We start from the raw sequence: 70112 nt of genomic DNA on the forward strand, positions 1-70112 counted from the left end.
GTGGGTGCTTGTGGGTGCTTGTGGGTGCCTGTAGGTACTTGTAGGTGCTTGTGGGTACTTGTAGGTGCTTTTGGGTACTTGTAGGTGCTTGTGGCTACTTGTAGGTGCTTGTGGGTACTTGTAGGTGCTTGTGGGTACTTGTGGGTGCTTGTAGGCACTTGTGGGTTTTTGTGGGTACTTGTGGGTGCCTGTAGGTTATTGTGGGTACCTGTAGGTACTTGTAGGTACTTGTGGGTACTTGTAGTTACTTGTGGGTACCTTTAGTTACTTGTGGGTACTTGTAGTTACTTGTGGGTACTTGTAGGTACTTGTGGGTGATTGTAGGTACTTGTAGGTACTTTTGGGTACTTGTAGGTACTTCTGGGTACTTGTGGGTACTTGAAGGTACTTGTGTTTGCTTGTAGGTACTTGTGGGTGCTTCTAGGTACTTGTGGGTGCTTGTAGGTACTTGTGGGTGCTTGTAGGTGCTTGTGGGTACTAGTGGGTTTTTGTAGGTACTTGTAGGTACTTGTGGGTTCTTGTAGGTACTTGCGGGTACTTGTAGGTACTTGTGGGTACTTGTGGGTACTTGTGGGTGCCTGTAGGTACTTGTAGGTACTTGTGGGTGCCTGTAGGTGCTTGTGGGTACTTGTAGGTACTTGTGGGTACTTGTAGGTGCTTTTGGGTACTTGTAGGTGCTTGTGGGTACTTGTAGGTGCTTTTGGGTACTTGTGGGTGCTTGTAGGCACTTGTGGGTACTTGTAGTTACTTGTGGGTACTTGTAGTTACTTGTGGGTGATTGTAGGTACTTGTAGGTACTTTTGGGTACTTGTAGGTACTTCTGGGTACTTGAAGGTAGTTGTGTTTGCTTGTAGGTACTTGTGGGTACTTGTAGGTACTTTTGGGTACTTGTAGGTACTTTTGGGTACTTGTAGGTACTTGTGGGTACTTGTAGGTACTTGTGGGTACTTGTAGGTACTTGTGTTTGCTTGTAGGTACTTGTGGGTGCTTGTGGGTGCCTGTAGGTACTTGTAGGTACTTGTAGGTACTTGTGGGTACTTGTAGATACTTGTGGATGCTTGTAGGTACTTGTGGGTGCTTGTAGGTACTTGTGGGTGCTTGTAGGTACTTGTGGGTACTTGTAGGTACTTTTGGGTACTTGTAGGTACTTGTGGGTACTTTTAGGTACTTGTGGGTACTTGTAGGTACTTGTGTTTGCTTGTAGGTACTTGTGGGTGCTTGTGGGTGCCTGTAGGTACTTGTAGGTACTTGTGGGTGCTTGTAGGTACTTGTGGGTGCTTGTAGGTACTTGTGGGTGCTTGTAGGTGCTTGTGAGTACTTGTAGGTGCTTGTGGGTACTTGTAGGTGCTTTTGGGTACTTGTAGGTGCTTGTGGCTACTTGTAGGTGCTTGTGGGTACTTGTGGGTGCTTGTAGGCACTTGTGGGTTTTTGTGGGTAATTGTGGGTGCCTGTAGGTTATTGTGGGTACCTGTAGGTACTTGTAGGTACTTGTGGGTACTTGTAGTTACTTGTGGGTACCTTTAGTTACTTGTGGGTACTTGTAGTTACTTGTGGGTACTTGTAGGTACTTGTGGGTGATTGTAGGTACTTGTAGGTACTTTTGGGTACTTGTAGGTACTTCTGGGTACTTGTGGGTACTTGAAGGTACTTGTGTTTGCTTGTAGGTACTTGTGGGTGCTTCTAGGTACTTGTGGGTGCTTGTAGGTACTTGTGGGTGCTTGTAGGTGCTTGTGGGTACTTGTGGGTTTTTGTAGGTACTTGTAGGTACTTGTGGGTTCTTGTAGGTACTTGCGGGTACTTGTAGGTACTTGTGGGTACTTGTGGGTACTTGTGGGTGCCTGTAGGTACTTGTAGGTACTTGTGGGTACTTGTGGGTGCCTGTAGGTACTTGTGGTTGCTTGTAGGTGCTTGTGAGTACTTGTAGGTGCTTGTGGGTACTTGTAGGTACTTGTGGGTACTTGTAGGTGCTTTTGGGTACTTGTAGGTGCTTGTGGGTACTTGTAGGTGCTTTTGGGTACTTGTGGGTGCTTGTAGGCACTTGTGGGTACTTGTAGTTACTTGTGGGTACTTGTAGTTACTTGTGGGTGATTGTAGGTACTTGTAGGTACTTTTGGGTACTTGTAGGTACTTCTGGGTACTTGAAGGTAGTTGTGTTTGCTTGTAGGTACTTGTGGGTACTTGTAGGTACTTTTGGGTACTTGTAGGTACTTGTGGGTACTTGTAGGTACTTGTGGGTACTTGTAGGTACTTGTGTTTGCTTGTAGGTACTTGTGGGTGCTTGTGGGTGCCTGTAGGTACTTGTAGGTACTTGTAGGTACTTGTGGGTACTTGTAGATACTTGTGGATGCTTGTAGGTACTTGTGGGTGCTTGTAGGTACTTGTGGGTGCTTGTAGGTACTTGTGGGTACTTGTAGGTACTTTTGGGTACTTGTAGGTACTTGTGGGTACTTTTAGGTACTTGTGGGTACTTGTAGGTACTTGTGTTTGCTTGTAGGTACTTGTGGGTGCTTGTGGGTGCTTGTGGGTGCCTGTAGGTACTTGTAGGTGCTTGTGGGTACTTGTAGGTGCTTTTGGGTACTTGTAGGTGCTTGTGGCTACTTGTAGGTGCTTGTGGGTACTTGTAGGTGCTTGTGGGTACTTGTGGGTGCTTGTAGGCACTTGTGGGTTTTTGTGGGTACTTGTGGGTGCCTGTAGGTTATTGTGGGTACCTGTAGGTACTTGTAGGTACTTGTGGGTACTTGTAGTTACTTGTGGGTACCTTTAGTTACTTGTGGGTACTTGTAGTTACTTGTGGGTACTTGTAGGTACTTGTGGGTGATTGTAGGTACTTGTAGGTACTTTTGGGTACTTGTAGGTACTTCTGGGTACTTGTGGGTACTTGAAGGTACTTGTGTTTGCTTGTAGGTACTTGTGGGTGCTTCTAGGTACTTGTGGGTGCTTGTAGGTACTTGTGGGTGCTTGTAGGTGCTTGTGGGTACTAGTGGGTTTTTGTAGGTACTTGTAGGTACTTGTGGGTTCTTGTAGGTACTTGCGGGTACTTGTAGGTACTTGTGGGTACTTGTGGGTACTTGTGGGTGCCTGTAGGTACTTGTAGGTACTTGTGGGTGCCTGTAGGTACTTGTGGTTGCTTGTAGGTGCTTGTGAGTACTTGTAGGTGCTTGTGGGTACTTGTAGGTACTTGTGGGTACTTGTAGGTGCTTTTGGGTACTTGTAGGTGCTTGTGGGTACTTGTAGGTGCTTTTGGGTACTTGTGGGTGCTTGTAGGCACTTGTGGGTACTTGTAGTTACTTGTGGGTACTTGTAGTTACTTGTGGGTGATTGTAGGTACTTGTAGGTACTTTTGGGTACTTGTAGGTACTTCTGGGTACTTGAAGGTAGTTGTGTTTGCTTGTAGGTACTTGTGGGTACTTGTAGGTACTTTTGGGTACTTGTAGGTACTTGTGGGTACTTGTAGGTACTTGTGGGTACTTGTAGGTACTTGTGTTTGCTTGTAGGTACTTGTGGGTGCTTGTGGGTGCCTGTAGGTACTTGTAGGTACTTGTAGGTACTTGTGGGTACTTGTAGATACTTGTGGATGCTTGTAGGTACTTGTGGGTGCTTGTAGGTACTTGTGGGTGCTTGTAGGTACTTGTGGGTACTTGTAGGTACTTTTGGGTACTTGTAGGTACTTGTGGGTACTTTTAGGTACTTGTGGGTACTTGTAGGTACTGGTGTTTGCTTGTAGGTACTTGTGGGTGCTTGTGGGTGCCTGTAGGTACTTGTAGGTACTTGTGGGTGCTTGTAGGTACTTGTGGGTGCTTGTAGGTACTTGTGGGTGCTTGTAGGTGCTTGTGAGTACTTGTAGGTGCTTGTGGGTACTTGTAGGTGCTTTTGGGTACTTGTAGGTGCTTGTGGCTACTTGTAGGTGCTTGTGGGTACTTGTGGGTGCTTGTAGGCACTTGTGGGTTTTTGTGGGTAATTGTGGGTGCCTGTAGGTTATTGTGGGTACCTGTAGGTACTTGTAGGTACTTGTGGGTACTTGTAGTTACTTGTGGGTACCTTTAGTTACTTGTGGGTACTTGTAGTTACTTGTGGGTACTTGTAGGTACTTGTGGGTGATTGTAGGTACTTGTAGGTACTTTTGGGTACTTGTAGGTACTTCTGGGTACTTGTGGGTACTTGAAGGTACTTGTGTTTGCTTGTAGGTACTTGTGGGTGCTTCTAGGTACTTGTGGGTGCTTGTAGGTACTTGTGGGTGCTTGTAGGTGCTTGTGGGTACTTGTGGGTTTTTGTAGGTACTTGTAGGTACTTGTGGGTTCTTGTAGGTACTTGCGGGTACTTGTAGGTACTTGTGGGTACTTGTGGGTTTTTGTGGGTGCCTGTAGGTACTTGTAGGTACTTGTGGGTACTTGTGGGTGCCTGTAGGTACTTGTGGTTGCTTGTAGGTGCTTGTGAGTACTTGTAGGTGCTTGTGGGTACTTGTAGGTACTTGTGGGTACTTGTAGGTGCTTTTGGGTACTTGTAGGTGCTTGTGGGTACTTGTAGGTGCTTTTGGGTACTTGTGGGTGCTTGTAGGCACTTGTGGGTACTTGTAGTTACTTGTGGGTACTTGTAGTTACTTGTGGGTGATTGTAGGTACTTGTAGGTACTTTTGGGTACTTGTAGGTACTTCTGGGTACTTGAAGGTAGTTGTGTTTGCTTGTAGGTACTTGTGGGTACTTGTAGGTACTTTTGGGTACTTGTAGGTACTTGTGGGTACTTGTAGGTACTTGTGGGTACTTGTAGGTACTTGTGTTTGCTTGTAGGTACTTGTGGGTGCTTGTGGGTGCCTGTAGGTACTTGTAGGTACTTGTAGGTACTTGTGGGTACTTGTAGATACTTGTGGATGCTTGTAGGTACTTGTGGGTGCTTGTAGGTACTTGTGGGTGCTTGTAGGTACTTGTGGGTACTTGTAGGTACTTTTGGGTACTTGTAGGTACTTGTGGGTACTTTTAGGTACTTGTGGGTACTTGTAGGTACTTGTGTTTGCTTGTAGGTACTTGTGGGTGCTTGTGGGTGCTTGTGGGTGCCTGTAGGTACTTGTAGGTACTTGTGGGTGCTTGTAGGTACTTGTGGGTGCTTGTAGGTACTTGTGGGTGCTTGTAGGTGCTTGTGAGTACTTGTAGGTGCTTGTGGGTACTTGTAGGTGCTTTCGGGTACTTGTAGGTGCTTGTGGCTACTTGTAGGTGCTTGTGGGTACTTGTGGGTGCTTGTAGGCACTTGTGGGTTTTTGTGGGTAATTGTGGGTGCCTGTAGGTTATTGTGGGTACCTGTAGGTACTTGTAGGTACTTGTGGGTACTTGTAGTTACTTGTGGGTACCTTTAGTTACTTGTGGGTACTTGTAGTTACTTGTGGGTACTTGTAGGTACTTGTGGGTGATTGTAGGTACTTGTAGGTACTTTTGGGTACTTGTAGGTACTTCTGGGTACTTGTGGGTACTTGAAGGTACTTGTGTTTGCTTGTAGGTACTCGTGGGTGCTTCTACGTACTTGTGGGTGCTTCTAGGTACTTGTGGGTGCTTGTAGGTACTTGTGGGTGCTTGTAGGTGCTTGTAGGTGCTTGTAGGTGCTTGTGGGTGCTTGTAGATACTTGTGGGTGCTTGTAGGTACTTGTGGGTACTTGTGCGTGCTTGTAGGTACTTGTGGGTGCTTGTGGGTGTTTGTTGGTATTTGTAGGTGCTTGTAGGTACTTGTGGGTGCTTGTAGGAACTTGTGGGTGCTTGTAGGAACTTGTGGGTGCTTGTAGGTAATTCTGGGTACTTGTAGGTACTTGTGGGTACTTGTAGATACTTGTGGATGCTTGTAGGTACTTGTGGGTGCTTGTAGGTACTTGTGGGTGCTTGTAGGTACTTGTGGGTACTTGTAGGTACTTTTGGGTACTTGTAGGTACTTGTGGGTACTTTTAGGTACTTGTGGGTACTTGTAGGTACTTGTGTTTGCTTGTAGGTACTTGTGGGTGCTTGTGGGTGCCTGTAGGTACTTGTAGGTACTTGTGGGTGCTTGTAGGTACTTGTGGGTGCTTGTAGGTACTTGTGGGTGCTTGTAGGTGCTTGTGAGTACTTGTAGGTGCTTGTGGGTACTTGTAGGTGCTTTTGGGTACTTGTAGGTGCTTGTGGCTACTTGTAGGTGCTTGTGGGTACTTGTAGGTGCTTGTGGGTACTTGTGGGTGCTTGTAGGCACTTGTGGGTTTTTGTGGGTACTTGTGGGTGCCTGTAGGTTATTGTGGGTACCTGTAGGTACTTGTAGGTACTTGTGGGTACTTGTAGTTACTTGTGGGTACCTTTAGTTACTTGTGGGTACTTGTAGTTACTTGTGGGTACTTGTAGGTACTTGTGGGTGATTGTAGGTACTTGTAGGTACTTTTGGGTACTTGTAGGTAATTCTGGGTACTTGTGGGTACTTGAAGGTACTTGTGTTTGCTTGTAGGTACTTGTGGGTGCTTCTAGGTACTTGTGGGTGCTTGTAGGTACTTGTGGGTGCTTGTAGGTGCTTGTGGGTACTTGTGGGTTTTTGTAGGTACTTGTAGGTACTTGTGGGTTCTTGTAGGTACTTGCGGGTACTTGTAGGTACTTGTGGGTACTTGTGGGTACTTGTGGGTGCCTGTAGGTACTTGTAGGTACTTGTGGGTGCCTGTAGGTACTTGTGGTTGCTTGTAGGTGCTTGTGAGTACTTGTAGGTGCTTGTGGGTACTTGTAGGTACTTGTGGGTACTTGTAGGTGCTTTTGGGTGCTTGTAGGTACTTGTGGGTGCTTGTAGGTGCTTGTGAGTACTTGTAGGTGCTTGTGGGTACTTGTAGGTGCTTTTGGGTACTTGTAGGTGCTTGTGGGTACTTGTAGGTGCTTTTGGGTACTTTTGGGTACTTGTAGGGTGCCTGTAGGTACTTGTAGGTACTTGTGGGTGCTTGTAGGTACTTGTGGGTGCTTGTAGGTACTTGTGGGTGCTTGTAGGTGCTTGTGAGTACTTGTAGGTACTTGTGGGTACTTGTAGGTGCTTTTGGGTACTTGTAGGTGCTTGTGGGTACTTGTAGGTGCTTTTGGGTACTTTTGGGTACTTGTAGGCACTTGTGGGTACTTGTAGTTACTTGTGGGTACTTGTAGTTACTTGTGGGTGATTGTAGGTACTTGTAGGTGCTTTTGGGTACTTGTAGGTACTTCTGGGTACTTGTAGGTGCTTTTGGGTACTTGTGGGTGCTTGTAGGCACTTGTGGGTACTTGTAGTTACTTGTGGGTACTTGTAGTTACTTGTGGGTGATTGTAGGTACTTGTAGGTACTTTTGGGTACTTGTAGGTACTTCTGGGTACTTGAAGGTAGTTGTGTTTGCTTGTAGGTACTTGTGGGTACTTGTAGGTACTTTTGGGTACTTGTAGGTACTTGTGGGTACTTGTAGGTACTTGTGGGTACTTGTAGGTACTTGTGTTTGCTTGTAGGTACTTGTGGGTGCTTGTGGGTGCCTGTAGGTACTTGTAGGTACTTGTAGGTACTTGTGGGTACTTGTAGATACTTGTGGATGCTTGTAGGTACTTGTGGGTGCTTGTAGGTACTTGTGGGTGCTTGTAGGTACTTGTGGGTACTTGTAGGTACTTTTGGGTACTTGTAGGTACTTGTGGGTACTTTTAGGTACTTGTGGGTACTTGTAGGTACTTGTGTTTGCTTGTAGGTACTTGTGGGTGCTTGTGGGTGCCTGTAGGTACTTGTAGGTACTTGTGGGTGCTTGTAGGTACTTGTGGGTGCTTGTAGGTACTTGTGGGTGCTTGTAGGTGCTTGTGAGTACTTGTAGGTGCTTGTGGGTACTTGTAGGTGCTTTTGGGTACTTGTAGGTGCTTGTGGCTACTTGTAGGTGCTTGTGGGTACTTGTGGGTGCTTGTAGGCACTTGTGGGTTTTTGTGGGTAATTGTGGGTGCCTGTAGGTTATTGTGGGTACCTGTAGGTACTTGTAGGTACTTGTGGGTACTTGTAGTTACTTGTGGGTACCTTTAGTTACTTGTGGGTACTTGTAGTTACTTGTGGGTACTTGTAGGTACTTGTGGGTGATTGTAGGTACTTGTAGGTACTTTTGGGTACTTGTAGGTACTTCTGGGTACTTGTGGGTACTTGAAGGTACTTGTGTTTGCTTGTAGGTACTTGTGGGTGCTTCTAGGTACTTGTGGGTGCTTGTAGGTACTTGTGGGTGCTTGTAGGTGCTTGTGGGTACTTGTGGGTTTTTGTAGGTACTTGTAGGTACTTGTGGGTTCTTGTAGGTACTTGCGGGTACTTGTAGGTACTTGTGGGTACTTGTGGGTTTTTGTGGGTGCCTGTAGGTACTTGTAGGTACTTGTGGGTACTTGTGGGTGCCTGTAGGTACTTGTGGTTGCTTGTAGGTGCTTGTGAGTACTTGTAGGTGCTTGTGGGTACTTGTAGGTACTTGTGGGTACTTGTAGGTGCTTTTGGGTACTTGTAGGTGCTTGTGGGTACTTGTAGGTGCTTTTGGGTACTTGTGGGTGCTTGTAGGCACTTGTGGGTACTTGTAGTTACTTGTGGGTACTTGTAGTTACTTGTGGGTGATTGTAGGTACTTGTAGGTACTTTTGGGTACTTGTAGGTACTTCTGGGTACTTGAAGGTAGTTGTGTTTGCTTGTAGGTACTTGTGGGTACTTGTAGGTACTTTTGGGTACTTGTAGGTACTTGTGGGTACTTGTAGGTACTTGTGGGTACTTGTAGGTACTTGTGTTTGCTTGTAGGTACTTGTGGGTGCTTGTGGGTGCCTGTAGGTACTTGTAGGTACTTGTAGGTACTTGTGGGTACTTGTAGATACTTGTGGATGCTTGTAGGTACTTGTGGGTGCTTGTAGGTACTTGTGGGTGCTTGTAGGTACTTGTGGGTACTTGTAGGTACTTTTGGGTACTTGTAGGTACTTGTGGGTACTTTTAGGTACTTGTGGGTACTTGTAGGTACTTGTGTTTGCTTGTAGGTACTTGTGGGTGCTTGTGGGTGCTTGTGGGTGCCTGTAGGTACTTGTAGGTACTTGTGGGTGCTTGTAGGTACTTGTGGGTGCTTGTAGGTACTTGTGGGTGCTTGTAGGTGCTTGTGAGTACTTGTAGGTGCTTGTGGGTACTTGTAGGTGCTTTTGGGTACTTGTAGGTGCTTGTGGCTACTTGTAGGTGCTTGTGGGTACTTGTGGGTGCTTGTAGGCACTTGTGGGTTTTTGTGGGTAATTGTGGGTGCCTGTAGGTTATTGTGGGTACCTGTAGGTACTTGTAGGTACTTGTGGGTACTTGTAGTTACTTGTGGGTACCTTTAGTTACTTGTGGGTACTTGTAGTTACTTGTGGGTACTTGTAGGTACTTGTGGGTGATTGTAGGTACTTGTAGGTACTTTTGGGTACTTGTAGGTACTTCTGGGTACTTGTGGGTACTTGAAGGTACTTGTGTTTGCTTGTAGGTACTCGTGGGTGCTTCTACGTACTTGTGGGTGCTTCTAGGTACTTGTGGGTGCTTGTAGGTACTTGTGGGTGCTTGTAGGTGCTTGTAGGTGCTTGTAGGTGCTTGTGGGTGCTTGTAGATACTTGTGGGTGCTTGTAGGTACTTGTGGGTACTTGTGCGTGCTTGTAGGTACTTGTGGGTGCTTGTGGGTGTTTGTTGGTATTTGTAGGTGCTTGTAGGTACTTGTGGGTGCTTGTAGGAACTTGTGGGTGCTTGTAGGAACTTGTGGGTGCTTGTAGGTAATTCTGGGTACTTGTAGGTACTTGTGGGTACTTGTAGATACTTGTGGATGCTTGTAGGTACTTGTGGGTGCTTGTAGGTACTTGTGGGTGCTTGTAGGTACTTGTGGGTACTTGTAGGTACTTTTGGGTACTTGTAGGTACTTGTGGGTACTTTTAGGTACTTGTGGGTACTTGTAGGTACTTGTGTTTGCTTGTAGGTACTTGTGGGTGCTTGTGGGTGCCTGTAGGTACTTGTAGGTACTTGTGGGTGCTTGTAGGTACTTGTGGGTGCTTGTAGGTACTTGTGGGTGCTTGTAGGTGCTTGTGAGTACTTGTAGGTGCTTGTGGGTACTTGTAGGTGCTTTTGGGTACTTGTAGGTGCTTGTGGCTACTTGTAGGTGCTTGTGGGTACTTGTAGGTGCTTGTGGGTACTTGTGGGTGCTTGTAGGCACTTGTGGGTTTTTGTGGGTACTTGTGGGTGCCTGTAGGTTATTGTGGGTACCTGTAGGTACTTGTAGGTACTTGTGGGTACTTGTAGTTACTTGTGGGTACCTTTAGTTACTTGTGGGTACTTGTAGTTACTTGTGGGTACTTGTAGGTACTTGTGGGTGATTGTAGGTACTTGTAGGTACTTTTGGGTACTTGTAGGTAATTCTGGGTACTTGTGGGTACTTGAAGGTACTTGTGTTTGCTTGTAGGTACTTGTGGGTGCTTCTAGGTACTTGTGGGTGCTTGTAGGTACTTGTGGGTGCTTGTAGGTGCTTGTGGGTACTTGTGGGTTTTTGTAGGTACTTGTAGGTACTTGTGGGTTCTTGTAGGTACTTGCGGGTACTTGTAGGTACTTGTGGGTACTTGTGGGTACTTGTGGGTGCCTGTAGGTACTTGTAGGTACTTGTGGGTGCCTGTAGGTACTTGTGGTTGCTTGTAGGTGCTTGTGAGTACTTGTAGGTGCTTGTGGGTACTTGTAGGTACTTGTGGGTACTTGTAGGTGCTTTTGGGTACTTGTAGGTGCTTGTGGGTACTTGTAGGTGCTTTTGGGTACTTGTGGGTGCTTGTAGGCACTTGTGGGTACTTGTAGTTACTTGTGGGTACTTGTAGTTACTTGTGGGTGATTGTAGGTACTTGTAGGTACTTTTGGGTACTTGTAGGTACTTCTGGGTACTTGAAGGTAGTTGTGTTTGCTTGTAGGTACTTGTGGGTACTTGTAGGTACTTTTGGGTACTTGTAGGTACTTGTGGGTACTTGTAGGTACTTGTGGGTACTTGTAGGTACTTGTGTTTGCTTGTAGGTACTTGTGGGTGCTTGTGGGTGCCTGTAGGTACTTGTAGGTACTTGTAGGTACTTGTGGGTACTTGTAGATACTTGTGGATGCTTGTAGGTACTTGTGGGTGCTTGTAGGTACTTGTGGGTGCTTGTAGGTACTTGTGGGTACTTGTAGGTACTTTTGGGTACTTGTAGGTACTTGTGGGTACTTTTAGGTACTTGTGGGTACTTGTAGGTACTTGTGTTTGCTTGTAGGTACTTGTGGGTGCTTGTGGGTGCCTGTAGGTACTTGTAGGTACTTGTGGGTGCTTGTAGGTACTTGTGGGTGCTTGTAGGTACTTGTGGGTGCTTGTAGGTGCTTGTGAGTACTTGTAGGTGCTTGTGGGTACTTGTAGGTGCTTTTGGGTACTTGTAGGTGCTTGTGGCTACTTGTAGGTGCTTGTGGGTACTTGTGGGTGCTTGTAGGCACTTGTGGGTTTTTGTGGGTAATTGTGGGTGCCTGTAGGTTATTGTGGGTACCTGTAGGTACTTGTAGGTACTTGTGGGTACTTGTAGTTACTTGTGGGTACCTTTAGTTACTTGTGGGTACTTGTAGTTACTTGTGGGTACTTGTAGGTACTTGTGGGTGATTGTAGGTACTTGTAGGTACTTTTGGGTACTTGTAGGTACTTCTGGGTACTTGTGGGTACTTGAAGGTACTTGTGTTTGCTTGTAGGTACTTGTGGGTGCTTCTAGGTACTTGTGGGTGCTTGTAGGTACTTGTGGGTGCTTGTAGGTGCTTGTGGGTACTTGTGGGTTTTTGTAGGTACTTGTAGGTACTTGTGGGTTCTTGTAGGTACTTGTGGGTACTTGTAGGTACTTGTGGGTACTTGTGGGTACTTGTGGGTGCCTGTAGGTACTTGTAGGTACTTGTGGGTACTTGTGGGTGCCTGTAGGTACTTGTGGTTGCTTGTAGGTGCTTGTGAGTACTTGTAGGTGCTTGTGGGTACTTGTAGGTACTTGTGGGTACTTGTAGGTGCTTTTGGGTACTTGTGGGTACTTGTAGGTGCTTTTGGGTACTTGTGGGTGCTTGTAGGCACTTGTGGGTACTTGTAGTTACTTGTGGGTACTTGTAGTTACTTGTGGGTGATTGTAGGTACTTGTAGGTACTTTTGGGTACTTGTAGGTACTTCTGGGTACTTGAAGGTAGTTGTGTTTGCTTGTAGGTACTTGTGGGTACTTGTAGGTACTTTTGGGTACTTGTAGGTACTTGTGGGTACTTGTAGGTACTTGTGGGTACTTGTAGGTACTTGTGTTTGCTTGTAGGTACTTGTGGGTGCTTGTGGGTGCCTGTAGGTACTTGTAGGTACTTGTAGGTACTTGTAGGTACTTGTGGGTGCTTGTAGGTACTTGTGGGTGCTTGTAGGTGCTTGTGAGTACTTGTAGGTGCTTGTGGGTACTTGTAGGTGCTTTTGGGTACTTGTAGGTGCTTGTGGCTACTTGTAGGTGCTTGTGGGTACTTGTGGGTGCTTGTAGATACTTGTGGATGCTTGTAGGTACTTGTGGGTGCTTGTAGGTACTTGTGGGTGCTTGTAGGTACTTGTGGGTACTTGTAGGCACTTTTGGGTACTTGTAGGTACTTGTAGGTACTTGTGGGTACTTTTAGGTACTTGTGGGTACTTGTAGGTACTTGTGTTTGCTTGTAGGTACTTGTGGGTGCTTGTGGGTGCCTGTAGGTACTTGTAGGTACTTGTGGGTGCTTGTAGGTACTTGTGGGTGCTTGTAGGTGCTTGTGAGTACTTGTAGGTGCTTGTGGGTACTTGTAGGTGCTTTTGGGTACTTGTAGGTGCTTGTGGCTACTTGTAGGCGCTTGTGGGTACTTGTGGGTGCTTGTAGGCACTTGTGGGTTTTTGTGGGTACTTGTGGGTGCCTGTAGGTTATTGTGGGTGCTTGTGGGTGCCTGTAGGTACTTGTAGGTACTTGTGGGTGCTTGTAGGTACTTGTGGGTACTTGTAGTTACTTGTGGGTACTTTTAGTTACTTGTGGGTACTTGTAGTTACTTGTGGGTACTTGTAGGTACTTGTGGGTGATTGTAGGTACTTGTAGGTACTTTTGGGTACTTGTAGGTACTTCTGGGTACTTGTGGGTACTTGAAGGTACTTGTGTTTGCTTGTAGGTACTTGTGGGTGCTTCTAGGTACTTGTGGGTGCTTGTAGGTACTTGTGGGTGCTTGTAGGTGCTTGTAGGTGCTTGTGGGTGCTTGTAGGTGCTTGTGGGTGCTTGTAGGTACTTGTGGTTGCTTGTAGGTACTTGTGGGTGCTTGTAGGTACTTGTGGGTACTTGTGCGTGCTTGTAGGTACTTGTGGGTGCTTGTGGGTGTTTGTTGGTATTTGTAGGTGCTTGTAGGTACTTGTGGGTGCTTGTAGGAACTTGTGGGTGCTTGTAGGAACTTGTGGGTGCTTGTAGGAACTTGTGGGTGCTTGTACGTACTTGTGGGTGCTTGTAGGTGCTTGTGAGTACTTGTAGGTGCTTGTGGGTACTTGTAGGTGCTTTTGGGTACTTGTAGGTGCTTGTGGGTACTTGTGGGTGCTTGTAGGCACTTGTGGGTTTTTGTGGGTACTTGTGGGTGCCTGTAGGTTATTGTGGGTACTTGTAGGTACTTGTGGGTGTCTGTAGGTTATTGTGGGTACTTGTGGGTGCTTGTAGGAACTTGTGGGTACTTGTGGGTGCTGTGGGTACTTGTGGGTGCTTGTGGGTACGTGTGGGTACCTGTAGGTACTTCTGGGTACTTGTTGGTACCTGTAGGTACTTCTGGGTACTTGTGGGTACCTGTAGGTACTTGTGGGTACTTGTAGTTACTTGTGGGTACTTGTAGGTACTTGTGGGTGATTGTAGGTACTTGTGGGTACTTGTAGGTGCTTGTGGGTAATTGTGGGTTCTTGTGGGTGCTTGCAGGCACTTGTGGGTTTTTGTGGGTGCTTGTAGGTACTTGTGGGTACTTGTGGGTGTCTGTAGGTTATTGTGGGTACTTGTGGGTGTCTTAGGTACTTGTGGGTACTTGTGGGTGCTTGTGGGTACTTATGGGTACTTGTGGGTGCTTGTGGGTACTTGTGGGTACCTGTAGGTACTTGTGGGTACCTGTAGGTACTGCTGGGTACTTGTGGGTACCTGTAGGTACTTGTGGGTACCTGTAGGTACTTGTGGGTACTGGTAGTTACTTGTGGGTACTTGTAGGTACTTGTGGGTACTTGTAGTTATTTGTGGGTACTTGTAGGTACTTGTGGGTGATTGTAGGTACTTGTGGGTACTTGTAGGTACTTGTAGGTACTTGTGGGTGCTTGTGGGTACTTGTAGGTACTTGTGGGTACTTGTGGGTGCCTGAAGTTACTTGTAGTTACTTCTGGGTACTTGTAGGTACTTCTGGGTACTTGTAGGTACTTCTGGGTACTTGTAGGTACTTGTGGGTACTTGTAGGTACTTGTGGGTGCTTGTAGGTACTTGTGGGTGCTTGTAGGTGCTTGTGAGTACTTGTAGGCGCTTGTGGGTACTTGTAGGTGCTTGTGGGTACTTGTAGGTGCTTGTGGGTACTTGTAGGTGCTTGTGGGTACTTGTAGGTGCTTGTGGGTACTTGTAGGTGCTTGTGGGTACTTGTAGGTGCTTGTGGGTACTTGTGGGTTCTTGTAGGTACTTGTAGGTACTTGTGGGTTCTTGTAGGTACTTGTGGGTACTTGTAGGTACTTGTGGGTACTTGTAGGTACTTGTAGGTACTTGTAGGTACTTGTAGGTACTTGTAGGTACTTGTAGGTACTTGTGGGTTCTTGTAGGTACTTGTGGGTACTTGTAGGTACTTGTGGGTACTTGTGGGTGCCTGTAGGTACTTGTAGGTACTTGTGGGTGCCTGTAGGTACTTGTGGTTGCTTGTAGGTGCTTGTGAGTACTTGTAGGTGCTTGTGGGTACTTGTAGGTGCTTGTGGGTACTTGTAGGTGCTTTTGGGTACTTGTAGGTGCTTGTGGGTACTTGTAGGTGCTTTTGGGTACTTGTGGGTGCTTGTAGGCACTTGTGGGTACTTGTAGTTACCTGTGGGTACTTGTAGTTACTTGTGGGTGATTGTAGGTACTTGTAGGTACTTTTGGGTACTTGTAGGTACTTCTGGGTACTTGAAGGTAGTTGTGTTTGCTTGTAGGTACTTGTGGGTACTTGTAGGTACTTTTGGGTACTTGTAGGTACTTGTAGGTACTTTTGGGTACTTGTAGGTACTTCTGGGTACTTGAAGGTAGTTGTGTTTGCTTGTAGGTACTTGTGGGTACTTGTAGGTACTTTTGGGTACTTGTAGGTACTTGTGGGTACCTGTAGGTACTTGTAGGTACTTGTGGGTTCTTGTAGTTACTTGTGGGTACTTGTAGTTACTTGTGGGTGATTGTAGGTACTTGTAGGTACTTTTGGGTACTTGTAGGTACTTCTGGGTACTTGAAGGTAGTTGCGTTTGCTTGTAGGTACTTTTGGGTACTTGTAGGTACTTGTGGGTACTTGTAGGTACTTTTGGGTACTTGTAGGTACTTGTGTTTGCTTGTAGGTACTTGTGGGTGCTTGTGGGTGCCTGTAGGTACTTGTAGGTACTTGTGGGTGCTTGTAGGTACTTGTGGGTGCTTGTAGGTACTTGTGGGTGCTTGTAGGTGCTTGTGAGTACTTGTAGGTGCTTGTGGGTACTTGTAGGTGCTTTTGGGTACTTGTAGGTGCTTGTGGGTACTTGTGGGTGCTTGTAGGCACTTGTGGGTTTTTGTGGGTACTTGTGGGTGCCTGTAGGCTATTGTGGGTACTTGTAGGTATTTGTGGGTGTCTGTAGGTTATTGTGGGTACTTGTGGGTGCTTGTAGGAACTTGTGGGTACTTGTGGGTGCTGTGGGTACTTGTGGGTGCTTGTGGGTACGTGTGGGTACCTGTAGGTACTTCTGGGTACTTGTTGGTACCTGTAGGTACTTCTGGGTACTTGTGGGTACCTGTAGGTACTTGTGGGTACTTGTAGTTACTTGTGGGTACTTGTAGGTACTTGTGGGTGATTGTAGGAACTTGTGGGTACTTGTAGGTGCTTGTGGGTACCTGTGGGTTCTTGTGGGTGCTTGCAGGCACTTGTGGGTTTTTGTGGGTGCTTGTAGGTACTTGTGGGTACTTGTGGGTGTCTGTAGGTTATTGTGGGTACTTGTGGGTGTCTTAGGTACTTGTGGGTGCTTGTGGGTACTTATGGGTACTTGTGGGTGCTTGTGGGTACTTGTGGGTACCTGTAGGTACTTGTGGGTACCTGTAGGTACTTCTGGGTACTTGTGGGTACCTGTAGGTACTTGTGGGTACCTGTAGGTACTTGTGGGTACTTGTAGTTACTTGTGGGTACTTGTAGGTACTTGTGGGTACTTGTAGTTATTTGTGGGTACTTGTAGGTACTTGTGGGTGATTGTAGGTACTTGTGGGTACTTGTAGGTACTTTTGGGTACTTGTAGGTACTTCTCGGTACTTGTGGGTACTTGTAGGTACTTGTAGGTACTTGTGGGTGCTTGTGGGTACTTGTAGGTACTTGTGGGTACTTGTGGGTGCCTGAAGTTACTTGTAGGTACTTCTGGGTACTTGTAGGTACTTCTGGGTACTTGTAGGTACTTGTGGGTACTTGTAGGTACTTGTGGGTGCTTGTAGGTACTTGTGGGTGCTTGTAGGTGCTTTTGCGTACTTGTAGGTGCTTGTGGGTGCTTGTAGGTGCTTGTGGGTACTTGTAGGTGCTTGTGGGTACTTGTAGGTGCTTGTGGGTACTTGTAGGTGCTTGTGGGTACTTGTAGGTGCTTGTGGGTACTTGTGGGTTCTTGTAGGTACTTGTAGGTACTTGTGGGTTCTTGTAGGTACTTGTGGGTACTTGTAGGTACTTGTGGGTACTTGTAGGTACTTGTAGGTACTTGTGGGTTCTTGTAGGTACTTGTGGGTACTTGTAGGTACTTGTAGGTACTTGTTGGTACTTGTGGGTGCCTGTAGGTACTTGTAGGTACTTGTGGGTACTTGTGGGTGCCTGTAGGTACTTGTGGTTGCTTGTAGGTGCTTGTGAGTACTTGTAGGTGCTAGTGGGTACTTGTAGGTGCTTGTGGGTACTTGTAGGTGCTTGTGGGTACTTGTAGGTGCTTTTGGGTACTTGAAGGTGCTTGTGGGTACTTGTAGGTGCTTTTGGGTACTTGTGGGTGCTTGTAGGCACTTGTGGGTACTTGTAGATACTTGTGGGTACTTTTAGTTACTTGTGGGTGATTGTAGGTACTTGTAGGTACTTTTGGGTACTTGTAGGTACTTCTGGGTACTTGAAGGTAGTTGTGTTTGCTTGTAGGTACTTGTGGGTACTTGTAGGTACTTTTGGGTACTTGTAGGTACTTGTGGGTACTTGTAGGTACTTGTGGGTACTTGTAGGTACTTGTGTTTGCTTGTAGGTACTTGTGGGTGCTTGTGGGTGCCTGTAGGTACTTGTAGGTACTTGTAGGTACTTGTGGGTGCTTGTAGGTACTTGTGGGTGCTTGTAGGTGCTTGTGAGTACTTGTAGGTGCTTGTGGGTACTTGTAGGTGCTTTTGGGTACTTGTAGGTGCTTGTGGCTACTTGTAGGTGCTTGTGGGTACTTGTGGGTGCTTGTAGGCACTTGTGGGTTTTTGTGGGTACTTGTGGGTGCCTGTAGGTTATTTTGGGTACCTGTAGGTACTTGTAGGTACTTGTGGGTACTTGTAGTTACTTGTGGGTACTTTAACTTACTTGTGGGTACTTGTAGTTACTTGTCGGTACTTGTAGGTACTTGTGGGTGATTGTAGGTACTTGTAGGTACTTTTGGGTACTTGTAGGTACTTCTGGGTACTTGTGGGTACTTGAAGGTACTTGTGTTTGCTTGTAGGTACTCGTGGGTGCTTCTACGTACTTGTGGGTGCTTCTAGGTACTTGTGGGTGCTTGTAGGTACTTGTGGGTTCTTGTAGGTGCTTGTAGGTGCTTGTGGGTGCTTGTAGGTACTTGTGGGTGCTTGTAGGTACTTGTGGGTACTTGTGCGTGCTTGTAGGTACTTGTGGGTGCTTGTGGGTGTTTGTTGGTATTTGTAGGTGCTTGTAGGTACTTGTGGGTGCTTGTAGGAACTTGTGGGTGCTTGTAGGAACTTGTGGGTGCTTGTAGGTAATTCTGGGTACTTGTAGGTACTTGTGGGTACTTGTAGATACTTGTGGATGCTTGTAGGTACTTGTGGGTGCTTGTAGGTACTTGTGGGTGCTTGTAGGTACTTGTGGGTACTTGTAGGTACTTTTGGGTACTTGTAGGTACTTGTGGGTACTTTTAGGTACTTGTGGGTACTTGTAGGTACTTGTGTTTGCTTGTAGGTACTTGTGGGTGCTTGTGGGTGCCTGTAGGTACTTGTAGGTACTTGTGGGTGCTTGTAGGTACTTGTGGGTGCTTGTAGGTACTTGTGGGTGCTTGTAGGTGCTTGTGAGTACTTGTAGGTGCTTGTGGGTACTTGTAGGTGCTTTTGGGTACTTGTAGGTGCTTGTGGCTACTTGTAGGTGCTTGTGGGTACTTGTGGGTGCTTGTAGGCACTTGTGGGTTTTTGTGGGTACTTGTGGGTGCCTGTAGGTTATTGTGGGTACCTGTAGGTACTTGTAGGTACTTGTGGGTACTTGTAGTTACTTGTGGGTACCTTTAGTTACTTGTGGGTACTTGTAGTTACTTGTGGGTACTTGTAGGTACTTGTGGGTGATTGTAGGTACTTGTAGGTACTTTTGGGTACTTGTAGGTACTTCTGGGTACTTGTGGGTACTTGAAGGTACTTGTGTTTGCTTGTAGGTACTTGTGGGTGCTTCTAGGTACTTGTGGGTGCTTGTAGGTACTTGTGGGTGCTTGTAGGTGCTTGTGGGTACTTGTGGGTTTTTGTAGGTACTTGTAGGTACTTGTGGGTTCTTGTAGGTACTTGTGGGTACTTTTAGTTACTTGTGGGTGATTGTAGGTACTTGTAGGTACTTTTGGGTACTTGTAGGTACTTCTGGGTACTTGAAGGTAGTTGTGTTTGCTTGTAGGTACTTGTGGGTACTTGTAGGTACTTTTGGGTACTTGTAGGTACTTGTGGGTACTTGTAGGTACTTGTGGGTACTTGTAGGTACTTGTGTTTGCTTGTAGGTACTTGTGGGTGCTTGTGGGTGCCTGTAGGTACTTGTAGGTACTTGTAGGTACTTGTGGGTGCTTGTAGGTACTTGTGGGTGCTTGTAGGTGCTTGTGAGTACTTGTAGGTGCTTGTGGGTACTTGTAGGTGCTTTTGGGTACTTGTAGGTGCTTGTGGCTACTTGTAGGTGCTTGTGGGTACTTGTGGGTGCTTGTAGGCACTTGTGGGTTTTTGTGGGTACTTGTGGGTGCCTGTAGGTTATTTTGGGTACCTGTAGGTACTTGTAGGTACTTGTGGGTACTTGTAGTTACTTGTGGGTACTTTAACTTACTTGTGGGTACTTGTAGTTACTTGTCGGTACTTGTAGGTACTTGTGGGTGATTGTAGGTACTTGTAGGTACTTTTGGGTACTTGTAGGTACTTCTGGGTACTTGTGGGTACTTGAAGGTACTTGTGTTTGCTTGTAGGTACTCGTGGGTGCTTCTACGTACTTGTGGGTGCTTCTAGGTACTTGTGGGTGCTTGTAGGTACTTGTGGGTGCTTGTAGGTGCTTGTAGGTGCTTGTAGGTGCTTGTGGGTGCTTGTAGGTACTTGTGGGTGCTTGTAGGTACTTGTGGGTACTTGTGCGTGCTTGTAGGTACTTGTGGGTGCTTGTGGGTGTTTGTTGGTATTTGTAGGTGCTTTCAGGTACTTGTGGGTGCTTGTAGGAACTTGTGGGTGCTTGTAGGAACTTGTGGGTGCTTGTAGGTAATTCTGGGTACTTGTAGGTACTTGTGGGTACTTGTAGATACTTGTGGATGCTTGTAGGTACTTGTGGGTGCTTGTAGGTACTTGTGGTTGCTTGTAGGTACTTGTGGGTACTTGTAGGTACTTTTGGGTACTTGTAGGTACTTGTGGGTACTTTTAGGTACTTGTGGGTACTTGTAGGTACTTGTGTTTGCTTGTAGGTACTTGTGGGTGCTTGTGGGTGCCTGTAGGTACTTGTAGGTACTTGTGGGTGCTTGTAGGTACTTGTGGGTGCTTGTAGGTACTTGTGGGTGCTTGTAGGTGCTTGTGAGTACTTGTAGGTGCTTGTGGGTACTTGTAGGTGCTTTTGGGTACTTGTAGGTGCTTGTGGCTACTTGTAGGTGCTTGTGGGTACTTGTGGGTGCTTGTAGGCACTTGTGGGTTTTTGTGGGTACTTGTGGGTGCCTGTAGGTTATTGTGGGTACCTGTAGGTACTTGTAGGTACTTGTGGGTACTTGTAGTTACTTGTGGGTACCTTTAGTTACTTGTGGGTACTTGTAGTTACTTGTGGGTACTTGTAGGTACTTGTGGGTGATTGTAGGTACTTGTAGGTACTTTTGGGTACTTGTAGGTACTTCTGGGTACTTGTGGGTACTTGAAGGTACTTGTGTTTGCTTGTAGGTACTTGTGGGTGCTTCTAGGTACTTGTGGGTGATTGTAGGTACTTGTGGGTGCTTGTAGGTGCTTGTGGGTACTTGTGGGTTTTTGTAGGTACTTGTAGGTACTTGTGGGTTCTTGTAGGTACTTGTGGGTACTTGTAGGTACTTGTGGGTACTTGTGGGTACTTGTGGGTGCCTGTAGGTACTTGTAGGTACTTGTGGGTACTTGTGGGTGCCTGTAGGTACTTGTGGTTGCTTGTAGGTGCTTGTGAGTACTTGTAGGTGCTTGTGGGTACTTGTAGGTACTTGTGGGTACTTGTAGGTGCTTTTGGGTACTTGTAGGTGCTTGTGGGTACTTGTAGGTGCTTTTGGGTACTTGTGGGTGCTTGTAGGCACTTGTGGGTACTTGTAGTTACTTGTGGGTACTTGTAGTTACTTGTGGGTGATTGTAGGTACTTGTAGGTACTTTTGGGTACTTGTAGGTACTTCTGGGTACTTGAAGGTAGTTGTGTTTGCTTGTAGGTACTTGTGGGTACTTGTAGGTACTTTTGGGTACTTGTAGGTACTTGTGGGTACTTGTAGGTACTTGTGGGTACTTGTAGGTACTTGTGTTTGCTTGTAGGTACTTGTGGGTGCTTGTGGGTGCCTGTAGGTACTTGTAGGTACTTGTAGGTACTTGTGGGTGCTTGTAGGTACTTGTGGGTGCTTGTAGGTGCTTGTGAGTACTTGTAGGTGCTTGTGGGTACTTGTAGGTGCTTTTGGGTACTTGTAGGTGCTTGTGGCTACTTGTAGGTGCTTGTGGGTACTTGTGGGTGCTTGTAGATACTTGTGGATGCTTGTAGGTACTTGTGGGTGCTTGTAGGTACTTGTGGGTGCTTGTAGGTACTTGTGGGTACTTGTAGGTACTTTTGGGTACTTGTAGGTACTTGTAGGTACTTGTAGGTACTTGTGGGTACTTTTAGGTACTTGTGGGTACTTGTAGGTACTTGTGTTTGCTTGTAGGTACTTGTGGGTGCTTGTGGGTGCCTGTAGGTACTTGTAGGTACTTGTGGGTGCTTGTAGGTACTTGTGGGTGCTTGTAGGTGCTTGTGAGTACTTGTAGGTGCTTGTGGGTACTTGTAGGTGCTTTTGGGTACTTGTAGGTGCTTGTGGCTACTTGTAGGTGCTTGTGGGTGCTTGTAGGTACTTGTGGGTGCTTGTAGGTACTTGTGGGTACTTGTAGGTACTTTTGGGTACTTGTAGGTACTTGTGGGTACTTTTAGGTACTTGTGGGTACTTGTAGGTACTTGTGTTTGCTTGTAGGTACTTGTGGGTGCTTGTGGGTGCCTGTAGGTACTTGTAGGTACTTGTGGGTGCTTGTAGGTACTTGTGGGTGCTTGTAGGTACTTGTGGGTGCTTGTAGGTGCTTGTGAGTACTTGTAGGTGCTTGTGGGTACTTGTAGGTGCTTTTGGGTACTTGTAGGTGCTTGTGGCTACTTGTAGGTGCTTGTGGGTACTTGTGGGTGCTTGTAGGCACTTGTGGGTTTTTGTGGGTACTTGTGGGTGCCTGTAGGTTATTGTGGGTACCTGTAGGTACTTGTAGGTACTTGTGGGTACTTGTAGTTACTTGTGGGTACCTTTAGTTACTTGTGGGTACTTGTAGTTACTTGTGGGTACTTGTAGGTACTTGTGGGTGATTGTATCTACTTGTAGGTACTTTTGGGTACTTGTAGGTACTTCTGGGTACTTGTGGGTACTTGAAGGTACTTGTGTTTGCTTGTAGGTACTTGTGGGTGCTTCTAGGTACTTGTGGGTGCTTGTAGGTACTTGTGGGTGCTTGTAGGTGCTTGTGGGTACTTGTGGGTTTTTGTAGGTACTTGTAGGTACTTGTGGGTTCTTGTAGGTACTTGTGGGTACTTTTAGTTACTTGTGGGTGATTGTAGGTACTTGTAGGTACTTTTGGGTACTTGTAGGTACTTCTGGGTACTTGAAGGTAGTTGTGTTTGCTTGTAGGTACTTGTGGGTACTTGTAGGTACTTTTGGGTACTTGTAGGTACTTGTGGGTACTTGTAGGTACTTGTGGGTACTTGTAGGTACTTGTGTTTGCTTGTAGGTACTTGTGGGTGCTTGTGGGTGCCTGTAGGTACTTGTAGGTACTTGTGGGTGCTTGTAGGTACTTGTGGGTGCTTGTAGGTGCTTGTGAGTACTTGTAGGTGCTTGTGGGTACTTGTAGGTGCTTTTGGGTACTTGTAGGTGCTTGTGGCTACTTGTAGGTGCTTGTGGGTACTTGTGGGTGCTTGTAGGCACTTGTGGGTTTTTGTGGGTACTTGTGGGTGCCTGTAGGTTATTTTGGGTACCTGTAGGTACTTGTAGGTACTTGTGGGTACTTGTAGTTACTTGTGGGTACTTTAACTTACTTGTGGGTACTTGTAGTTACTTGTCGGTACTTGTAGGTACTTGTGGGTGATTGTAGGTACTTGTAGGTACTTTTGGGTACTTGTAGGTACTTCTGGGTACTTGTGGGTACTTGAAGGTACTTGTGTTTGCTTGTAGGTACTCGTGGGTGCTTCTACGTACTTGTGGGTGCTTCTAGGTACTTGTGGGTGCTTGTAGGTACTTGTGGGTGCTTGTAGGTGCTTGTAGGTGCTTGTAGGTGCTTGTGGGTGCTTGTAGGTACTTGTGGGTGCTTGTAGGTACTTGTGGGTACTTGTGCGTGCTTGTAGGTACTTGTGGGTGCTTGTGGGTGTTTGTTGGTATTTGTAGGTGCTTTCAGGTACTTGTGGGTGCTTGTAGGAACTTGTGGGTGCTTGTAGGAACTTGTGGGTGCTTGTAGGTAATTCTGGGTACTTGTAGGTACTTGTGGGTATTTGTAGATACTTGTGGATGCTTGTAGGTACTTGTGGGTGCTTGTAGGTACTTGTGGGTGCTTGTAGGTACTTGTGGGTACTTGTAGGTACTTTTGGGTACTTGTAGGTACTTGTGGGTACTTTTAGGTACTTGTGGGTACTTGTAGGTACTTGTGTTTGCTTGTAGGTACTTGTGGGTGCTTGTGGGTGCCTGTAGGTACTTGTAGGTACTTGTGGGTGCTTGTAGGTACTTGTGGGTGCTTGTAGGTACTTGTGGGTGCTTGTAGTTGCTTGTGAGTACTTGTAGGTGCTTGTGGGTACTTGTAGGTGCTTTTGGGTACTTGTAGGTGCTTGTGGCTACTTGTAGGTGCTTGTGGGTACTTGTGGGTGCTTGTAGGCACTTGTGGGTTTTTGTGGGTACTTGTGGGTGCCTGTAGGTTATTGTGGGTACCTGTAGGTACTTGTAGGTACTTGTGGGTACTTGTAGTTACTTGTGGGTACCTTTAGTTACTTGTGGGTACTTGTAGTTACTTGTGGGTACTTGTAGGTACTTGTGGGTGATTGTAGGTACTTGTAGGTACTTTTGAGTACTTGTAGGTACTTCTGGGTACTTGTGGGTACTTGAAGGTACTTGTGTTTGCTTGTAGGTACTTGTGGGTGCTTCTAGGTACTTGTGGGTGCTTGTAGGTACTTGTGGGTGCTTGTAGGTGCTTGTGGGTACTTGTGGGTTTTTGTAGGTACTTGTAGGTACTTGTGGGTTCTTGTAGGTACTTGTGGGTACTTGTAGGTACTTGTGGGTGCTTGTAGGTACTTGTGGGTGCTTGTAGGTGCTTGTGAGTACTTGTAGGTGCTTGTGGGTACTTGTAGGTGCTTTTGGGTACTTGTAGGTGCTTGTGGCTACTTGTAGGTGCTTGTGGGTACTTGTGGGTGCTTGTAGATACTTGTGGATGCTTGTAGGTACTTGTGGGTGCTTGTAGGTACTTGTGGGTGCTTGTAGGTACTTGTGGGTACTTGTAGGTACTTTTGGGTACTTGTAGGTACTTGTAGGTACTTGTAGGTACTTGTGGGTACTTTTAGGTACTTGTGGGTACTTGTAGGTACTTGTGTTTGCTTGTAGGTACTTGTGGGTGCTTGTGGGTGCCTGTAGGTACTTGTAGGTACTTGTGGGTGCTTGTAGGTACTTGTGGGTGCTTGTAGGTGCTTGTGAGTACTTGTAGGTGCTTGTGGGTACTTGTAGGTGCTTTTGGGTACTTGTAGGTGCTTGTGGCTACTTGTAGGTGCTTGTGGGTGCTTGTAGGTACTTGTGGGTGCTTGTAGGTACTTGTGGGTACTTGTAGGTACTTTTGGGTACTTGTAGGTACTTGTGGGTACTTTTAGGTACTTGTGGGTACTTGTAGGTACTTGTGTTTGCTTGTAGGTACTTGTGGGTGCTTGTGGGTGCCTGTAGGTACTTGTAGGTACTTGTGGGTGCTTGTAGGTACTTGTGGGTGCTTGTAGGTACTTGTGGGTGCTTGTAGGTGCTTGTGAGTACTTGTAGGTGCTTGTGGGTACTTGTAGGTGCTTTTGGGTACTTGTAGGTGCTTGTGGCTACTTGTAGGTGCTTGTGGGTACTTGTGGGTGCTTGTAGGCACTTGTGGGTTTTTGTGGGTACTTGTGGGTGCCTGTAGGTTATTGTGGGTACCTGTAGGTACTTGTAGGTACTTGTGGGTACTTGTAGTTACTTGTGGGTACCTTTAGTTACTTGTGGGTACTTGTAGTTACTTGTGGGTACTTGTAGGTACTTGTGGGTGATTGTAGGTACTTGTAGGTACTTTTGGGTACTTGTAGGTACTTCTGGGTACTTGTGGGTACTTGAAGGTACTTGTGTTTGCTTGTAGGTACTTGTGGGTGCTTCTAGGTACTTGTGGGTGCTTGTAGGTACTTGTGGGTGCTTGTAGGTGCTTGTGGGTACTTGTGGGTTTTTGTAGGTACTTGTAGGTACTTGTGGGTTCTTGTAGGTACTTGTGGGTACTTTTAGTTACTTGTGGGTGATTGTAGGTACTTGTAGGTACTTTTGGGTACTTGTAGGTACTTCTGGGTACTTGAAGGTAGTTGTGTTTGCTTGTAGGTACTTGTGGGTACTTGTAGGTACTTTTGGGTACTTGTAGGTACTTGTGGGTACTTGTAGGTACTTGTGGGTACTTGTAGGTACTTGTGTTTGCTTGTAGGTACTTGTGGGTGCTTGTGGGTGCCTGTAGGTACTTGTAGGTACTTGTGGGTGCTTGTAGGTACTTGTGGGTGCTTGTAGGTGCTTGTGAGTACTTGTAGGTGCTTGTGGGTACTTGTAGGTGCTTTTGGGTACTTGTAGGTGCTTGTGGCTACTTGTAGGTGCTTGTGGGTACTTGTGGGTGCTTGTAGGCACTTGTGGGTTTTTGTGGGTACTTGTGGGTGCCTGTAGGTTATTTTGGGTACCTGTAGGTACTTGTAGGTACTTGTGGGTACTTGTAGTTACTTGTGGGTACTTTAACTTACTTGTGGGTACTTGTAGTTACTTGTCGGTACTTGTAGGTACTTGTGGGTGATTGTAGGTACTTGTAGGTACTTTTGGGTACTTGTAGGTACTTCTGGGTACTTGTGGGTACTTGAAGGTACTTGTGTTTGCTTGTAGGTACTCGTGGGTGCTTCTACGTACTTGTGGGTGCTTCTAGGTACTTGTGGGTGCTTGTAGGTACTTGTGGGTGCTTGTAGGTGCTTGTAGGTGCTTGTAGGTGCTTGTGGGTGCTTGTAGGTACTTGTGGGTGCTTGTAGGTACTTGTGGGTACTTGTGCGTGCTTGTAGGTACTTGTGGGTGCTTGTGGGTGTTTGTTGGTATTTGTAGGTGCTTTCAGGTACTTGTGGGTGCTTGTAGGAACTTGTGGGTGCTTGTAGGAACTTGTGGGTGCTTGTAGGTAATTCTGGGTACTTGTAGGTACTTGTGGGTATTTGTAGATACTTGTGGATGCTTGTAGGTACTTGTGGGTGCTTGTAGGTACTTGTGGGTGCTTGTAGGTACTTGTGGGTACTTGTAGGTACTTTTGGGTACTTGTAGGTACTTGTGGGTACTTTTAGGTACTTGTGGGTACTTGTAGGTACTTGTGTTTGCTTGTAGGTACTTGTGGGTGCTTGTGGGTGCCTGTAGGTACTTGTAGGTACTTGTGGGTGCTTGTAGGTACTTGTGGGTGCTTGTAGGTACTTGTGGGTGCTTGTAGTTGCTTGTGAGTACTTGTAGGTGCTTGTGGGTACTTGTAGGTGCTTTTGGGTACTTGTAGGTGCTTGTGGCTACTTGTAGGTGCTTGTGGGTACTTGTGGGTGCTTGTAGGCACTTGTGGGTTTTTGTGGGTACTTGTGGGTGCCTGTAGGTTATTGTGGGTACCTGTAGGTACTTGTAGGTACTTGTGGGTACTTGTAGTTACTTGTGGGTACCTTTAGTTACTTGTGGGTACTTGTAGTTACTTGTGGGTACTTGTAGGTACTTGTGGGTGATTGTAGGTACTTGTAGGTACTTTTGAGTACTTGTAGGTACTTCTGGGTACTTGTGGGTACTTGAAGGTACTTGTGTTTGCTTGTAGGTACTTGTGGGTGCTTCTAGGTACTTGTGGGTGCTTGTAGGTACTTGTGGGTGCTTGTAGGTGCTTGTGGGTACTTGTGGGTTTTTGTAGGTACTTGTAGGTACTTGTGGGTTCTTGTAGGTACTTGTGGGTACTTGTAGGTACTTGTGGGTACTTGTGGGTACTTGTGGGTGCCTGTAGGTACTTGTAGGTACTTGTGGGTACTTGTGGGTGCCTGTAGGTACTTGTGGTTGCTTGTAGGTGCTTGTGAGTACTTGTAGGTGCTTGTGGGTACTTGTAGGTACTTGTGGGTACTTGTAGGTGCTTTTGGGTACTTGTAGGTGCTTGTGGGTACTTGTAGGTGCTTTTGGGTACTTGTGGGTGCTTGTAGGCACTTGTGGGTACTTGTAGTTACTTGTGGGTACTTGTAGTTACTTGTGGGTGATTGTAGGTACTTGTAGGTACTTTTGGGTACTTGTAGGTACTTCTGGGTACTTGAAGGTAGTTGTGTTTTCTTGTAGGTACTTGTGGGTACTTGTAGGTACTTTTGGGTACTTGTAGGTACTTGTGGGTACTTGTAGGTACTTGTGGGTACTTGTAGGTACTTGTGTTTGCTTGTAGGTACTTGTGGGTGCTTGTGGGTGCCTGTAGGTACTTGTAGGTACTTGTAGGTACTTGTGGGTGCTTGTAGGTACTTGTGGGTGCTTGTAGGTGCTTGTGAGTACTTGTAGGTGCTTGTGGGTACTTGTAGGTGCTTTTGGGTACTTGTAGGTGCTTGTGGCTACTTGTAGGTGCTTGTGGGTACTTGTGGGTGCTTGTAGATACTTGTGGATGCTTGTAGGTACTTGTGGGTGCTTGTAGGTACTTGTGGGTGCTTGTAGGTACTTGTGGGTACTTGTAGGTACTTTTGGGTACTTGTAGGTACTTGTGGGTACTTTTAGGTACTTGTGGGTACTTGTAGGTACTTGTGTTTGCTTGTAGGTACTTGTGGGTGCTTGTGGGTGCCTGTAGGTACTTGTAGGTACTTGTGGGTGCTTGTAGGTACTTGTGGGTGCTTGTAGGTGCTTGTGAGTACTTGTAGGTGCTTGTGGGTACTTGTAGGTGCTTTTGGGTACTTGTAGGTGCTTGTGGCTACTTGTAGGTGCTTGTGGGTGCTTGTGGGTGCTTGTAGGCACTTGTGGGTTTTTGTGGGTACTTGTGGGTGCCTGTAGGTTATTGTGGGTGCTTGTGGGTGCCTGTAGGTACTTGTAGGTACTTGTGGGTGCTTGTAGGTACTTGTGGGTACTTGTAGTTACTTGTGGGTACTTTTAGTTACTTGTGGGTACTTGTAGTTACTTGTGGGTACTTGTAGGTACTTGTGGGTGATTGTAGGTACTTGTAGGTACTTTTGGGTACTTGTAGGTACTTCTGGGTACTTGTGGGTACTTGAAGGTACTTGTGTTTGCTTGTAGGTACTTGTGGGTGCTTCTAGGTACTTGTGGGTGCTTGTAGGTACTTGTGGGTGCTTGTAGGTGCTTGTAGGTGCTTGTGGGTGCTTGTAGGTGCTTGTGGGTGCTTGTAGGTACTTGTGGTTGCTTGTAGGTACTTGTGGGTGCTTGTAGGTACTTGTGGGTACTTGTGCGTGCTTGTAGGTACTTGTGGGTGCTTGTGGGTGTTTGTTGGTATTTGTAGGTGCTTGTAGGTACTTGTGGGTGCTTGTAGGAACTTGTGGGTGCTTGTAGGAACTTGTGGGTGCTTGTAGGAACTTGTGGGTGCTTGTAGGTACTTGTGGGTGCTTGTAGGTGCTTGTGAGTACTTGTAGGTGCTTGTGGGTACTTGTAGGTGCTTGTGGGTACTTGTGGGTGCTTGTAGGCACTTGTGGGTTTTTGTGGGTACTTGTGGGTGCCTGTAGGTTATTGTGGGTACTTGTAGGTACTTGTGGGTGTCTGTAGGTTATTGTGGGTACTTGTGGGTGCTTGTAGGAACTTGTGGGTACTTGTGGGTGCTGTGGGTACTTGTGGGTGCTTGTGGGTACGTGTGGGTACCTGTAGGTACTTCTGGGTACTTGTTGGTACCTGTAGGTACTTCTGGGTACTTGTGGGTACCTGTAGGTACTTGTGGGTACTTGTAGTTACTTGTGGGTACTTGTAGGTACTTGTGGGTGATTGTAGGTACTTGTGGGTACTTGTAGGTGCTTGTGGGTAATTGTGGGTTCTTGTGGGTGCTTGCAGGCACTTGTGGGTTTTTGTGGGTGCTTGTAGGTACTTGTGGGTACTTGTGGGTGTCTGTAGGTTATTGTGGGTACTTGTGGGTGTCTTAGGTACTTGTGGGTACTTGTGGGTGCTTGTGGGTACTTATGGGTACTTGTGGGTGCTTGTGGGTACTTGTGGGTACCTGTAGGTACTTGTGGGTACCTGTAGGTACTGCTGGGTACTTGTGGGTACCTGTAGGTACTTGTGGGTACCTGTAGGTACTTGTGGGTACTGGTAGTTACTTGTGGGTAATTGTAGGTACTTGTGGGTACTTGTAGTTATTTGTGGGTACTTGTAGGTACTTGTGGGTGATTGTAGGTACTTGTGGGTACTTGTAGGTACTTGTAGGTACTTGTGGGTGCTTGTGGGTACTTGTAGGTACTTGTGGGTACTTGTGGGTGCCTGAAGTTACTTGTAGTTACTTCTGGGTACTTGTAGGTACTTCTGGGTACTTGTAGGTACTTGTGGGTACTTGTAGGTATTTGTGGGTGCTTGTAGGTACTTGTGGGTGCTTGTAGGTGCTTGTGAGTACTTGTAGGCGCTTGTGGGTACTTGTAGGTGCTTGTGGGTACTTGTAGGTGCTTGTGGGTACTTGTAGGTGCTTGTGGGTACTTGTAGGTGCTTGTGGGTACTTGTAGGTGCTTGTGGGTACTTGTAGGTGCTTGTGGGTACTTGTGGGTTCTTGTAGGTACTTGTAGGTACTTGTGGGTTCTTGTAGGTACTTGTGGGTACTTGTAGGTACTTGTGGGTACTTGTAGGTACTTGTAGGTACTTGTAGGTACTTGTGGGTTCTTGTAGGTACTTGTGGGTACTTGTAGGTACTTGTGGGTACTTGTGGGTGCCTGTAGGTACTTGTAGGTACTTGTGGGTGCCTGTAGGTACTTGTGGTTGCTTGTAGGTGCTTGTGAGTACTTGTAGGTGCTTGTGGGTACTTGTAGGTGCTTGTGGGTACTTGTAGGTGCTTTTGGGTACTTGTAGGTGCTTGTGGGTACTTGTAGGTGCTTTTGGGTACTTGTGGGTGCTTGTAGGCACTTGTGGGTACTTGTAGTTACCTGTGGGTACTTGTAGTTACTTGTGGGTGATTGTAGGTACTTGTAGGTACTTTTGGGTACTTGTAGGTACTTCTGGGTACTTGAAGGTAGTTGTGTTTGCTTGTAGGTACTTGTGGGTACTTGTAGGTACTTTTGGGTACTTGTAGGTACTTGTGGGTGATTGTAGGTACTTGTAGGTACTTTTGGGTACTTGTAGGTACTTCTGGGTACTTGTGGTTACTTGAAGGTACTTGTGTTTGCTTGTAGGTACTTGTGGGTGCTTCTAGGTACTTGTGGGTGCTTCTAGGTACTTGTGGGTGCTTGTAGGTACTTGTGGGTGCTTGTAGGTGCTTGTAGGTGCTTGTGGGTGCTTTAAGGTGCTTGTGGGTGCTTGTAGGTACTTGTGGGTGCTTGTAGGTACTTGTGGGTGCTTGTAGGTACTTGTGGGTACTTGTGGGTGCTTGTAGGTACTTGTGGGTGCTTGTGGGTGTTTGTTGGTATTTGTAGGTGCTTGTAGGTACTTGTGGGTGCTTGTAGGAACTTGTGGGTGCTTGTAGGAACTTGTGGGTGCTAGTAGGTAATTCTGGGTACTTGTAGGTACTTGTGGATGCTTGTAGATACTTGTGGATGCTTGTAGGTACTTGTGGGTGCTTGTAGGTACTTGTGGGTGCTTGTAGGTACTTGTGGGTACTTGTAGGTACTTTTGGGTACTTGTAGGTACTTGTAGGTACTTGTGGGTGCTTGTAGGTACTTGTGGGTGCTTGTAGGTACTTGTGGGTGCTTGTAGGTGCTTGTGAGTACTTGTAGGTGCTTGTGGGTACTTGTAGGTGCTTTTGGGTACTTGTAGGTGCTTGTGGCTACTTGTAGGTGCTTGTGGGTACTTGTAGGTGCTTTTGGGTACTTGTAGGTGCTTGTGGCTACTTGTAGGCGCTTGTGGGTACTTGTAGGTGCTTGTGGGTACTTGTAGGTGCTTGTGGGTACTTGTAGGTGCTTGTGGGTACTTGTAGGTGCTTGTGGGTACTTGTAGGTGCTTGTGGGTACTTGTAGGTGCTTGTGGGTACTTGTGGGTTCTTGTAGGTACTTGTAGGTACTTGTGGGTTCTTGTAGGTACTTGTGGGTACTTGTAGGTACTTGTGGGTACTTGTAGGTACTTGTAGGTACTTGTAGGTACTTGTAGGTACTTGTGGGTTCTTGTAGGTACTTGTGGGTACTTGTAGGTACTTGTGGGTACTTGTGTGTGCCTGTAGGTACTTGTAGGTACTTGTGGGTGCCTGTAGGTACTTGTGGTTGCTTGTAGGTGCTTGTGAGTACTTGTAGGTGCTTGTGGGTACTTGTAGGTGCTTGTGGGTACTTGTAGGTGCTTTTGGGTACTTGTAGGTGCTTGTGGGTACTTGTAGGTGCTTTTGGGTACTTGTGGGTGCTTGTAGGCACTTGTGGGTACTTGTAGTTACCTGTGGGTACTTGTAGTTACTTGTGGGTGATTGTAGGTACTTGTAGGTACTTTTGGGTACTTGAAGGTACTTCTGGGTACTTGAAGGTAGTTGTGTTTGCTTGTAGGTACTTGTGGGTACTTGTAGGTACTTTTGGGTACTTGTAGGTACTTTTGGGTACTTGTAGGTACTTCTGGGTACTTGAAGGTAGTTGTGTTTGCTTGTAGGTACTTGTGGGTACTTGTAGGTACTTTTGGGTACTTGTAGGTACTTGTGGGTACTTGTAGGTACTTGTGGGTACTTGTAGGTACTTGTGTTTGCTTGTAGGTACTTGTGGGTGCTTGTGGGTGCCTGTAGGTACTTGTAGGTACTTGTAGGTACTTGTGGGTGCTTGTAGGTACTTGTGGGTGCTTGTAGGTGCTTGTGAGTACTTGTAGGTGCTTGTGGGTACTTGTAGGTGCTTTTGGGTACTTGTAGGTGCTTGTGGCTACTTGTATGTGCTTGTGGGTACTTGTGGGTGCTTGTAGGCACTTGTGAGTTTTTGTGGGTACTTGTGGGTGCCTGTAGGTTATTGTGGGTACCTGTAGGTACTTGTAGGTACTTGTGGGTACTTGTAGTTACTTGTGGGTACCTTTACTTACTTGTGGGTACTTGTAGTTACTTGTGGGTACTTGTAGGTACTTGTGGGTGATTGTAGGTACTTGTAGGTACTTTTGGGTACTTGTAGGTACTTCTGGGTACTTGTGGTTACTTGAAGGTACTTGTGTTTGCTTGTAGGTACTTGTGGGTGCTTCTAGGTACTTGTGGGTGCTTCTAGGTACTTGTGGGTGCTTGTAGGTACTTGTGGGTGCTTGTAGGTGCTTGTAGGTGCTTGTGGGTGCTTTAAGGTGCTTGTGGGTGCTTGTAGGTACTTGTGGGTGCTTGTAGGTACTTGTGGGTGCTTGTAGGTACTTGTGGGTACTTGTGGGTGCTTGTAGGTACTTGTGGGTGCTTGTGGGTGTTTGTTGGTATTTGTAGGTGCTTGTAGGTACTTGTGGGTGCTTGTAGGAACTTGTGGGTGCTTGTAGGAACTTGTGGGTGCTAGTAGGTAATTCTGGGTACTTGTAGGTACTTGTGGATGCTTGTAGATACTTGTGGATGCTTGTAGGTACTTGTGGGTGCTTGTAGGTACTTGTGGGTGCTTGTAGGTACTTGTGGGTACTTGTAGGTACTTTTGGGTACTTGTAGGTACTTGTAGGTACTTGTGGGTGCTTGTAGGTACTTGTGGGTGCTTGTAGGTACTTGTGGGTGCTTGTAGGTGCTTGTGAGTACTTGTAGGTGCTTGTGGGTACTTGTAGGTGCTTTTGGGTACTTGTAGGTGCTTGTGGCTACTTGTAGGTGCTTGTGGGTACTTGTGGGTGCTTGTAGGCACTTGTGGGTTTTTGTGGGTACTTGTGGGTGCCTGTAGGTTATTGTGGGTACCTGTAGGTACTTTTGTACTTGTGGGTACTTGTAGTTACTTGTGGGTACTTTTAGTTACTTGTGGGTACTTGTAGTTACTTGTGGGTACTTGTAGGTACTTGTGGGTGATTGTAGGTACTTGTAGGTACTTTTGGGTACTTGTAGGTACTTCTGGGTACTTGTGGGTACTTGAAGGTACTTGTGTTTGCTTGTAGGTACTTGTGGGTGCTTCTAGGTACTTGTGGGTGCTTGTAGGTACTTGTGGGTGCTTGTAGGTGCTTGTAGGTACTTGTGGGTGCTTGTAGGTACTTGTGGGTGCTTGTAGGTACTTGTGGGTACTTGTGCGTGCTTGTAGGTACTTGTGGGTGCTTGTGGGTGTTTGTTGGTATTTGTAGGTGCTTGTAGGTACTTGTGGGTGCTTGTAGGAACTTGTGGGTGCTTGTAGGAACTTGTGGGTGCTTGTAGGTACTTGTGGGTGCTTGTAGGTACTTGTGGGTACTTGTGGGTACTTGTGGGTACTTGTGGGTGCCTGTAGGTACTTGTAGGTACTTGTGGGTGCCTGTAGGTACTTGTGGTTGCTTGTAGGTGCTTGTGAGTACTTGTAGGTGCTTGTGGGTACTTGTAGGTGCTTGTGGGTACTTGTAGGTGCTTTTGGGTACTTGTAGGTGCTTGTGGGTACTTGTAGGTGCTTTTGGGTACTTGTGGGTGCTTGTAGGCACTTGTGGGTACTTGTAGTTACCTGTGGGTACTTGTAGTTACTTGTGGGTGATTGTAGGTACTTGTAGGTACTTTTGGGTACTTGTAGGTACTTCTGGGTACTTGAAGGTAGTTGTGTTTGCTTGTAGGTACTTGTGGGTACTTGTAGGTACTTTTGGGTACTTGTAGGTACTTTTGGGTACTTGTAGGTACTTCTGGGTACTTGAAGGTAGTTGTGTTTGCTTGTAGGTACTTGTGGGTACTTGTAGGTACTTTTGGGTACTTGTAGGTACTTGTGGGTACTTGTAGGTACTTGTGGGTACTTGTAGGTACTTGTGTTTGCTTGTAGGTACTTGTGGGTGCTTGTGGGTGCCTGTAGGTACTTGTAGGTACTTGTAGGTACTTGTGGGTGCTTGTAGGTACTTGTGGGTGCTTGTAGGTGCTTGTGAGTACTTGTAGGTGCTTGTGGGTACTTGTAGGTGCTTTTGGGTACTTGTAGGTGCTTGTGGCTACTTGTATGTGCTTGTGGGTACTTGTGGGTGCTTGTAGGCACTTGTGAGTTTTTGTGGGTACTTGTGGGTGCCTGTAGGTTATTGTGGGTACCTGTAGGTACTTGTAGGTACTTGTGGGTACTTGTAGTTACTTGTGGGTACCTTTACTTACTTGTGGGTACTTGTAGTTACTTGTGGGTACTTGTAGGTACTTGTGGGTGATTGTAGGTACTTGTAGGTACTTTTGGGTACTTGTAGGTACTTCTGGGTACTTGTGGTTACTTGAAGGTACTTGTGTTTGCTTGTAGGTACTTGTGGGTGCTTCTAGGTACTTGTGGGTGCTTCTAGGTACTTGTGGGTGCTTGTAGGTACTTGTGGGTGCTTGTAGGTGCTTGTAGGTGCTTGTGGGTGCTTTAAGGTGCTTGTGGGTGCTTGTAGGTACTTGTGGGTGCTTGTAGGTACTTGTGGGTGCTTGTAGGTACTTGTGGGTACTTGTGGGTGCTTGTAGGTACTTGTGGGTGCTTGTGGGTGTTTGTTGGTATTTGTAGGTGCTTGTAGGTACTTGTGGGTGCTTGTAGGAACTTGTGGGTGCTTGTAGAAACTTGTGGGTGCTAGTAGGTAATTCTGGGTACTTGTAGGTACTTGTGGATGCTTGTAGATACTTGTGGATGCTTGTAGGTACTTGTGGGTGCTTGTAGGTACTTGTGGGTGCTTGTAGGTACTTGTGGGTACTTGTAGGTACTTTTGGGTACTTGTAGGTACTTGTAGGTACTTGTGGGTGCTTGTAGGTACTTGTGGGTGCTTGTAGGTACTTGTGGGTGCTTGTAGGTGCTTGTGAGTACTTGTAGGTGCTTGTGGGTACTTGTAGGTGCTTTTGGGTACTTGTAGGTGCTTGTGGCTACTTGTAGGTGCTTGTGGGTACTTGTGGGTGCTTGTAGGCACTTGTGGGTTTTTGTGGGTACTTGTGGGTGCCTGTAGGTTATTGTGGGTACCTGTAGGTACTTTTGTACTTGTGGGTACTTGTAGTTACTTGTGGGTACTTTTAGTTACTTGTGGGTACTTGTAGTTACTTGTGGGTACTTGTAGGTACTTGTGGGTGATTGTAGGTACTTGTAGGTACTTTTGGGTACTTGTAGGTACTTCTGGGTACTTGTGGGTACTTGAAGGTACTTGTGTTTGCTTGTAGGTACTTGTGGGTGCTTCTAGGTACTTGTGGGTGCTTGTAGGTACTTGTGGGTGCTTGTAGGTGCTTGTAGGTACTTGTGGGTGCTTGTAGGTACTTGTGGGTGCTTGTAGGTACTTGTGGGTACTTGTGCGTGCTTGTAGGTACTTGTGGGTGCTTGTGGGTGTTTGTTGGTATTTGTAGGTGCTTGTAGGTACTTGTGGGTGCTTGTAGGAACTTGTGGGTGCTTGTAGGAACTTGTGGGTGCTTGTAGGTACTTGTGGGTGCTTGTAGGTACTTGTGGGTACTTGTGGGTGCTTGTGGGTGTTTGTAGGTATTTGTAGGTGCTTGTAGGTACTTGTGGGTGCTTGTAGGAACTTGTGGGTGCTTGTAGGAACTTGTGGGTGCTTGTAGGTAAACTGGGTACTTGTAGGTACTTGTGGGTACTCTTAGATACTTGTGGGTGCTTGTAGGTACTTGTGGATGCTTATAGGCACTTGTGGGTGCTTGTAGGTACTTGTGGGTACTTGTGGATACTTGTAGGTGCTTGTGGGTACTTTTTGGTGCTTGTGGGTACTTGTAGGTGCTTGTGGGTACTTGTATGTGCTTGTAGGTGCTTGTGGGTACTTGTAGGTGCTTTTGGGTACTTTGTGGTTCTTGTGGGTGCTTGTAGGTACTTATGGGTACTTGTAGGTACTTGTGGGTGCTTGTAGGTGCTTGTGAGTACTTGTAGGTGCTTGTGGGTACTTGTAGGTGCTTTTGGGTACTTGTAGGTGCTTGTGGCTACTTGTAGGTGCTTGTGGGTACTTGTGGGTGCTTGTAGGCACTTGTGGGTTTTTGTGGGTACTTGTGGGTGCCTGTAGGTTATTGTGGGTACCTGTAGGTACTTTTGTACTTGTGGGTACTTGTAGTTACTTGTGGGTACTTTTAGTTACTTGTGGGTACTTGTAGTTACTTGTGGGTACTTGTAGGTACTTGTGGGTGATTGTAGGTACTTGTAGGTACTTTTGGGTACTTGTAGGTACTTCTGGGTACTTGTGGGTACTTGAAGGTACTTGTGTTTGCTTGTAGGTACTTGTGGGTGCTTCTAGGTACTTGTGGGTGCTTGTAGGTACTTGTGGGTGCTTGTAGGTGCTTGTAGGTACTTGTGGGTGCTTGTAGGTACTTGTGGGTGCTTGTAGGTACTTGTGGGTACTTGTGCGTGCTTGTAGGTACTTGTGGGTGCTTGTGGGTGTTTGTTGGTATTTGTAGGTGCTTGTAGGTACTTGTGGGTGCTTGTAGGAACTTGTGGGTGCTTGTAGGAACTTGTGGGTGCTTGTAGGTACTTGTGGGTGCTTGTAGGTACTTGTGGGTACTTGTGGGTGCTTGTGGGTGTTTGTAGGTATTTGTAGGTGCTTGTAGGTACTTGTGGGTGCTTGTAGGAACTTGTGGGTGCTTGTAGGAACTTGTGGGTGCTTGTAGGTAATTCTGGGTACTTGTAGGTACTTGTGGGTACTCTTAGATACTTGTGGGTGCTTGTAGGTACTTGTGGATGCTTGTAGGCACTTGTGGGTGCTTGTAGGTACTTGTGGATACTTGTGGATACTTGTAGGTGCTTGTGGGTACTTTTTGGTGCTTGTGGGTACTTGTAGGTTCTTGTGGGTACTTGTAGGTGCTTGTGGGTACTTGTATGTGCTTGTAGGTGCTTGTGGGTACTTGTAGGTGCTTTTGGGTACTTTGTGGTTCTTGTGGGTGCTTGTAGGTACTTATGGGTACTTGTAGGTACTTGTGGGTGCTTGTAGGTACTTGTGGGTACTTGTAGGTACTTGTGGGTACTTGTAGGTACTTGTGGGTACTTGTAGGTACTTGTGGGTGCTTGTAGGTACTTGTGGGTACTTGTGGATGCTTGTAGGTACTTGTGGGTGCTTGTAGGTACTTGCGGGCGCTTGTAGGTACTTGTGGGTGCTTGTAGGTACTTGTGGGTGCTTGTAGGTACTTGTGGGTACTTGTGGGTGCTTGTAGGTACTTGTGGGTACTTGCCCCGGATGCCTCTGGGTGCTAGCCCCGGGTTTTTGTAGGTACTTTGCCTCCATAGGATTAACATTACACTAAATTTTTGGAAGCTCGTAGCTCTGGTTATATTAGAGATACGGGGATATCCTTTGATTATGTAATAGTCCTATTTGCCCCTTCCCTCCTTCGTTAACATTTACTCCATAGGATAGTCCATATACGGGAAAAACCTTGAACTCAGGGAAGTATATGGGGAAAAAGCCCGGAAATCTCATGGAAATTGTTTTCCAAAAGTTGTATGAACCTTGTTATGGAACATATGTTATAAACTCATGTGTTTAGTTATATAAAGTTTTACCAAGAAGCGATATCTAGTTCACTAGGGAGAAGGTATAAGTTAAAGTTTTACCAAGAAGCGATATCTAGTTCACTAGGGAGAAGGTATAAGTTGCCTAAGTATTCGCACGCCATAGTCCCAGTCCCCCTTTCAAAATGCAAGGGAGGGGACGTAAAAGGAGGCCGGGCTATTTCGCCTCTCCTCAGTCGGAAAATACGTAGTTTTCGTCATTCGCGTCGCGTTTACGTGAGTTTTCTCGCCCGTGACCAAAAAAGCATTATTTAAACTGGACATTAGGCCAGCGACTTTCCTGACCAGAGGACGTCGTCTGCTAAACTAAAGAAGTGGATAATTAAAATATTAGAATTTTAATGTGTGGAGTCTGGTTACCCTTAAACTTTCTTAGTAGTCTCGTGGACCACTGACCCCCCCTCCGATTTAATGTTTGAACTGGACCAGGCAATTTTTAAAAGGCCTGTTGTCACCGCCTTATTTCCCACGCTGGCGCGAGTTGCTTTGCGTTGTCGAGTTCGTGATGGAGTTGGCTATGCCTGGAGTCCCAACCTTGAAGGAGAGAGGAATGGAGTGGAAACCCCCATACCTATAGTGTTGCCTGTGTACCCCCACCTACGGCACCATAGTCCTCCCAGCATCCTCAGTGGTTAGGTAGGGTCGTACTGGACGAAATTGTAAAAGGCGCTCCCTCTATCTTCAAAATAGAAGCTAGTTCTCATACAAATAAAATGGCGCTACGCGGCAGCACTTAGCAATCGCCTACCGAAGGGTAGGGGCGTGCGCGAGGTACATTGGGAGGGATACGGTGCCGCAGGTCGCCCATCATCATTTTCAATCCATCTCAACTCCCTTGTCCCTGTCCCAACCCCCGAGACTTCCAACCACTAGCATAGCCCACTCGACCACGCTCTCTTTTCCCCGGCTACATATTTTGAAGTTGGCACTTTTTAGGCGTATTAACAATCTGGGATCATCTTTGTGAACTTTTAGGGTAGCTCTGACTATATTTTGTTTAAGGTTTTAAGCTTCATATCAAACAGACGTTAGTTTATGCTACAAAAAAGTTTGAAATTGACAATGTCGGATCGTCTTTGTGAAGTTTTTTTTATAAATTTTGTATAATTGTCAATTTGGTCCTATTTCTGGAATTTTTAGGGGGGCACCTCGCGTTTCAATAAATGATTGTAAAAAATTCTATGAGAGCGGTAGCTCTCTTAGATAAGACTTCATACTGCTCTTAATGTATAAGGAGGGTTTTTTGTTTGGATGTAGTTTTTTTTGTATTGTACTAATTGGTTCGAAAAAAATCCACTGAACTACAATTCGGAACCTTAATATGTGGTTAAAATTTCAAAGAGATCCATTAATTAGTTTATTTTATAGAAAATAAAGTTGCTAAGGGTGGTTTTCATTTCCAAAAAATTAATCACAGATTTTGACGAAAAACTGGAAATTTCCCATAGAAATAACATGGGAAATTTTCCAAAGTTACAAATTTTGTCCATACCCTTACAAAAATAACTATACGTCAGATAGATTTGAAGACGGTCTTAAATGAAAGCCCCATATCCATAGTTGGCGCCTATTTTTTTTCATCAAGAAAATTTAAGTTTAAGTACTGTTTTTCATAGTTTTAATTACATGCTCCGACTTACGTGGTTTACCCTGAAACTATGGAACCTGCGACTTTTTAGCATGAGTTATGTAGTGTATGAAGCGAGTTTGGTCGTTTTACCGCGGTTATAGTCAAATTCTTAGAACAAATAGCTAGCTTAATGGACATTTTATCTTTTCTCTGCTTAGGTTAAAGCTACTTAAACTTGATTACCTTGTGGATGCTTGTAGGTACTTGTGGGTACTTGTGGGTGCTTGTCGGAACTTGTTGGTGCATGTAGGTACTTGTGGGTAATTGTAGGTACTTGTGGGTGCATGTAGGTACTTGTGGGTGCTTGTAGGTACTTGTGGGTGCTTGTAGGTACTTGTGGGTTCTTGTGGGTACTTGTAGGTACTTGTGGGTGCCTGTAGGTACTTGTGGTTGCTTGTAGGTGCTTGTGAGTACTTGTAGGTGCTTGTGGGTACTTGTAGGTTATTGTGGGTACCTGTAGGTACTTTTGTACTTGTGGGTACTTGTAGTTACTTGTGGGTACTTTTAGTTACTTGTGGGTACTTGTAGTTACTTGTGGGTACTTGTAGGTACTTGTGGGTGATTGTAGGTACTTGTAGGTACTTTTGGGTACTTGTAGGTACTTCTGGGTACTTGTGGGTACTTGAAGGTACTTGTGTTTGCTTGTAGGTACTTGTGGGTGCTTCTAGGTACTTGTGGGTGCTTGTAGGTACTTGTGGGTGCTTGTAGGTGCTTGTAGGTACTTGTGGGTGCTTGTAGGTACTTGTGGGTGCTTGTAGGTACTTGTGGGTACTTGTGCGTGCTTGTAGGTACTTGTGGGTGCTTGTGGGTGTTTGTTGGTATTTGTAGGTGCTTGTAGGTACTTGTGGGTGCTTGTAGGAACTTGTGGGTGCTTGTAGGAACTTGTGGGTGCTTGTAGGTACTTGTGGGTGCTTGTAGGTACTTGTGGGTACTTGTGGGTGCTTGTGGGTGTTTGTAGGTATTTGTAGGTGCTTGTAGGTACTTGTGGGTGCTTGTAGGAACTTGTGGGTGCTTGTAGGAACTTGTGGGTGCTTGTAGGTAAACTGGGTACTTGTAGGTACTTGTGGGTACTCTTAGATACTTGTGGGTGCTTGTAGGTACTTGTGGATGCTTGTAGGCACTTGTGGGTGCTTGTAGGTACTTGTGGGTACTTGTGGATACTTGTAGGTGCTTGTGGGTACTTTTTGGTGCTTGTGGGTACTTGTAGGTGCTTGTGGGTACTTGTATGTGCTTGTAGGTGCTTGTGGGTACTTGTAGGTGCTTTTGGGTACTTTGTGGTTCTTGTGGGTGCTTGTAGGTACTTATGGGTACTTGTAGGTACTTGTGGGTGCTTGTAGGTGCTTGTGAGTACTTGTAGGTGCTTGTGGGTACTTGTAGGTGCTTTTGGGTACTTGTAGGTGCTTGTGGCTACTTGTAGGTGCTTGTGGGTACTTGTGGGTGCTTGTAGGCACTTGTGGGTTTTTGTGGGTACTTGTGGGTGCCTGTAGGTTATTGTGGGTACCTGTAGGTACTTTTGTACTTGTGGGTACTTGTAGTTACTTGTGGGTACTTTTAGTTACTTGTGGGTACTTGTAGTTACTTGTGGGTACTTGTAGGTACTTGTGGGTGATTGTAGGTACTTGTAGGTACTTTTGGGTACTTGTAGGTACTTCTGGGTACTTGTGGGTACTTGAAGGTACTTGTGTTTGCTTGTAGGTACTTGTGGGTGCTTCTAGGTACTTGTGGGTGCTTGTAGGTACTTGTGGGTGCTTGTAGGTGCTTGTAGGTACTTGTGGGTGCTTGTAGGTACTTGTGGGTGCTTGTAGGTACTTGTGGGTACTTGTGCGTGCTTGTAGGTACTTGTGGGTGCTTGTGGGTGTTTGTTGGTATTTGTAGGTGCTTGTAGGTACTTGTGGGTGCTTGTAGGAACTTGTGGGTGCTTGTAGGAACTTGTGGGTGCTTGTAGGTACTTGTGGGTGCTTGTAGGTACTTGTGGGTACTTGTGGGTGCTTGTGGGTGTTTGTAGGTATTTGTAGGTGCTTGTAGGTACTTGTGGGTGCTTGTAGGAACTTGTGGGTGCTTGTAGGAACTTGTGGGTGCTTGTAGGTAAACTGGGTACTTGTAGGTACTTGTGGGTACTCTTAGATACTTGTGGGTGCTTGTAGGTACTTGTGGATGCTTGTAGGCACTTGTGGGTGCTTGTAGGTACTTGTGGGTACTTGTGGATACTTGTAGGTGCTTGTGGGTACTTTTTGGTGCTTGTGGGTACTTGTAGGTGCTTGTGGGTACTTGTATGTGCTTGTAGGTGCTTGTGGGTACTTGTAGGTGCTTTTGGGTACTTTGTGGTTCTTGTGGGTGCTTGTAGGTACTTATGGGTACTTGTAGGTACTTGTGGGTGCTTGTAGGTGCTTGTGAGTACTTGTAGGTGCTTGTGGGTACTTGTAGGTGCTTTTGGGTACTTGTAGGTGCTTGTGGCTACTTGTAGGTGCTTGTGGGTACTTGTGGGTGCTTGTAGGCACTTGTGGGTTTTTGTGGGTACTTGTGGGTGCCTGTAGGTTATTGTGGGTACCTGTAGGTACTTGTAGGTACTTGTGGGTACTTGTAGTTACTTGTGGGTACTTTTAGTTACTTGTGGGTACTTGTAGTTACTTGTGGGTACTTGTAGGTACTTGTGGGTGATTGTAGGTACTTGTAGGTACTTTTGGGTACTTGTAGGTACTTCTGGGTACTTGTGGGTACTTGAAGGTACTTGTGTTTGCTTGTAGGTACTTGTGGGTGCTTCTAGGTACTTGTGGGTGCTTGTAGGTACTTGTGGGTGCTTGTAGGTGCTTGTAGGTATTTGTGGGTGCTTGTAGGTACTTGTGGGTGCTTGTAGGTACTTGTGGGTACTTGTGCGTGCTTGTAGGTACTTGTGGGTGCTTGTGGGTGTTTGTTGGTATTTGTAGGTGCTTGTAGGTACTTGTGGGTGCTTGTAGGAACTTGTGGGTGGTTGTAGGAACTTGTGGGTGCTTGTAGGTACTTGTGGGTGCTTTTAGGTACTTGTGGGTACTTGTGGGTGCTTGTGGGTGTTTGTAGGTATTTGTAGGTGCTTGTAGGTACTTGTGGGTGCTTGTAGGAACTTGTGGGTGCTTGTAGGAACTTGTGGGTGCTTGTAGGTAATTCTGGGTACTTGTAGGTACTTGTGGGTACTCTTAGATACTTGTGGGTGCTTGTAGGTACTTGTGGATGCTTGTAGGCACTTGTGGGTGCTTGTAGGTACTTGTGGATACTTGTGGATACTTGTAGGTGCTTGTGGGTACTCTTTGGTGCTTGTGGGTACTTGTAGGTGCTTGTGGGTACTTGTAGGTGCTTGTGGGTACTTGTATGTGCTTGTAGGTGCTTGTGGGTACTTGTAGGTGCTTTTGGGTACTTTGTGGTTCTTGTGGGTGCTTGTAGGTACTTATGGGTACTTGTAGGTACTTGTGGGTGCTTGTAGGTACTTGTGGGTACTTGTAGGTACTTGTAGGTACTTGTGGGTACTTGTAGGTACTTGTGGGTACTTGTAGGTACTTGTGGGTGCTTGTAGGTACTTGTGGGTACTTGTGGATGCTTGTAGGTACTTGTGGGTGCTTGTAGGTACTTGCGGGCGCTTGTAGGTACTTGTGGGTGCTTGTAGGTACTTGTGGGTGCTTGTAGGTACTTGTGGGTACTTGTGGGTGCTTGTAGGTACTTGTGGGTACTTGCCCCGGATGCCTCTGGGTGCTAGCCCCGGGTTTTTGTAGGTACTTTGCCTCCATAGGATTAACATTACACTAAATTTTTGGAAGCTCGTAGCTCTGGTTATATTAGAGATACGGGGATATCCTTTGATTATGTAATAGTCCTATTTGCCCCTTCCCTCCTTCGTTAACATTTACTCCATAGGATAGTCCATATACGGGAAAAACCTTGAACTCAGGGAAGTATATGGGGAAAAAGCCCGGAAATCTCATGGAAATTGTTTTCCAAAAGTTGTATGAACCTTGTTATGGAACATATGTTATAAACTCATGTGTTTAGTTATATAAAGTTTTACCAAGAAGCGATATCTAGTTCACTAGGGAGAAGGTATAAGTTAAAGTTTTACCAAGAAGCGATATCTAGTTCACTAGGGAGAAGGTATAAGTTGCCTAAGTATTCGCACGCCATAGTCCCAGTCCCCCTTTCAAAATGCAAGGGAGGGGACGTAAAAGGAGGCCGGGCTATTTCGCCTCTCCTCAGTCGGAAAATACGTAGTTTTCGTCATTCGCGTCGCGTTTACGTGAGTTTTCTCGCCCGTGACCAAAAAAGCATTATTTAAACTGGACATTAGGCCAGCGACTTTCCTGACCAGAGGACGTCGTCTGCTAAACTAAAGAAGTGGATAATTAAAATATTAGAATTTTAATGTGTGGAGTCTGGTTACCCTTAAACTTTCTTAGTAGTCTCGTGGACCACTGACCCCCCCTCCGATTTAATGTTTGAACTGGACCAGGCAATTTTTAAAAGGCCTGTTGTCACCGCCTTATTTCCCACGCTGGCGCGAGTTGCTTTGCGTTGTCGAGTTCGTGATGGAGTTGGCTATGCCTGGAGTCCCAACCTTGAAGGAGAGAGGAATGGAGTGGAAACCCCCATACCTATAGTGTTGCCTGTGTACCCCCACCTACGGCACCATAGTCCTCCCAGCATCCTCAGTGGTTAGGTAGGGTCGTACTGGACGAAATTGTAAAAGGCGCTCCCTCTATCTTCAAAATAGAAGCTAGTTCTCATACAAATAAAATGGCGCTACGCGGCAGCACTTAGCAATCGCCTACCGAAGGGTAGGGGCGTGCGCGAGGTACATTGGGAGGGATACGGTGCCGCAGGTCGCCCATCATCATTTTCAATCCATCTCAACTCCCTTGTCCCTGTCCCAACCCCCGAGACTTCCAACCACTAGCATAGCCCACTCGACCACGCTCTCTTTTCCCCGGCTACATATTTTGAAGTTGGCACTTTTTAGGCGTATTAACAATCTGGGATCATCTTTGTGAACTTTTAGGGTAGCTCTGACTATATTTTGTTTAAGGTTTTAAGCTTCATATCAAACAGACGTTAGTTTATGCTACAAAAAAGTTTGAAATTGACAATGTCGGATCGTCTTTGTGAAGTTTTTTTTATAAATTTTGTATAATTGTCAATTTGGTCCTATTTCTGGAATTTTTAGGGGGGCACCTCGCGTTTCAATAAATGATTGTAAAAAATTCTATGAGAGCGGTAGCTCTCTTAGATAAGACTTCATACTGCTCTTAATGTATAAGGAGGGTTTTTTGTTTGGATGTAGTTTTTTTTGTATTGTACTAATTGGTTCGAAAAAAATCCACTGAACTACAATTCGGAACCTTAATATGTGGTTAAAATTTCAAAGAGATCCATTAATTAGTTTATTTTATAGAAAATAAAGTTGCTAAGGGTGGTTTTCATTTCCAAAAAATTAATCACAGATTTTGACGAAAAACTGGAAATTTCCCATAGAAATAACATGGGAAATTTTCCAAAGTTACAAATTTTGTCCATACCCTTACAAAAATAACTATACGTCAGATAGATTTGAAGACGGTCTTAAATGAAAGCCCCATATCCATAGTTGGCGCCTATTTTTTTTCATCAAGAAAATTTAAGTTTAAGTACTGTTTTTCATAGTTTTAATTACATGCTCCGACTTACGTGGTTTACCCTGAAACTATGGAACCTGCGACTTTTTAGCATGAGTTATGTAGTGTATGAAGCGAGTTTGGTCGTTTTACCGCGGTTATAGTCAAATTCTTAGAACAAATAGCTAGCTTAATGGACATTTTATCTTTTCTCTGCTTAGGTTAAAGCTACTTAAACTTGATTACCTTGTGGATGCTTGTAGGTACTTGTGGGTACTTGTGGGTGCTTGTCGGAACTTGTTGGTGCATGTAGGTACTTGTGGGTAATTGTAGGTACTTGTGGGTGCATGTAGGTACTTGTGGGTGCTTGTAGGTACTTGTGGGTGCTTGTAGGTACTTGTGGGTTCTTGTGGGTACTTGTAGGTACTTGTGGGTGCCTGTAGGTACTTGTGGTTGCTTGTAGGTGCTTGTGAGTACTTGTAGGTGCTTGTGGGTACTTGTAGGTACTTGTGGGTACTTGTAGGTGCTTTTGGGTACTTGTAGGTGCTTGTGGGTACTTGTAGGTGCTTTTGGGTACTTGTGGGTGCTTGTAGGCACTTGTGGGTACTTGTAGTTACTTGTGGGTACTTGTAGTTACTTGTGGGTGATTGTAGGTACTTGTAGGTACTTTTGGGTACTTGTAGGTACTTCTGGGTACTTGAAGGTAGTTGTGTTTGCTTGTAGGTACTTGTGGGTACTTGTAGGTACTTTTGGGTACTTGTAGGTACTTGTGGGTACTTGTAGGTACTTGTGGGTACTTGTAGGTACTTGTGTTTGCTTGTAGGTACTTGTGGGTGCTTGTGGGTGCCTGTAGGTACTTGTAGGTACTTGTAGGTACTTGTGGGTGCTTGTAGGTACTTGTGGGTGCTTGTAGGTGCTTGTGAGTACTTGTAGGTGCTTGTGGGTACTTGTAGGTGCTTTTGGGTACTTGTAGGTGCTTGTGGCTACTTGTAGGTGCTTGTGGGTACTTGTGGGTGCTTGTGGGTACTTTTTGGTGCTTGTGGGTACTTGTAGGTGCTTGTGGGTACTTGTATGTGCTTGTAGGTGCTTGTGGGTACTTGTAGGTACTTTTGGGTACTTGTAGGTACTTGTGGGTACTTTTAGGTACTTGTGGGTACTTGTAGGTACTTGTGTTTGCTTGTAGGTACTTGTGGGTGCTTGTGGGTGCCTGTAGGTACTTGTAGGTACTTGTGGGTGCTTGTAGGTACTTGTGGGTGCTTGTAGGTGCTTGTGAGTACTTGTAGGTGCTTGTGGGTACTTGTAGGTGCTTTTGGGTACTTGTAGGTGCTTGTGGCTACTTGTAGGTGCTTGTGGGTGCTTGTGGGTGCTTGTGGGTGCTTGTAGGCACTTGTGGGTTTTTGTGGGTACTTGTGGGTGCCTGTAGGTTATTGTGGGTGCTTGTGGGTGCCTGTAGGTACTTGTAGGTACTTGTGGGTGCTTGTAGGTACTTGTGGGTACTTGTAGTTACTTGTGGGTACTTTTAGTTACTTGTGGGTACTTGTAGTTACTTGTGGGTACTTGTAGGTACTTGTGGGTGATTGTAGGTACTTGTAGGTACTTTTGGGTACTTGTAGGTACTTCTGGGTACTTGTGGGTACTTGAAGGTACTTGTGTTTGCTTGTAGGTACTTGTGGGTGCTTCTAGGTACTTGTGGGTGCTTGTAGGTACTTGTGGGTGCTTGTAGGTGCTTGTAGGTGCTTGTGGGTGCTTGTAGGTGCTTGTGGGTGCTTGTAGGTACTTGTGGTTGCTTGTAGGTACTTGTGGGTGCTTGTAGGTACTTGTGGGTACTTGTGCGTGCTTGTAGGTACTTGTGGGTGCTTGTGGGTGTTTGTTGGTATTTGTAGGTGCTTGTAGGTACTTGTGGGTGCTTGTAGGAACTTGTGGGTGCTTGTAGGAACTTGTGGGTGCTTGTAGGAACTTGTGGGTGCTTGTAGGTACTTGTGGGTGCTTGTAGGTGCTTGTGAGTACTTGTAGGTGCTTGTGGGTACTTGTAGGTGCTTGTGGGTACTTGTGGGTGCTTGTAGGCACTTGTGGGTTTTTGTGGGTACTTGTGGGTGCCTGTAGGTTATTGTGGGTACTTGTAGGTACTTGTGGGTGTCTGTAGGTTATTGTGGGTACTTGTGGGTGCTTGTAGGAACTTGTGGGTACTTGTGGGTGCTGTGGGTACTTGTGGGTGCTTGTGGGTACGTGTGGGTACCTGTAGGTACTTCTGGGTACTTGTTGGTACCTGTAGGTACTTCTGGGTACTTGTGGGTACCTGTAGGTCCTTGTGGGTACTTGTAGTTACTTGTGGGTACTTGTAGGTACTTGTGGGTGATTGTAGGTACTTGTGGGTACTTGTAGGTGCTTGTGGGTAATTGTGGGTTCTTGTGGGTGCTTGCAGGCACTTGTGGGTTTTTGTGGGTGCTTGTAGGTACTTGTGGGTACTTGTGGGTGTCTGTAGGTTATTGTGGGTACTTGTGGGTGTCTTAGGTACTTGTGGGTACTTGTGGGTGCTTGTGGGTACTTATGGGTACTTGTGGGTGCTTGTGGGTACTTGTGGGTACCTGTAGGTACTTGTGGGTACCTGTAGGTACTGCTGGGTACTTGTGGGTACCTGTAGGTACTTGTGGGTACCTGTAGGTACTTGTGGGTACTGGTAGTTACTTGTGGGTAATTGTAGGTACTTGTGGGTACTTGTAGTTATTTGTGGGTACTTGTAGGTACTTGTGGGTGATTGTAGGTACTTGTGGGTACTTGTAGGTACTTGTAGGTACTTGTGGGTGCTTGTGGGTACTTGTAGGTACTTGTGGGTACTTGTGGGTGCCTGAAGTTACTTGTAGTTACTTCTGGGTACTTGTAGGTACTTCTGGGTACTTGTAGGTACTTGTGGGTACTTGTAGGTATTTGTGGGTGCTTGTAGGTACTTGTGGGTGCTTGTAGGTGCTTGTGAGTACTTGTAGGCGCTTGTGGGTACTTGTAGGTGCTTGTGGGTACTTGTAGGTGCTTGTGGGTACTTGTAGGTGCTTGTGGGTACTTGTAGGTGCTTGTGGGTACTTGTAGGTGCTTGTGGGTACTTGTAGGTGCTTGTGGGTACTTGTGGGTTCTTGTAGGTACTTGTAGGTACTTGTGGGTTCTTGTAGGTACTTGTGGGTACTTGTAGGTACTTGTGGGTACTTGTAGGTACTTGTAGGTACTTGTAGGTACTTGTAGGTGCTTGTGGGTTCTTGTAGGTACTTGTGGGTACTTGTAGGTACTTGTGGGTACTTGTGGGTGCCTGTAGGTACTTGTAGGTACTTGTGGGTGCCTGTAGGTACTTGTGGTTGCTTGTAGGTGCTTGTGAGTACTTGTAGGTGCTTGTGGGTACTTGTAGGTGCTTGTGGGTACTTGTAGGTGCTTTTGGGTACTTGTAGGTGCTTGTGGGTACTTGTAGGTGCTTTTGGGTACTTGTGGGTGCTTGTAGGCACTTGTGGGTACTTGTAGTTACCTGTGGGTACTTGTAGTTACTTGTGGGTGATTGTAGGTACTTGTAGGTACTTTTGGGTACTTGTAGGTACTTCTGGGTACTTGAAGGTAGTTGTGTTTGCTTGTAGGTACTTGTGGGTACTTGTAGGTACTTTTGGGTACTTGTAGGTACTTGTGGGTGATTGTAGGTACTTGTAGGTACTTTTGGGTACTTGTAGGTACTTTTGGGTACTTGTGGTTACTTGAAGGTACTTGTGTTTGCTTGTAGGTACTTGTGGGTGCTTCTAGGTACTTGTGGGTGCTTCTAGGTACTTGTGGGTGCTTGTAGGTACTTGTGGGTGCTTGTAGGTGCTTGTAGGTGCTTGTGGGTGCTTTAAGGTGCTTGTGGGTGCTTGTAGGTACTTGTGGGTGCTTGTAGGTACTTGTGGGTGCTTGTAGGTACTTGTGGGTACTTGTGGGTGCTTGTAGGTACTTGTGGGTGCTTGTGGGTGTTTGTTGGTATTTGTAGGTGCTTGTAGGTACTTGTGGGTGCTTGTAGGAACTTGTGGGTGCTTGTAGGAACTTGTGGGTGCTAGTAGGTAATTCTGGGTACTTGTAGGTACTTGTGGATGCTTGTAGATACTTGTGGATGCTTGTAGGTACTTGTGGGTGCTTGTAGGTACTTGTGGGTGCTTGTAGGTGCTTGTGAGTACTTGTAGGTGCTTGTAGGTACTTGTGGGTGCTTGTAGGTACTTGTGGGTGCTTGTAGGTACTTGTGGGTGCTTGTAGGTGCTTGTGAGTACTTGTAGGTGCTTGTGGGTACTTGTAGGTGCTTTTGGGTACTTGTAGGTGCTTGTGGCTACTTGTAGGTGCTTGTGGGTACTTGTAGGTGCTTTTGGGTACTTGTAGGTGCTTGTGGCTACTTGTAGGCGCTTGTGGGTACTTGTAGGTGCTTGTGGGTACTTGTAGGTGCTTGTGGGTACTTGTAGGTGCTTGTGGGTACTTGTAGGTGCTTGTGGGTACTTGTAGGTGCTTGTGGGTACTTGTAGGTGCTTGTGGGTACTTGTGGGTTCTTGTAGGTACTTGTAGGTACTTGTGGGTTCTTGTAGGTACTTGTGGGTACTTGTAGGTACTTGTGGGTACTTGTAGGTACTTGTAGGTACTTGTAGGTACTTGTAGGTACTTGTGGGTTCTTGTAGGTACTTGTGGGTACTTGTAGGTACTTGTGGGTACTTGTGTGTGCCTGTAGGTACTTGTAGGTACTTGTGGGTGCCTGTAGGTACTTGTGGTTGCTTGTAGGTGCTTGTGAGTACTTGTAGGTGCTTGTGGGTACTTGTAGGTGCTTGTGGGTACTTGTAGGTGCTTTTGGGTACTTGTAGGTGCTTGTGGGTACTTGTAGGTGCTTTTGGGTACTTGTGGGTGCTTGTAGGCACTTGTGGGTACTTGTAGTTACCTGTGGGTACTTGTAGTTACTTGTGGGTGATTGTAGGTACTTGTAGGTACTTTTGGGTACTTGTAGGTACTTCTGGGTACTTGAAGGTAGTTGTGTTTGCTTGTAGGTACTTGTGGGTACTTGTAGGTACTTTTGGGTACTTGTAGGTACTTTTGGGTACTTGTAGGTACTTCTGGGTACTTGAAGGTAGTTGTGTTTGCTTGTAGGTACTTGTGGGTACTTGTAGGTACTTTTGGGTACTTGTAGGTACTTGTGGGTACTTGTAGGTACTTGTGGGTACTTGTAGGTACTTGTGTTTGCTTGTAGGTACTTGTGGGTGCTTGTGGGTGCCTGTAGGTACTTGTAGGTACTTGTAGGTACTTGTGGGTGCTTGTAGGTACTTGTGGGTGCTTGTAGGTGCTTGTGAGTACTTGTAGGTGCTTGTGGGTACTTGTAGGTGCTTTTGGGTACTTGTAGGTGCTTGTGGCTACTTGTATGTGCTTGTGGGTACTTGTGGGTGCTTGTAGGCACTTGTGAGTTTTTGTGGGTACTTGTGGGTGCCTGTAGGTTATTGTGGGTACCTGTAGGTACTTTTGTACTTGTGGGTACTTGTAGTTACTTGTGGGTACTTTTAGTTACTTGTGGGTACTTGTAGTTACTTGTGGGTACTTGTAGGTACTTGTGGGTGATTGTAGGTACTTGTAGGTACTTTTGGGTACTTGTAGGTACTTCTGGGTACTTGTGGGTACTTGAAGGTACTTGTGTTTGCTTGTAGGTACTTGTGGGTGCTTCTAGGTACTTGTGGGTGCTTGTAGGTACTTGTGGGTGCTTGTAGGTGCTTGTAGGTACTTGTGGGTGCTTGTAGGTACTTGTGGGTGCTTGTAGGTACTTGTGGGTACTTGTGCGTGCTTGTAGGTACTTGTGGGTGCTTGTGGGTGTTTGTTGGTATTTGTAGGTGCTTGTAGGTACTTGTGGGTGCTTGTAGGAACTTGTGGGTGCTTGTAGGAACTTGTGGGTGCTTGTAGGTACTTGTGGGTGCTTGTAGGTACTTGTGGGTACTTGTGGGTACTTGTGGGTACTTGTGGGTGCCTGTAGGTACTTGTAGGTACTTGTGGGTGCCTGTAGGTACTTGTGGTTGCTTGTAGGTGCTTGTGAGTACTTGTAGGTGCTTGTGGGTACTTGTAGGTGCTTGTGGGTACTTGTAGGTGCTTTTGGGTACTTGTAGGTGCTTGTGGGTACTTGTAGGTGCTTTTGGGTACTTGTGGGTGCTTGTAGGCACTTGTGGGTACTTGTAGTTACCTGTGGGTACTTGTAGTTACTTGTGGGTGATTGTAGGTACTTGTAGGTACTTTTGGGTACTTGTAGGTACTTCTGGGTACTTGAAGGTAGTTGTGTTTGCTTGTAGGTACTTGTGGGTACTTGTAGGTACTTTTGGGTACTTGTAGGTACTTTTGGGTACTTGTAGGTACTTCTGGGTACTTGAAGGTAGTTGTGTTTGCTTGTAGGTACTTGTGGGTACTTGTAGGTACTTTTGGGTACTTGTAGGTACTTGTGGGTACTTGTAGGTACTTGTGGGTACTTGTAGGTACTTGTGTTTGCTTGTAGGTACTTGTGGGTGCTTGTGGGTGCCTGTAGGTACTTGTAGGTACTTGTAGGTACTTGTGGGTGCTTGTAGGTACTTGTGGGTGCTTGTAGGTGCTTGTGAGTACTTGTAGGTGCTTGTGGGTACTTGTAGGTGCTTTTGGGTACTTGTAGGTGCTTGTGGCTACTTGTATGTGCTTGTGGGTACTTGTGGGTGCTTGTAGGCACTTGTGAGTTTTTGTGGGTACTTGTGGGTGCCTGTAGGTTATTGTGGGTACCTGTAGGTACTTGTAGGTACTTGTGGGTACTTGTAGTTACTTGTGGGTACCTTTACTTACTTGTGGGTACTTGTAGTTACTTGTGGGTACTTGTAGGTACTTGTGGGTGATTGTAGGTACTTGTAGGTACTTTTGGGTACTTGTAGGTACTTCTGGGTACTTGTGGTTACTTGAAGGTACTTGTGTTTGCTTGTAGGTACTTGTGGGTGCTTCTAGGTACTTGTGGGTGCTTCTAGGTACTTGTGGGTGCTTGTAGGTACTTGTGGGTGCTTGTAGGTGCTTGTAGGTGCTTGTGGGTGCTTTAAGGTGCTTGTGGGTGCTTGTAGGTACTTGTGGGTGCTTGTAGGTACTTGTGGGTGCTTGTAGGTACTTGTGGGTACTTGTGGGTGCTTGTAGGTACTTGTGGGTGCTTGTGGGTGTTTGTTGGTATTTGTAGGTGCTTGTAGGTACTTGTGGGTGCTTGTAGGAACTTGTGGGTGCTTGTAGGAACTTGTGGGTGCTAGTAGGTAATTCTGGGTACTTGTAGGTACTTGTGGATGCTTGTAGATACTTGTGGATGCTTGTAGGTACTTGTGGGTGCTTGTAGGTACTTGTGGGTGCTTGTAGGTACTTGTGGGTACTTGTAGGTACTTTTGGGTACTTGTAGGTGCTTGTGGCTACTTGTATGTGCTTGTGGGTACTTGTGGGTGCTTGTAGGCACTTGTGAGTTTTTGTGGGTACTTGTGGGTGCCTGTAGGTTATTGTGGGTACCTGTAGGTACTTGTAGGTACTTGTGGGTACTTGTAGTTACTTGTGGGTACCTTTACTTACTTGTGGGTACTTGTAGTTACTTGTGGGTACTTGTAGGTACTTGTGGGTGATTGTAGGTACTTGTAGGTACTTTTGGGTACTTGTAGGTACTTCTGGGTACTTGTGGTTACTTGAAGGTACTTGTGTTTGCTTGTAGGTACTTGTGGGTGCTTCTAGGTACTTGTGGGTGCTTCTAGGTACTTGTGGGTGCTTGTAGGTACTTGTGGGTGCTTGTAGGTGCTTGTAGGTGCTTGTGGGTGCTTTAAGGTGCTTGTGGGTGCTTGTAGGTACTTGTGGGTGCTTGTAGGTACTTGTGGGTGCTTGTAGGTACTTGTGGGTACTTGTGGGTGCTTGTAGGTACTTGTGGGTGCTTGTGGGTGTTTGTTGGTATTTGTAGGTGCTTGTAGGTACTTGTGGGTGCTTGTAGGAACTTGTGGGTGCTTGTAGGAACTTGTGGGTGCTAGTAGGTAATTCTGGGTACTTGTAGGTACTTGTGGATGCTTGTAGATACTTGTGGATGCTTGTAGGTACTTGTGGGTGCTTGTAGGTACTTGTGGGTGCTTGTAGGTACTTGTGGGTACTTGTAGGTACTTTTGGGTACTTGTAGGTACTTGTAGGTACTTGTGGGTGCTTGTAGGTACTTGTGGGTGCTTGTAGGTACTTGTGGGTGCTTGTAGGTGCTTGTGAGTACTTGTAGGTGCTTGTGGGTACTTGTAGGTGCTTTTGGGTACTTGTAGGTGCTTGTGGCTACTTGTAGGTGCTTGTGGGTACTTGTGGGTGCTTGTAGGCACTTGTGGGTTTTTGTGGGTACTTGTGGGTGCCTGTAGGTTATTGTGGGTACCTGTAGGTACTTTTGTACTTGTGGGTACTTGTAGTTACTTGTGGGTACTTTTAGTTACTTGTGGGTACTTGTAGTTACTTGTGGGTACTTGTAGGTACTTGTGGGTGATTGTAGGTACTTGTAGGTACTTTTGGGTACTTGTAGGTACTTCTGGGTACTTGTGGGTACTTGAAGGTACTTGTGTTTGCTTGTAGGTACTTGTGGGTGCTTCTAGGTACTTGTGGGTGCTTGTAGGTACTTGTGGGTGCTTGTAGGTGCTTGTAGGTACTTGTGGGTGCTTGTAGGTACTTGTGGGTGCTTGTAGGTACTTGTGGGTACTTGTGCGTGCTTGTAGGTACTTGTGGGTGCTTGTGGGTGTTTGTTGGTATTTGTAGGTGCTTGTAGGTACTTGTGGGTGCTTGTAGGAACTTGTGGGTGCTTGTAGGAACTTGTGGGTGCTTGTAGGTACTTGTGGGTGCTTGTAGGTACTTGTGGGTACTTGTGGGTACTTGTGGGTACTTGTGGGTGCCTGTAGGTACTTGTAGGTACTTGTGGGTGCCTGTAGGTACTTGTGGTTGCTTGTAGGTGCTTGTGAGTACTTGTAGGTGCTTGTGGGTACTTGTAGGTGCTTGTGGGTACTTGTAGGTGCTTTTGGGTACTTGTAGGTGCTTGTGGGTACTTGTAGGTGCTTTTGGGTACTTGTGGGTGCTTGTAGGCACTTGTGGGTACTTGTAGTTACCTGTGGGTACTTGTAGTTACTTGTGGGTGATTGTAGGTACTTGTAGGTACTTTTGGGTACTTGTAGGTACTTCTGGGTACTTGAAGGTAGTTGTGTTTGCTTGTAGGTACTTGTGGGTACTTGTAGGTACTTTTGGGTACTTGTAGGTACTTTTGGGTACTTGTAGGTACTTCTGGGTACTTGAAGGTAGTTGTGTTTGCTTGTAGGTACTTGTGGGTACTTGTAGGTACTTTTGGGTACTTGTAGGTACTTGTGGGTACTTGTAGGTACTTGTGGGTACTTGTAGGTACTTGTGTTTGCTTGTAGGTACTTGTGGGTGCTTGTGGGTGCCTGTAGGTACTTGTAGGTACTTGTAGGTACTTGTGGGTGCTTGTAGGTACTTGTGGGTGCTTGTAGGTGCTTGTGAGTACTTGTAGGTGCTTGTGGGTACTTGTAGGTGCTTTTGGGTACTTGTAGGTGCTTGTGGCTACTTGTATGTGCTTGTGGGTACTTGTGGGTGCTTGTAGGCACTTGTGAGTTTTTGTGGGTACTTGTGGGTGCCTGTAGGTTATTGTGGGTACCTGTAGGTACTTGTAGGTACTTGTGGGTACTTGTAGTTACTTGTGGGTACCTTTACTTACTTGTGGGTACTTGTAGTTACTTGTGGGTACTTGTAGGTACTTGTGGGTGATTGTAGGTACTTGTAGGTACTTTTGGGTACTTGTAGGTACTTCTGGGTACTTGTGGTTACTTGAAGGTACTTGTGTTTGCTTGTAGGTACTTGTGGGTGCTTCTAGGTACTTGTGGGTGCTTCTAGGTACTTGTGGGTGCTTGTAGGTACTTGTGGGTGCTTGTAGGTGCTTGTAGGTGCTTGTGGGTGCTTTAAGGTGCTTGTGGGTGCTTGTAGGTACTTGTGGGTGCTTGTAGGTACTTGTGGGTGCTTGTAGGTACTTGTGGGTACTTGTGGGTGCTTGTAGGTACTTGTGGGTGCTTGTGGGTGTTTGTTGGTATTTGTAGGTGCTTGTAGGTACTTGTGGGTGCTTGTAGGAACTTGTGGGTGCTTGTAGGAACTTGTGGGTGCTAGTAGGTAATTCTGGGTACTTGTAGGTACTTGTGGATGCTTGTAGATACTTGTGGATGCTTGTAGGTACTTGTGGGTGCTTGTAGGTACTTGTGGGTGCTTGTAGGTACTTGTGGGTACTTGTAGGTACTTTTGGGTACTTGTAGGTACTTGTAGGTACTTGTGGGTGCTTGTAGGTACTTGTGGGTGCTTGTAGGTACTTGTGGGTGCTTGTAGGTGCTTGTGAGTACTTGTAGGTGCTTGTGGGTACTTGTAGGTGCTTTTGGGTACTTGTAGGTGCTTGTGGCTACTTGTAGGTGCTTGTGGGTACTTGTGGGTGCTTGTAGGCACTTGTGGGTTTTTGTGGGTACTTGTGGGTGCCTGTAGGTTATTGTGGGTACCTGTAGGTACTTTTGTACTTGTGGGTACTTGTAGTTACTTGTGGGTACTTTTAGTTACTTGTGGGTACTTGTAGTTACTTGTGGGTACTTGTAGGTACTTGTGGGTGATTGTAGGTACTTGTAGGTACTTTTGGGTACTTGTAGGTACTTCTGGGTACTTGTGGGTACTTGAAGGTACTTGTGTTTGCTTGTAGGTACTTGTGGGTGCTTCTAGGTACTTGTGGGTGCTTGTAGGTACTTGTGGGTGCTTGTAGGTGCTTGTAGGTACTTGTGGGTGCTTGTAGGTACTTGTGGGTGCTTGTAGGTACTTGTGGGTACTTGTGCGTGCTTGTAGGTACTTGTGGGTGCTTGTGGGTGTTTGTTGGTATTTGTAGGTGCTTGTAGGTACTTGTGGGTGCTTGTAGGAACTTGTGGGTGCTTGTAGGAACTTGTGGGTGCTTGTAGGTACTTGTGGGTGCTTGTAGGTACTTGTGGGTACTTGTGGGTGCTTGTGGGTGTTTGTAGGTATTTGTAGGTGCTTGTAGGTACTTGTGGGTGCTTGTAGGAACTTGTGGGTGCTTGTAGGAACTTGTGGGTGCTTGTAGGTAAACTGGGTACTTGTAGGTACTTGTGGGTACTCTTAGATACTTGTGGGTGCTTGTAGGTACTTGTGGATGCTTGTAGGCACTTGTGGGTGCTTGTAGGTACTTGTGGGTACTTGTGGATACTTGTAGGTGCTTGTGGGTACTTTTTGGTGCTTGTGGGTACTTGTAGGTGCTTGTGGGTACTTGTATGTGCTTGTAGGTGCTTGTGGGTACTTGTAGGTGCTTTTGGGTACTTTGTGGTTCTTGTGGGTGCTTGTAGGTACTTATGGGTACTTGTAGGTACTTGTGGGTGCTTGTAGGTGCTTGTGAGTACTTGTAGGTGCTTGTGGGTACTTGTAGGTGCTTTTGGGTACTTGTAGGTGCTTGTGGCTACTTGTAGGTGCTTGTGGGTACTTGTGGGTGCTTGTAGGCACTTGTGGGTTTTTGTGGGTACTTGTGGGTGCCTGTAGGCTATTGTGGGTACCTGTAGGTACTTTTGTACTTGTGGGTACTTGTAGTTACTTGTGGGTACTTTTAGTTACTTGTGGGTACTTGTAGTTACTTGTGGGTACTTGTAGGTACTTGTGGGTGATTGTAGGTACTTGTAGGTACTTTTGGGTACTTGTAGGTACTTCTGGGTACTTGTGGGTACTTGAAGGTACTTGTGTTTGCTTGTAGGTACTTGTGGGTGCTTCTAGGTACTTGTGGGTGCTTGTAGGTACTTGTGGGTGCTTGTAGGTGCTTGTAGGTACTTGTGGGTGCTTGTAGGTACTTGTGGGTGCTTGTAGGTACTTGTGGGTACTTGTGCGTGCTTGTAGGTACTTGTGGGTGCTTGTGGGTGTTTGTTGGTATTTGTAGGTGCTTGTAGGTACTTGTGGGTGCTTGTAGGAACTTGTGGGTGCTTGTAGGAACTTGTGGGTGCTTGTAGGTACTTGTGGGTGCTTGTAGGTACTTGTGGGTACTTGTGGGTGCTTGTGGGTGTTTGTAGGTATTTGTAGGTGCTTGTAGGTACTTGTGGGTGCTTGTAGGAACTTGTGGGTGCTTGTAGGAACTTGTGGGTGCTTGTAGGTAAACTGGGTACTTGTAGGTACTTGTGGGTACTCTTAGATACTTGTGGGTGCTTGTAGGTACTTGTGGATGCTTGTAGGCACTTGTGGGTGCTTGTAGGTACTTGTGGGTACTTGTGGATACTTGTAGGTGCTTGTGGGTACTTTTTGGTGCTTGTGGGTACTTGTAGGTGCTTGTGGGTACTTGTATGTGCTTGTAGGTGCTTGTGGGTACTTGTAGGTGCTTTTGGGTACTTTGTGGTTCTTGTGGGTGCTTGTAGGTACTTATGGGTACTTGTAGGTACTTGTGGGTGCTTGTAGGTGCTTGTGAGTACTTGTAGGTGCTTGTGGGTACTTGTAGGTGCTTTTAGGTACTTGTAGGTGCTTGTGGCTACTTGTAGGTGCTTGTGGGTACTTGTGGGTGCTTGTAGGCACTTGTGGGTTTTTGTGGGTACTTGTGGGTGCCTGTAGGTTATTGTGGGTACCTGTAGGTACTTGTAGGTACTTGTGGGTACTTGTAGTTACTTGTGGGTACTTTTAGTTACTTGTGGGTACTTGTAGTTACTTGTGGGTACTTGTAGGTACTTGTGGGTGATTGTAGGTACTTGTAGGTACTTTTGGGTACTTGTAGGTACTTCTGGGTACTTGTGGGTACTTGAAGGTACTTGTGTTTGCTTGTAGGTACTTGTGGGTGCTTCTAGGTACTTGTGGGTGCTTGTAGGTACTTGTGGGTGCTTGTAGGTGCTTGTAGGTATTTGTGGGTGCTTGTAGGTACTTGTGGGTGCTTGTAGGTACTTGTGGGTACTTGTGCGTGCTTGTAGGTACTTGTGGGTGCTTGTGGGTGTTTGTTGGTATTTGTAGGTGCTTGTAGGTACTTGTGGGTGCTTGTAGGAACTTGTGGGTGGTTGTAGGAACTTGTGGGTGCTTGTAGGTACTTGTGGGTGCTTGTAGGTACTTGTGGGTACTTGTGGGTGCTTGTGGGTGTTTGTAGGTATTTGTAGGTGCTTGTAGGTACTTGTGGGTGCTTGTAGGAACTTGTGGGTGCTTGTAGGAACTTGTGGGTGCTTGTAGGTAATTCTGGGTACTTGTAGGTACTTGTGGGTACTCTTAGATACTTGTGGGTGCTTGTAGGTACTTGTGGATGCTTGTAGGCACTTGTGGGTGCTTGTAGGTACTTGTGGATACTTGTGGATACTTGTAGGTGCTTGTGGGTACTTTTTGGTGCTTGTGGGTACTTGTAGGTGCTTGTGGGTACTTGTAGGTGCTTGTGGGTACTTGTATGTGCTTGTAGGTGCTTGTGGGTACTTGTAGGTGCTTTTGGGTACTTTGTGGTTCTTGTGGGTGCTTGTAGGTACTTATGGGTACTTGTAGGTACTTGTGGGTGCTTGTAGGTACTTGTGGGTACTTGTAGGTACTTGTGGGTACTTGTAGGTACTTGTGGGTACTTGTAGGTACTTGTGGGTGCTTGTAGGTACTTGTGGGTACTTGTGGATGCTTGTAGGTACTTGTGGGTGCTTGTAGGTACTTGCGGGCGCTTGTAGGTACTTGTGGGTGCTTGTAGGTACTTGTGGGTGCTTGTAGGTACTTGTGGGTACTTGTGGGTGCTTGTAGGTACTTGTGGGTACTTGCCCCGGATGCCTCTGGGTGCTAGCCCCGGGTTTTTGTAGGTACTTTGCCTCCATAGGATTAACATTACACTAAATTTTTGGAAGCTCGTAGCTCTGGTTATATTAGAGATACGGGGATATCCTTTGATTATGTAATAGTCCTATTTGCCCCTTCCCTCCTTCGTTAACATTTACTCCATAGGATAGTCCATATACGGGAAAAACCTTGAACTCAGGGAAGTATATGGGGAAAAAGCCCGGAAATCTCATGGAAATTGTTTTCCAAAAGTTGTATGAACCTTGTTATGGAACATATGTTATAAACTCATGTGTTTAGTTATATAAAGTTTTACCAAGAAGCGATATCTAGTTCACTAGGGAGAAGGTATAAGTTAAAGTTTTACCAAGAAGCGATATCTAGTTCACTAGGGAGAAGGTATAAGTTGCCTAAGTATTCGCACGCCATAGTCCCAGTCCCCCTTTCAAAATGCAAGGGAGGGGACGTAAAAGGAGGCCGGGCTATTTCGCCTCTCCTCAGTCGGAAAATACGTAGTTTTCGTCATTCGCGTCGCGTTTACGTGAGTTTTCTCGCCCGTGACCAAAAAAGCATTATTTAAACTGGACATTAGGCCAGCGACTTTCCTGACCAGAGGACGTCGTCTGCTAAACTAAAGAAGTGGATAATTAAAATATTAGAATTTTAATGTGTGGAGTCTGGTTACCCTTAAACTTTCTTAGTAGTCTCGTGGACCACTGACCCCCCCTCCGATTTAATGTTTGAACTGGACCAGGCAATTTTTAAAAGGCCTGTTGTCACCGCCTTATTTCCCACGCTGGCGCGAGTTGCTTTGCGTTGTCGAGTTCGTGATGGAGTTGGCTATGCCTGGAGTCCCAACCTTGAAGGAGAGAGGAATGGAGTGGAAACCCCCATACCTATAGTGTTGCCTGTGTACCCCCACCTACGGCACCATAGTCCTCCCAGCATCCTCAGTGGTTAGGTAGGGTCGTACTGGACGAAATTGTAAAAGGCGCTCCCTCTATCTTCAAAATAGAAGCTAGTTCTCATACAAATAAAATGGCGCTACGCGGCAGCACTTAGCAATCGCCTACCGAAGGGTAGGGGCGTGCGCGAGGTACATTGGGAGGGATACGGTGCCGCAGGTCGCCCATCATCATTTTCAATCCATCTCAACTCCCTTGTCCCTGTCCCAACCCCCGAGACTTCCAACCACTAGCATAGCCCACTCGACCACGCTCTCTTTTCCCCGGCTACATATTTTGAAGTTGGCACTTTTTAGGCGTATTAACAATCTGGGATCATCTTTGTGAACTTTTAGGGTAGCTCTGACTATATTTTGTTTAAGGTTTTAAGCTTCATATCAAACAGACGTTAGTTTATGCTACAAAAAAGTTTGAAATTGACAATGTCGGATCGTCTTTGTGAAGTTTTTTTTATAAATTTTGTATAATTGTCAATTTGGTCCTATTTCTGGAATTTTTAGGGGGGCACCTCGCGTTTCAATAAATGATTGTAAAAAATTCTATGAGAGCGGTAGCTCTCTTAGATAAGACTTCATACTGCTCTTAATGTATAAGGAGGGTTTTTTGTTTGGATGTAGTTTTTTTTGTATTGTACTAATTGGTTCGAAAAAAATCCACTGAACTACAATTCGGAACCTTAATATGTGGTTAAAATTTCAAAGAGATCCATTAATTAGTTTATTTTATAGAAAATAAAGTTGCTAAGGGTGGTTTTCATTTCCAAAAAATTAATCACAGATTTTGACGAAAAACTGGAAATTTCCCATAGAAATAACATGGGAAATTTTCCAAAGTTACAAATTTTGTCCATACCCTTACAAAAATAACTATACGTCAGATAGATTTGAAGACGGTCTTAAATGAAAGCCCCATATCCATAGTTGGCGCCTATTTTTTTTCATCAAGAAAATTTAAGTTTAAGTACTGTTTTTCATAGTTTTAATTACATGCTCCGACTTACGTGGTTTACCCTGAAACTATGGAACCTGCGACTTTTTAGCATGAGTTATGTAGTGTATGAAGCGAGTTTGGTCGTTTTACCGCGGTTATAGTCAAATTCTTAGAACAAATAGCTAGCTTAATGGACATTTTATCTTTTCTCTGCTTAGGTTAAAGCTACTTAAACTTGATTACCTTGTGGATGCTTGTAGGTACTTGTGGGTACTTGTGGGTGCTTGTCGGAACTTGTTGGTGCATGTAGGTACTTGTGGGTAATTGTAGGTACTTGTGGGTGCATGTAGGTACTTGTGGGTGCTTGTAGGTACTTGTGGGTGCTTGTAGGTACTTGTGGGTTCTTGTGGGTACTTGTAGGTACTTGTGGGTGCTTGTGGGTTCTTGTGGGTACTTGTAGGTACTTGTGGGTGCTTGTGGGTACTTGTTGGTGCTTGTAGGTACTTGTGGGTTCTTGTGGGTACTTGTAGGTACTTGTGGGTGCTTGTAGGTACTTGTTGGTGCATGTAGGTACTTGTGGGTGCTTATGGGTACTTGTGGGTGCTTGTAGGTACTTGTGGGTGCTTGTAGGTACTTGTGGGTGCTTGTAGGTACTTGTGGGTTCTTGTGGGTACTTGTAGGTACTTGTGGGTGCTTGTGGGTACTTGTGGGTGCTTGTAGGTACTTGTGGGTTCTTCTGGGTACTTGTAGGTACTTGTGGGTGCTTGTGGGTACTTGTAGGTACTTGTGGGTGCTTGTGGGTGTTTGTAGGCGCTTGTGGGTGTTTGTAGGTGCTTGTGGGTGTTTGTAGGTGCTTGTGGGTGTTTGTAGGTGCTTGTGGGTGTTTGTAGGTACTTGTGGGTGCTTGTAGGTACTTGTGGGTTCTTGTACGTACTTGTAGGTACTTGTGTGTGCTTGTGGGTACTTGTAGGTACTTGTGGGTGCTTGTGGGTGTTTGTGGGTGTTTGTAGGTTCTTGTGGGTGTTTGTAGGTACTTGTGGGTGCTTGTAGGTAATTGTGGGTGCTTGTAGGTACTTGTGGATGCTTGTAGGTACTTGTGGATGCTTGTAGGTACTTGTGGGTGCTTGTAGGTACTTGTGGATGCTTGTAGGTACTTGTGGGTGCTTGTAGGTAATTCTGGGTGCTTGTAGGTACTTGTGGGTGCTTGTAGGTACTTGTGGGTGCTTGTAGGTACTTGTGGGTGCTTGTAGGTACTTGTGGGTGCTTGTAGGTACTTGTGGGTGCTTGTAGGTACTTGTGGGTGCTTGTAGGTACTTGTGGATGCTTGTAGGTACTTGTGGATGCTTGTAGGTACTTGTGGATGCTTGTAGGTACTTGTGGGTGCTTGTAGGTACTTGTGGGTGCTTGTAGGTTCTTGTGGGTGTTTGTAGGTACTTGTGGGTGTTTGTAGGTACTTGTGGGTGCTTGTAGGTACTTGTGGGTCTTGTAGGTACTTGTGGGTGCTTGTAGATACTTGAGGGTGCTTGTAGGTGCGTGTGGGTGCTTGTAGGTACTTGTGGGTACTAGTAGGTACTTGTGGGTACTAGTAGGTACTTGTGGGTACTAGTAGGTGCTTGTGGGTGCTTGTGGGTGTTTGTAGGTACTTGTGGGTGTTTGTAGGTACTTGTGGGTGCTTGTAGGTAATTGTGGGTGCTTGTAGGTACTTGTGGATGCTTGTAGGTACTTGTGGATGCTTGTAGGTACTTGTGGATGCTTGTAGGTACTTGTGGATGCTTGTAGGTACTTGTGGATGCTTGTAGGTACTTGTGGATGCTTGTAGGTACTTGTGGATGCTTGTAGGTACTTGTGGGTGCTTGTAGGTACTTGTGGGTGCTTGTAGGTACTTGTGGGTGCTTGTAGGTACTTGTGGGTGCTTGTAGGTACTTGTGGGTGCTTGTAGGTTCTTGTGGGTGTTTGTAGGTTCTTGTGGGTGTTTGTAGGTACTTGTGGGTGCTTGTAGGTACTTGTGGATGCTTGTAGGTACTTGTGGATGCTTGTAGGTACTTGTGGATGCTTGTAGGTACTTGTGGATGCTTGTAGGTACTTGTGGATGCTTGTAGGTACTTGTGGATGCTTGTAGGTACTTGTGGATGCTTGTAGGTACTTGTGGGTGCTTGTAGGAACTTGTGGGTGCTTGTAGGTACTTGTGGGTGCTTGTAGGTACTTGTGGATGCTTGCAGGTACTTGTGGATGCTTGTAGGTACTTGTGGTTGCTTGTAGGTACTTGTGGATGCTTGTAGGTACTTGTGGATGCTTGTAGGTACTTGTGGGTGCTTGTAGGAACTTGTGGGTGCTTGTGGGTGCTTGTAGGTACTTGTAGGAACTTGTGGGTGCTTGTAGGTACTTGTGGGTGCTTGTGGGTGTTTGTGGGTGTTTGTAGGTTCTTGTGGGTGTTTGTAGGTACTTGTGGGTGCTTGTAGGTAATTGTGGGTGCTTGTAGGTACTTGTGGATGCTTGTAGGTACTTGTGGATGCTTGTAGGTACTTGTGGGTGCTTGTAGGTACTTGTGGATGCTTGTAGGTACTTGTGGGTGCTTGTAGGTAATTCTGGGTGCTTGTAGGTACTTGTGGGTGCTTGTAGGTACTTGTGGGTGCTTGTAGGTACTTGTGGGTGCTTGTAGGTACTTGTGGGTGCTTGTAGGTACTTGTGGGTGCTTGTAGGTACTTGTGGGTGCTTGTAGGTACTTGTGGATGCTTGTAGGTACTTGTGGATGCTTGTAGGTACTTGTGGATGCTTGTAGGTACTTGTGGGTGCTTGTAGGTACTTGTGGGTGCTTGTAGGTTCTTGTGGGTGTTTGTAGGTACTTGTGGGTGTTTGTAGGTACTTGTGGGTGCTTGTAGGTACTTGTGGGTCTTGTAGGTACTTGTGGGTGCTTGTAGATACTTGAGGGTGCTTGTAGGTGCGTGTGGGTGCTTGTAGGTACTTGTGGGTACTAGTAGGTACTTGTGGGTACTAGTAGGTACTTGTGGGTACTAGTAGGTGCTTGTGGGTGCTTGTGGGTGTTTGTAGGTACTTGTGGGTGTTTGTAGGTACTTGTGGGTGCTTGTAGGTAATTGTGGGTGCTTGTAGGTACTTGTGGATGCTTGTAGGTACTTGTGGATGCTTGTAGGTACTTGTGGATGCTTGTAGGTACTTGTGGATGCTTGTAGGTACTTGTGGATGCTTGTAGGTACTTGTGGATGCTTGTAGGTACTTGTGGATGCTTGTAGGTACTTGTGGGTGCTTGTAGGTACTTGTGGGTGCTTGTAGGTACTTGTGGGTGCTTGTAGGTACTTGTGGGTGCTTGTAGGTACTTGTGGGTGCTTGTAGGTTCTTGTGGGTGTTTGTAGGTTCTTGTGGGTGTTTGTAGGTACTTGTGGGTGCTTGTAGGTACTTGTGGATGCTTGTAGGTACTTGTGGATGCTTGTAGGTACTTGTGGATGCTTGTAGGTACTTGTGGATGCTTGTAGGTACTTGTGGATGCTTGTAGGTACTTGTGGATGCTTGTAGGTACTTGTGGATGCTTGTAGGTACTTGTGGGTGCTTGTAGGAACTTGTGGGTGCTTGTAGGTACTTGTGGGTGCTTGTAGGTACTTGTGGATGCTTGCAGGTACTTGTGGGTGCTTGTAGGTACTTGTGGGTGCTTGTAGGTACTTCTGGATGCTTGTAGGTACTTGTGGGTGCTTGTAGGTACTTGTAGGTACTTGTGGGTGCTTGTAGGTACTTGTGGGTCTTGTAGGTACTTGTGGGTGCTTGTAGGTACTTGTGGGTGCTTGTAGGTACTTTTGGGTGCTTGTAGGTACTTGTGGGTGCATGTAGGTATTTGTGGGTGCTTGTAGGTACTTGTGGGTTCATGTTGGTACTTGTGGGTACTTGTGAGTACTTGTAGGTACTTGTGATTGCTTGTAGGTACTTGTGAGTGCTTGTAGGTACTTTTGAGTGCTTGTAGGTACTGGTGAGTGCTTGTGGGTGCTTGTAGGTATTTATGGGTACTTGTGGGTGCTTGTAGGTATTGGGGTGCTTGTAGGTATTGTGGGTATTTGTAGGTATTTGTAGGTACTTGTGGGTGCTTGTAGGTACTTGTGGGTCTTGTAGGTACTTGTGGGGGCTTGTAGATACTTGAGGGTGCTTGTAGGTGCGTGTGGGTGCTTGTAGGTACTTGTGAGTGCTTGTAGGTACTGGTGAGTGCTTGTGGGTGCTTGTAGGTATTTATGGGTACTTGTGGGTGCTTGTAGGTATTGGGGTGCTTGTAGGTATTGTGGGTATTTGTAGGTATTTGTAGGTACTTGTGGGTGCTTGTAGGTACTTGTGGGTCTTGTAGGTGCTTGTGGGTGCTTGTGGGTACTTGTGGGTGCTTGTGGGTACTTGTGGGTGCTTGTAGGTACTTGTGGGTACTTGTGGGTGCTTGTAGGTACTTTTGGGTAGATGCTTTGCCCGGGTGCTTGTAGGTTCTTGTAGGTGGAATTTTTAGGGGGGCGCCTCGCGTTTCAATAAATGATTGTAAAAAATGTATTATTCTAATTCCAATAAGAAACACACTTTTAATGATTTACGTTTTATTTTTGAAGTATCATTATAAATAAATGTCTGATTGAGCTAAAGTTATGGTCCCCTTTATATATGTTTCTGCTTAGTGCAGATTTTGAAAATGTAAAACAGTTTCTTAACATTCTTAATTAAAATGAAGACTGAAGGAACAGATATTAATCAAAAATGTCTTGATTAGAATCAAGACCTAAAAAGTATCGATAAGACTGAGGTTATCACTTGTCTGAATGATCAGATATTAATTTTTCTTTTTAATTGAAACTTAAATGCATGCTTAAGAAAAAACAACGTTCCATTACCGTTTTCCGTTGAAATAAATTATTTTACTGGTAATCAATTTCAAAAATTTACTTATCTCGGCTTTTCGACCACAATTCCATTCCCCGAAAACATTTTATCATTACATTTATTTCTTTTCGGAGATAACGTGTCAAAATAGCCTATAAAAGAAGAAAAAACTGTAATAGCGGTCTGTTTAGGCATGATAACAACCTTTTAAAAGTTGCAAGCACTATATAACCCTTTCGAGACTAACTGGACCTGAGAAAACTATAGCTTAACCTGCTACTAGTACGACCAGAGAGAAATGATGTAATCTGGAGTTGAAATTTCATCATGTGCGACCTGCGGCCCTGAAACTCTCCCATAGTCCCAGTGTGTGTAGAACATAATTTTTTCGCTGTTATCTGCCAAAATCAATCTTTCTAGATAGTGCCGCCTGATCACTTGAATTTTTCATGATATAATAAGGTTTGAATGAACAAAATTCTAGATTACTATTTTCACTACTATGTCCTTCTGCTAACTTGAAGCAAACTTTCCTCTCTTTCTGCTGCTCATTACCGGTGCCATTCCCTTGACTTTCTGTTCGTTATAACTACTATCATGAATTTATTTATTTCAAACCAAAATATAAAAAAAATGGATTCTTTTTCCTTTTGTGCTACTTAGAATTTTCAAATGTATATAATGTTGTGCCGTGCCATATCAAATAGTCTCTAACCATTGTTAGAAACTAGAGAGAGAAATTGGGCAGTAACACTGATCATGCCCTGAACTATGAGAAAGAACAATACGACGGTTGACTAAAGTACACTTGATATTACATCATTTTTCAAAACCGCAAGTAAAAATCTTACTGTCCCTATTGATTTTGGTGCCATCGGTTTTAGAATAATTAAAATGTTCCACTGCGAAGCGTGCCGGTCACGAATGGGGATGTAACGTCTTTAGGAACCTTTTAAAACGCAAAACCATACACGTACTCTCCCAAAAGTAATTAATGTAATGATAAAATGTTTTCGGGGAATGGAATTGTGGTCGGAAAGCCGAGATAAGTAAATTTTTGAAATTGATTACCAGTAAAATAATTTATTTCAACGGAAAACGGTAATGGAACGTTGTTTTTTCTTAAGCATGCATTTAAGTTTCAATTAAAAAGAAAAATTAATATCTGATCCTTCAGACAAGTGATAACCTCAGTCTTATCGATACTTTTTAGGTCTTGATTCTAATCAAGACATTTTTGATTAATACAAAAATGTCTTGGTTTGAACCGAAAAACAAACGATATGAGTGAGGTTTATCAATTGACTGAAGTTCAGATATTGCAATTTTTCTTTAATTATTAGTATTATTAATTTAGTCCTTAATCACAATTTATTTCTATCAACTGATTTTACTGTTAAACGATTTATTCCGTCTAAATTTATTCAAAAAATTGCATATCTACGCTTTTTAAAGAACAATTCCATTTTCCGAAAACATTATATCATGAAATTAATTATTTTGAAGGGAATACGTATTGAGGGATCAATAATGAATATTTGAAATATTCTGCTGACTTCCTAAAAAGAGCAAACAATTTGTAGTCATAGATTATTAAGGTTGGCAGGAAAGTCCAGAGAGTCACGTACCGTTTACAATGTGGAAAGATTTGGATCTGACCGCGTGTTTTGAGGGGCTCTAATGACCCATACACTGCAAGCACTGATAATTGCAAAATTTTACATACTAAGAAAATTTTGGAAGGGCCGGGCTTTAGTGTGCCCTCCTTCGCATAACTCGTTTAGAATGGAGTGGTTTATGTATTAATTCCGAAGGAAAATAATATAAATATCATTATATCATTGGTACTGAGACGTTTTCCTTTTTATAGAATCTTTACCCTAACCTTGGTTATGCCTATATAATATTTTTCCAGTCCATGAAAGAAGCGCTACCTACTAAAAGAAACCACAAGGGACAAACGTTGTTCCTATGTCTTAAGTAAACGGCATTATTTTATTAATTAATCCGTGCAAAATAAATTCTCTTTATCATATTTTATCGAATATCCGTCTTCTCAGCAAATTGTAACCGTTGAAAAGACTACTAGTGGTGCAAACTTGAAGATTAATTGTCAAGCCACTATCATTAAAACTATGTCCGTCAAGGTGCTTACATGTTAGTGAACACCGATACGAAATCCCTTCAAAATAATTTCATGGTAAAATGTTTTCGGAAAATGGAATTGTTCTTGAAAAAGCGTAGATATGCAATTTTTTGAATAAATTTAGAGGGAATAAATCGATTAACAGTAAAATTAGTTGATAGAAATAAATTGTGATTAAGGATTAAAATAATAATAATTAAAGAAAAATTTCAATATCTGAACTTCAGTATAAACCTCACTCATATCGTTTGTTTTTCGGCCTTGGTTCAAACCAAGACATTTTTGTATAATATCTGTCGCTTCAGTCTTAAGGCGGTAGTTAACTCTTAACAGGCTGAAATGTTTGGTGTCGTTCTTGATTCTTGCCGAACTTTATCTATTTTACCCTAAACTTTTGGATTTCACGCCTATTAAAGTACTTTAATTAAAATTTAAATTAATTTAAGCGTGAAATAGAAAACATTTGGCTTTACCAACGGCTTGGGTAGTTTTAATCTTATTTAAATAGTTTATTTAAAGTTATTTCAGTTTTTATCCAGAAAAATGTATATTTTTGGTTCAATTTCACGTTAATTAAACTTAGTTAAGTTGAAATTAACGTAGGATTGTGTTTCGGCAGTGTCCATTTAGGTTATAACTTCGAACACGACCAAAAAATACAACACAACTTACTCCCGGCCGAGTGGAAATTCCGTCGGGCTCGGCGTAATGATTTTTCGGTCGAACCCCTTTCTGCCGGGGTTCCGTCGTGTTTTCCGTCGAGTGGGAATCTAGCTTAAATGTAGCCAGGGTTATATTGTAAAAGCAGCCCCACTGATGTCAAGTATATTAAACTTAACTTGTTTGAGCGAGTTGCCTCTGATTCTAACGAGGTATTGTGGTAAAATATTTGGGAGAGTTTTTGAAGCAAACGAAAGTACAAAAATACTATTACGACCTTAAATCTTAGAAAAGGGCCAATAAAAGTACAGCATGATTTTCACTTGGCGTAAATCACGACTTTTCGCCCGACGTCAAGCGACAACCGAATAAAAACATGGTTACGCTGGACAGAAATTACGTTGAGTGTGGCGATATTAGCTTTCTATTATTTCGGTCGCGTTCAACGTTAACGCTCTTTGCGAGTCAATCAGCATTACGCTTGAGTCTTGACGTCATTTTCAACCACGCGTGTTCGGAAAAAGACGTCCGCGGTCCACCATGTTTTTATTTATTTCGTTCCGAATCGAGTCGGTTACTAGTACAAATCCCAGAGAATGCCGAAGTTCAATGCTGAAAGTTTTATTGAAGAGGTTAGTAACCATCTATATATTTATGATATTAGACACAAAGATTACAGAAAGGAAAGAAACTAGATGGGCCGCAATTGGTGTAATGTTCAGTTTATCTATTAAGCCTTGGTTTGATTATTTGAGGGAACCACGCTAAGTGAAAACGCTTTAACGCTGGGCGACAACGTGAAAAACAAATCTGACGTTTGACGTCCAGCTGCAAAGTCGTTTTTTTCGGTCAAGTGAAAACCATGCTACGCCTCGCAAGGCGACTGTGAGAGAAAATTTGGTGTGACTGGCTGCTGCTAGAACGGAACTGACTCGAACTAAATGCCGTCGGACCTTTTACCCAGGATTCCTTTGGTTTATTTCGGAAAGGCCTATTAACTGAATGGTGACCTAGTTCCTAACTCTTTAGAAGAAACACCAGAAAATGAACCTCATGACTATGACGATAAAACCGTAAATATTGATTATCAGACTGATTCGGATGATGAACCAGATGACGTTTAAAATGTAACATTTTTGTATCTCTCTTTGCAATAAATAATAAGTGAACGTTAGAAGGTTTCATTGAATGAGTTTGAAATAAAATGGGCCTGTGTAGAGCTATATCAGTTGAAGGGGGAAACGTCACAGTTGGGCCTGTCAATAAACGGAGCCAGTTTTCACCCTCCCTCCGTGCGGCCGTAGTAGAACTCTATGCTAAAGTTTGCGCACGATAAGGCACCTGAGCGGGGACTGGCGAAACCCTGCCTCAAAAACTCTCCTTACCCCCCGAATTGAAATAGCTCTATTCTAGAGGGCCGGTAGGCCCTTCTAGATAAGATCTCACACCCTCCCGTAATGTTAAATGAAAATTCACAGATTTTCGCCGATTTTCCCATAGGAATAACATGGGGTTTTTGGTGCTCCTGTACATCGAATCATTTAAAAACTACATGGAAGTTAGCTTTCGGAATACTTTTAAATTAACAAGTAACTATTCAAGGTGTGCCTTTTTCAAGTTTCATCAAATTTAATTAAGTCTAAGTATGTTAATTTAATTAAAAATGTAAGTACCTCAAAAGATTATTCTACAACAGACGACGCTAATTGTTCGTTACTCTACAGTAGACGACGCTAATTTGCCATTTCACATTTGAAACTTTAACTTGATATTTTTCAATAAATATAACACTATATTTATTAAAAACTTCTCTGGCGGGTCTAG

This window comes from Phalangium opilio, unplaced genomic scaffold (genome assembly GCF_054372755.1).
Source record: "Phalangium opilio isolate 3A_F unplaced genomic scaffold, DU_Popi_V2 ptg000086l_1, whole genome shotgun sequence".
NCBI classification, from domain to species: Eukaryota; Metazoa; Arthropoda; class Arachnida; order Opiliones; family Phalangiidae; genus Phalangium; species Phalangium opilio.